This window comes from Canis lupus, chromosome 5 (assembly GCF_011100685.1).
Source record: "Canis lupus familiaris isolate Mischka breed German Shepherd chromosome 5, alternate assembly UU_Cfam_GSD_1.0, whole genome shotgun sequence".
Lineage (NCBI taxonomy): Eukaryota > Metazoa > Chordata > Mammalia > Carnivora > Canidae > Canis > Canis lupus.
In genome coordinates, this window is record NC_049226.1 from 88,925,575 (window position 1) to 88,997,663 (window position 72,089).

The following is a 72,089-nucleotide window of genomic DNA, read 5'->3' on the forward strand; positions in this document are numbered from 1 at the left end:
TTCTTCCCATCCTTCCCTTCTCCAGAGAACACTTTAAATAAATCCCTTTACTAACAATCCTCATCTTGGGCTCTACTTTCTGGGAACTCAATAACCTTCTGATGTCAGGAACTGAAATCCTCTTTCTGTTCCTCAGTTTATGCATCTATGAAATGAGATAAGAGATATAAAGCATCTTGCAGACTGAGAAATATAACCAGGGGCTCATCCTACCAGCCAAGCCACCTAGACCAGCATGAGGGCTCTCTAAGGGTCAGGGGAGTCTAGAATGGAAGGTAAATATAATGAATATTAATCGATATTAAGTTATTTTTATTTTAGTTATGATTTTAAGTTACTAGATGTTATAAAAGGGCCCTGGTAGTAGTTGTGAAGGTATCTGAGAGAGGGTAATGTCAGAGCTAAGTTACGGATGAGTAGTTGTTAGCTCTGAAGAAAGGTGAGAGGAGAATAGTACAGGTGATGGGAATAGAACAATCAAACAGGCCACAAAAATAGGACTGTGTATGATCCTATGTCTCTTACGGTATTTTACAGCAGAACTTACTATTTGTGCCATGCAAAACAATATCTAGATTTGAATTATTATAGCATAGAGACGTCTTAATCAGGAGAATGCGATTTATGCTTCTCCTTACTTTCATCAGAGCAAAGACCATGTCCTTTATCTTCCCCATTTCTCTATTGCTCACTGAATATTAATCACTCCCAGGCTATTGTGACCACTCTGCATACCCCAGTATGAGGGGTTCCTCATGTAATTTTTTAGAAGGCCATGGTTAAAAACACTATGCTATCTCTCTAAGATTTTAAATTTACAACTTCTTTCCTAATTTCAACTCTACAGATCCAACCTCCCACTTGAAATCTCTACTTGAATATCTAACAAGTATCCTTTTGTTAGATGGATAAATAAACACCTTCCAGATGAGTTGCGGAAGGTTCTGGGGCTAGCACATAGTAAGTACTCAGCAAAGTCAAACAAAAAACAATGTAGTGTGGTTCCAGAAATATGAGTCTATTAGGAATGAAGCATAAGCAGAACCAAGATAAAATATTGTAGGACTTAGAGGAGTTGTAATTTGTGAATCTGATCCTAGTGTAAGAACACTGTTCTTACTGTATATAGTTTAGTTTTTATAGACTAGAAAATGGCCTTATGTGTATGTGTGTGTTTGGGGGGACTTGGCATTGGTGGAAAGACGGGAGACGGAACTAATATATGGAGTTGACAGGCCAGACGGATGATGTATTTCAATCTAATGTAAAGAACATTTCCCTGGAATTAGAAACATTAAAAATGAAATGAAATATCTGACATAGCACAGAGTTTCCTCTCTTTTAAAATATTTACTTCATTCCAAGAGGATGGAATAGATGCACCTTTCTCTATTTCTCCTGCTACATATAACCAAAGCCTGGAAATTATACACAAGAAAACATAAAACTCTGAAACGTGGAAAGAAAAAGACCAGTTAGGGGCCTCAGAACCAAAGGAACTACATGGTGGTGAGTCCCTGGGTTCTGTTTTTGCCTTACATACGGCAGTACTCGGAGTTTGGGAAGTCAGCCATAAGGAAGCATTGATGGGTGCAGATGAGGAAGAAAAAAAAGCCCCCTCCAGACGGCAGACTTAAACTCTAATATATCACTAATGACATTAAACATACAGGATCTAAGTTTATCAATGAGATGACAGAAATTGCCAGAGTGGATTATTTTTTTTTATTATTTTTATTTTTTTTTTAATTTTTTTTCAGAGTGGATTTTTTATAATGACCAAATGTATACTGTCTACAGGGAATTCACTTCAAGTATACAGGCATGCTGAAAAGAGAGAAAAAAGATAAATCATGCAGACATTTGTCATTGGGAAAAAAAATGGCTATATTAGTATCAGATAAAATAAACTTCAGAGAAAAGAAAATTACTAGAGACACAAAAGGATACTATAAAGGATTAAAGGGTCAATCCACCAAAAAGACAATAATCCTAAATTTGTATGCACCGAGCAAAAGGGCTGCAAAGAGGTGAAGCAAAAACTGATGAAACTGAACGGAGGAGTAAACAAATCCGAGATTATAGTTAGAACTTCAATGTCCGTCTCTCAATTCACAGAACGACAGAACCAAATCACCAATTCAACAACACCATCCACCAACCCAGTCGATACCTATAGAACAGTCTCTACCTAACAACCACAAAATACACAGTATTTTAAAGGACACATGAACGTAAATTGTAGCTCATATCCTGGACCACAAAACAAACCTTAGGAAATTTGAAAAAAAAAACTGAAAATCATACAGCGTGTCCTTTGACTAAACTGGAATCAAACTAGAAATCAACAACGGAAAGACAACAGGGAAACTTCCAACCAGTTGGAAATCAAATACACTTCTAAATACTCCACGGGTCAAAGAGGAAGTCTCGAGGGAAATTTAGAAATACACCAAACTGAATAAAAATGAAAATACAACATATCAAAAGTTGTGAGATACAGCTAAAGCAGCGTGGAAATGAACATTTATAGCACTAAATATATACACTAGAAAAGAAGACAGTATCTCGAATCAACGATCGAAACTTCCATCTCAAGAACCTATTAAAAAAACAGAGGAGTGGGGAGCAAAGTGAGCCCAAAGCAAACGGGAAGAAGAATAACAAAGGTAATAGCAGAAGTCAATAAGTGGAATTTAAGAAACAAATAAGCAACAGGGGAAAAAGGGAGAGAAGCTGTAAGTGTGCAACCGAGAGAGCCTAGCGTCGATGGAAATGTTCTGTGTCTGGGGCGCTCTACGTATTAAAATCCTGGCTGTGATATTTTACTATATTTTACTATATTTTTGCAGAATTTTATATTTGAGGGAAACTGGGTGAAGGAGGCAGGAGAGCTCTCTGCTTTCTTACAACTGCATGTGATTTCACAATTATTTCAAAATAAAAAAGTTCAAAAAACATTTAAGGAAGATCCAGATCAACAGCAAATCGTAGTTGCTACTGTGGATGTGTAGCACAACGGGTCAAGAATCCACCTAAAGATCTCTGATGGTCCAGTCAACACTAAGGTTCATAAGACAATCGTTTTATGAGCGTGCAAGTCAGAGTTATTTGTAGAATGAAGAGAAATTGCTTTCTTCAGCATTTGGAACATAATAGAATTTCTATAAATACATGCTAAATAAGTGAGCACTTATACATGTTCTGCTTTATGAATTTCAATGAGCTATACATCTATAAGAAAATTATTTTGTTTTTTGTGGGTTTTTTTGAGAAAATTATTTTGCATTGTAAAATATATAATATAAATCTAGCACATACGGTCCAAGAAAACAGCACATATTAAAATTTACTTAAAATCTCAACATGCTATTTAAATAAAATATAAAATGCTTCCCCATTCTGCATTTGATTTATCAGTTTCCAAACCGTTCCTTATAATTAAAGATGGGAAAGGCTAGTGGGATCTCTCAGTCTATGTCCTAGGTCTGCGTAGGCCTGTAGGCAACGAAAGCCAGCTGAACAGAGTAACGCTCCATCCTTCTCTGCGGGTGTCAGGTATTCCGCAAATTGACGTTTGTTTTATCACCGTAGGACTCCACCCTAGACTCAGTGCACTTGAGCAGAAGAGTTCTAAAATTGTCCTTGAAAACACCACAATTATGGTCCTTAGAGTGTTTTTTATACTAAATCAAAAGCTGTAAAAACAAAGAATATGGGGCGCCTGGATGGCTCAGTGGTTGAGCGTCTGCCTTCAGCCCAGGACGTGATCCTGGGGTCCTGGGATCGAGTCCCGGATGGGGCTCCCCTGGGGGAGCCTGCTTCTCCCTCTGCCTGTGTCTCTGCCTCTCTCTCTGTCTCTCATGAACAACAACAACAACAACAATGAATATGTATTTTCCTTATAGTATTTTGTAGGATTTCTACTTCCAGGGCTGAAAGAACAATAAAAATGCTCTTCTTTTACACTGACTTGGCTAACAAAGAAGCCAGTCACGTATCTCAAAGCTTCTAGAATAGACATTTAAGAAACATCAGACCTGCCGGCCATTCTGTGCACCAACCCTTTGAAGAGTACATTAGTCCTCATGAAATTTAGGTTCAAATAAGAATAATGGAAATCTTTGAACAAACAGGGGTACGTACTCCAAGAGAATGGCGTCTATTCCTTTGATTGTAGCGTAGGAAAAAAGTGGAGGTGGAAGAAATTAAATCAACAGGCGGTGTTTGCATATTCACTTACTGGTAGGCACTGGAGACGAGCTAAAAGTGTTGCCCCAAAAGAAAGAATATTAAAGAACCAGCGGTCTGCCTGTTACGGGCGTGTGGTGGGTGATTTACAAATATCGCTGTCTTTAATCCACTCAACTCAAAGTCAGTATTATTATCAACCCCATAAGATAACAAGTAGGTTATCACGTGCAGCTGTGGAACCTGGGATCGGCTCTACCCGGAGAAGCAGGCCACTAAATCCCGTTCTACAGACAGGGATGGAGCGTTGACCATGTGTCGGCATCACGGTTAGTCACGTGGTGTACAGGTTCTCACCTGATTTTTACAGCGACCCTTCGCAGTCACCTTGCTAACTTTATGATTTGAGAAAACAAGCCCTGAAATTTTATTGAGTAATTTTCCAAGCTGATACAACCTTGAAGGAGCAAATCCTAAATGTTAAGCCCATGCTGTTCTTGCTTCATCCCTTGGGCCTATAAACAAGCACAGCAGCAGGTCAAGAGCGTGTATTAGAGGCCAACAGAGCCACGAAGGAGAGTTAGTGCGCAGGTGGGTGGGAAAGCTCGGGAGGGCCTGCTTCACGGTGGGACCAATGAGTGCAGCGGCAGGGAAAGGAAGAGGACGACGCTTACCCCGCTGGGCCTGAGGGGAGCACTCGTATAAAAATGGGGATCCAAGGGCAAGTAACGGATCCCTCTACTCCAAATAAAGCGCCTCTCTAATTTCTTGACGGGCAAACATCTCAGACAGGACCCCGTAGGCTTCCCCGAAATCTGCCTTTCTCGGTGTTCTCTATTCTCAGGGTCTCCACCACTTATCCGGTTGCCAGAAGCCAGGAGCTCACCTGGACAATTCTTCCTCCCCCAGCCCCAACACCCGGCCACACCCTGTTGGTCTGCCTCCCGAACGCCTTCCAATTCCGTGTCCTTACTGCCGTCCCTGCTGCCCACTGTCCCTGCTCCTGGGCTGTGAGATCCCGGAGTAAACGGCGTGTTTCCTACTTACCTGTAAGCCAAGTTTGGCCTATGCAGGCAGGTGCTTCTCCACTTGGGGCCACTTTCACTGTGCCGTGGTGCACTCCTTCACACACCTGTAAAATAGTCTCTTGATCCTCTGTTATGAAGATCACTGCCCCCCCCCCCACTTGTATAGAAGGAAACTAAGACTTACAGGTTAAAGTATTTGTTCAGCCAGTACAGGTGGGGTTTGAATCGGGTCGGGCTTAATCCAGAAGCAGCGCTCTGAGCCTCAAACTACATTCCCCTCCCCCGCTGCACCTATCAGGCTCATCTATTACATCATCGCCTTCCCAGAGAACGCAAAGGGGTTTCCCTAAACCTAAGACTTTCTGACTCTTTTCTTTTAGGAGTGGCCCTAATTCAGAGATTATGTGGGATAAGAACAAAAAGGATTCTGGCTTTGAGAGGCCTCATTCAACCTGGGTTGCTTAATAGAGCAGAATCCCAGTGGTTTTCTGGGCCTTGCTCCTTTTTTTCTGTGACTGTGGTGGTGATTAATTCAAACCCACTGCCTACTCCAAGCCTGGCAAGGCCAGAAAGTCAATCTTTCCTTTCTTCCTTATGGTTATTAGAAATCAGAGGGGTATATTTGCAGGAATGAACTTTTCTGTTTCAAAGTGAGTTATCCAATTCCAAACCTCTTGATATTTTTAAAGCATCTGATTCAGTGGCACCCCATAATCCATATATCCTAATTATGTATTTCATTACATACCTTGAGTACAGTTATTTATAGATCTGGTTACTGAAGCAACAGTTATACAACCTTACACATTTTTATTGGTTATCCCAAACCGAAATTACAAAGCTGGAGACAGAAGCTGATGTCTCAACGTGCTTTTTCCAGATAATCATCTTCCCTTAACAATAAAATGGCTTGTGAAAGGAGGGTTTACATAGACCGCAATGACGTTGCATAAATCACACTGGGAAATTTAAGGTTCATAGAGCTCTCCTTCCATTTCTTGCCCCCAGCCTGATACCAAGTGTCCTCAGTTAGATGCTTTTATTATTAAAGTCTTTTTCTTTTGGAAATTGCAATTCTGAAAGGCTTACAGTATTTTTTTATGGCCTAGCAGTTCCACTCAATGATATAACATCAGGGCTTAATATTTAGCATAGAATATGGAAAAACACCAGAGGGGATAATTAAGCTCACCAAATGGGACATCACATTCCTCCAGGAGCCAGCGGTAAAATGAAGACCACGTTATTAAACTCCCATAACAAAAGCTCCAGTCTCTAACTACTGGAACGTGTTGGCTCCTCTTGGTCATTTTCTATTTTTCAAAGGAAAACGGTCAGGAAGTTGGTACAAGGCAGAAAACAGCTTTCATGATGGATGTGGAGTAACAGCCCTCGCTTGTGTTTGTATCTTGCCTCAACCGATCACAATCAGTGAGCATCAGGAGTATTTACACGCAATTAATATTCCAAAGTCTATTGCATCACCATGAATTTTCCTCAGTCACCTTGGAATGTAATCTCCGAAGACTTAGTATCTCAACGAAATAATTTTCTACTTGGGATTACTTCAATCCCCTAAATAAGGCCACCTAACGTTTGATCAGGAATAATTTAAATTCCGTTCTCAATCCCGTTTCAAAAATCTATTTCTGAATGTATTTTAGTGCACATTTACCGTTAGCGCTTGACAAGATGGATTTTACCTCTTTTACTTCCACAATAATGTCGTCCATTTTCAATGTGTCGAACCTGAAAGTGGGCACATCACACCTGCCTTTTTATTTTATTTTTGCCTTATTTTTAACACTAACTTCTCCTCTGCATTTCCTACTTGCTCCATCGGGATCTCTAAAACACAATTTACAGTTGCTGCAAACCCACAGCATTGCCTTCCAATTACTATATGTTACTGTTCTGGGATTCACAACTTATACGTCTCCCTTAAAAATTTTAAAAATATCTTATGAGATGTGATGTGTTTCCATAGAGACTCGGTGGTATAAATCATTTTGTATATATCTCAGGTCATTACAGAGCTCTTTGGAAAGAGGCTGTAATTTTAGTAGACTCTAGTGTTTTTGTATACACAGTTTATGAGAAGGTAGAAACTGACAGTAATAACAGAAGCTTCCAGAGATATCCAGAGACTGTATAGAGTCGACAAGAACCTTGAGGACCTAGAAACCCTGTCATATGACGAAGTAGTTTGCATGCAACACCGAGGACAAGGACAGTCTCATTTTAAACAATTTGAGGACAACAATCGCAGCGGTCTTCCTCGGCACCTTGTGTCCTCAGTGCCTAGTGTACTCACCCATGCATTCATTCAACAAATATTTTCTGATCAGTTACGAGTCCCAGAGATGACAAAGACCAAATACCTCCTTTCCAGAGCCTTGAGGAAAATGATCTATGAGTCTGTTACTCAACCCTTGTCAGGTTGAACCAATAACCCCTTTTTTTCCAGTTCAAATTTTCCTCAGCATGGAAAATGGCATTCTTTCCCAATTCTAAATCATTACAAAATGTTATATGAAGGCTAAACTTTAGGGAGGCTGATCACTTTTAGACCTAGTGTGAGTTCCTGGAATGTTCTTCCCTCAGTGAGAAGTACTACAGCGCAGACTGAGAATGTAAAGAAAGACTATTTGCTCTCTTCTGGGGAAAACCCTAGTAGACAGTCCCCTCCAAGGAATACAAATTAGGTCAAGATATACCATCTTGTTGGATCTTCAGGGGAATCCAAGAGAGCTGCATTCATTCAGAAGCTTTTTCCTCCTAAGGCGATATATAATAAAAATTTGAGGATGGTGATAATTCTAGTAAGAGAATCAAGAATTTAGCTGATTCTATCTTCTCTAAAGGCTACATAAGTTCACCTTTAGAGGTTGTATTCAAGCCATGTTTTAAGAGTGGGTAAACTTTGGGAAATTGGAATATATGAAGTTGCTGGAGAGAGATGCTTTTGGTTTTAATGGCCCTGGGGTATATTAGATGTTATGATTTAGCTGAAATTGGATCCAAGTTTCACAGTTTGAATTTTAGGAAGATCAGAGTCAGTGTATGGACATGTTCTTCATTCTCGTTTTTGGAAAAGGTCAAGGTACAAGGTACGTTCTGGATGAGTCATGTTCTCCTCTAACTTTGCCATAGCTCTGTCAATAAGCTCTTTTCTGGCCATGACTTCCACGGAAAAAGACAAGATGAATGGAAAAGAGCTCCGAGGTCTGTCTTCCCAACCTTAACTCTGTATTTTTTAATTCTCGAGAACATTCTTATCCCCTTTAGCTGACACCAACATTTCAAGTACACATCCTTACTCTATGCTTAGTGTTAGACTAGAAAATGTCAAAATAAATGGGATGGACGGTTCCTACCCTTCCCGTTTACTTCTGAGTAGAGGATAGAGGAGATAAGATATTTAGAAAAATAAAAGCAAACATAAATCACATGCCAGGGTGATACAGGCAGGTAGGTATTCCAAGGAACTCAAAAATCTGAGTTCAATAATGGACATCAACAGAAAAGTACAAGAAACCAAATCTAGTCCCTCAAGCCATAAATCAGGATGATTATTTATATGTAAAAAAGATTTCTCCCTTAAAAGAAACACGCTGGATGATAAAGCTATGAGTGTGGAGAGTCATAAAGTAACTCGTGGATTTTTTTTCCCCTCACATTCTTACATTACTGTAGCTGACATCCCTTCACAGAGCACACATTTCACCATCTATCTGTGCAAACAAACTCACGGCAACGTGTCTAATTGAATCTTCAATAATCAAGTCAATTTGTGAACTATCTTACAAGTCCTTCCAATGTGTACCCCAAGTCTTGTCTGAAGGTGATAATGGCGAGGACTGCTATTGCGGGAGGCAGGCGGTTGTCACAATTTAAAAGCCCTTCATTCCTGACATAGTTTAGCACAAGGCAAAAATGAGTTTGCCCTTTAAACGCTGTGACCATTTTCCTCTCAAGTTGGTCTTTTATTATACAAATGAATCACTCTCCAGTGATTGTGCTAAAATGAGCAAAGCAGAAAACCTCCAGCTCCCAGCGTCTACAGGGATGTGAACTCATCCTAGGGACTGCTCACTTGACTCCTGGCAGAGGAGAGCATCCAAACGTCAGTGCAAAGAGAACTAATTGTTTGTCAACTAATTTAAGGTCAGGAATGGCTCTGGACACTTCCAGAGTCTGAGGGGAGGGTTTTGAACACTCCCCCGAATGCTTTAGAATCTTACATCATGAACCATAATGGCCCGGAGACTTCCAGAGACATCTTCGTCCCGTTCCAGCCTGTAGAAAGGAGTCATTTAGCTTAACAGTAACTTGATGGCTTGTATTTGTCCATACATATTGGTTCTGAGCAACGGCAATGGGTAGGCTGCATCCCTGGTGTGGATCGGTGGTGTCAACTAACGGCGGTTTGTTCTCTATTTGATTAGCTACGTCTGTCCGTCTTAGAACTGGGGTAGGTAGCAATGGTCCTTGGAGCCTGGCCATCCTACGTGAGAGATCCCATAATTCAATCTGCCCACCGTAAAGGAAGGCCAGCACATGGGCGAGGGACTGCGTGTTCTTACTGCTCCCTACATAATTTCCCAAAAGCCTCTCCTTCCTCATTGCAAATGATGATACTCATCTTTATGTACCAGGGTTGTTGCAGATTACATTAGATAAAGTAAAATAAAGCACTTAGCATGGCACCTTGATGCATTTTAGGTGTCAGGGAGTATAATTATAATTGCTCCCTTTCTTCTCTATTAACATCTTTAAATCTTTACAGTTCAGTTTTTCAATGCAAATAAACTATCGCAGCTCTCCTCCTCATCATTGTTGCCATTATCATCATCACCTAAATTTACATTTTCAAGGCATTTTACATTTATTATCTCATCAAATATTTACTGCTTGAATACTTCCAATAATAAGAACAACGAGGACAGTCTCATTCATAGATCAACAACTTAGGTTACAAGACAGTCGTTCCTTGTACTGAGCAGGTACCTGCCATCGCTCATTAGTCCTTGGTCTCTTACCCAGGCATTAAACTCGGAGATCTCTTCCACAGAGCAGTCCTTCTGAATCGTAAAGGTGGTTATTGTCGCTCCACCCTTCAAGTCTTCTCTGAGAAGTTATATGGAATTCTAGAAATTTCCCCACGACCTTCATTTAACCATGCAGACTCTCAGGCAATGCCCCTTAGATCCAGCAATCTGAATTTTTTTGTGCACACTTGCAGGATCCTGGCACACATGGTCCAAAGATCCCACCAGAGATGGATTAGTTTGTTGGTTATCTTCAATTTGCTTCTGCAGGTTGACTCGTCCGCTGTCCCCACCCTGTTCTGTGCTCTTGGAGGCTGAATGGGGACTACGTCAATGACCCTTTGGCTCCCTTGTGGTTTCCTCTGACAGGAAGCATGAGCAAGGCATCGTGGACTCCTTCCCACGGGATCACTCCAGGCTGGACCAAAGCGCAGCCCCTGCAGGGGGCCCAGCTCGCTCCCTCAGATGCTCAGTAATCTCTTCTTCCTGCTGTATCTTCAGGCCTCCAGATGGGAAAGACTGCTTTATTCTTACTATTCCCAGGAAAATGCCTCATATCTACTGATTTTTCCACAAGCTGCCCCTTCTTTGTAAATGGTGACTCTGTCTAGCTCTCCTCAAAAGTACTCAGTTAGACCTCGGTTAGACTGTGCTGTCTCCCTCCTGCAAGGGTCCTGGATGACACAATAGTTTAGACAAAGCTTGTTCAAATCCCCTCTTGTCCACTTGTTTAGTAGTAGAGTCCTAGGAAATTTTCGAGCTTCATTTTTCTCTTTGAAACGGGTTATTAGGAATACCCACCTGCTGGAGGACTTACAAGAATCGAATATACATGTGTGTGCTCCTCTTAATGAAGACCCTGGCACACAGTAAATATTTGATGAAACTTAGCTATAGCTGATGCTATTCTTCTCCGGCACAAAAAAAACAAAAAAACAAAAAAACAAAAAAACAAAAAAAAACTATTCAGACTTTAAATCCATTGGGACCACAGGAGAATTTGTTTATGAAACATCAAAAAATATATATCAAAGGAAGAGAAAAAATATAATTATAAGGTAACTATTTTAAAGGAGATTTCAATCCAAGAAATTAGACAAACATATTTCTCATCTTTAGTTCAAGAAATTTCTAAAGCTACAGAAATCCTTTCAAAGTAAATATCTGATGAGAATTTAGGAACACATTTCATTAAGGGGAGTTAGGATTCTAAATGAGAAATATAACAAGCTTTAGCTGATGTTTTAAAAAGTCCATTAAGATAAGAAGATCCCCAATACTAGTCATATTCATTGATTTAGTTTGATGAAAGTCAAAGATAAAAATGTGGAAAAAAATAAGGATTAGACCAAATCCCATATAATCTTTTCAGTAGGATTACTTACGTCTGAGAGTTTTTTCTCATCTTAAGATAGCACCTTGAAAATTCTGGGCTTACTGGGAACAAGAAGATAACATGAATCCTTTCAAATTTATTTAATTTTTTAAAATAACCCACATTGGCTACATGGGAAAAAGGCTTAGTCTGAGAATTATAAACCCTGGGGCAACAGTAGGATCCACATTCATTACAGTCCCTGCCAACACCACACCATTACTTCAGGTTCAAAGCGAAATCAATAGCAAATCATTTGACTTTGTAATAGCAGAAATGCAAGACACCACCAAGTTCATCAAAGGCAGCTCTCTGGAAAGAGGCCGCGGCATGTGCCACTGAAACCTGAACAATTTCAGCCCCAAGTGCAATAATTGTCCAAAAGCTAGCTTTTACATTTGCTTATTATTTAGGCAGCTAAATGTCTAGATATAAATCTTAATACTTATTAATATCCCACCAAACAGGGGAATGTGTGTATTCCTCTCAACTAAAAAAAAAAGGTATTTCTAGGTGCAGGAATCTGATACATGTGAGCAGAGATGGGTCCTAGCTCCTGATGGCTTTAGCAAAGTCTTAGCAACATGTCTTTTGTCCCCTATTTTCGTATGTAGCTCAAATTATTACGTAATTAGTTCAGTCACACGATTCAATTCTCTTTCTAATGATGGAAAGAAGAGGAAGGGAAGGCTGTTGGCTGCAAATCACATTTGCCATGAACAGTCTTGTTTACATCTACATGTGGGCAAATCAGTAACACGACAAAAAAAGGGGGGAGGGTTCTCGAGGGCAAATACACGTTTACCTTCTCATTTGCTGAGATATTTCCATAGAGTCTCCCTAGGTGAGAACCAGGGCTATTACTCACATGGCAAAGAGAGGATAGACCTCCCGTCCCAGGCATTAGGACCAGGAAAGGGGTGGTGGGCATATTTGTCTGGAAGAAGTCATTGGAAAGGTTATATATTGCATGAAATTATAAATTATTTGAACTTTGAGGAACTTGAGGCAACATGTAATTTAATTCTCTTTAAGATGAGGATAACCAAGGTCTGGGCAGGTCCATGACCTGCTAAAAGGTTTATATTTGCTAAAAAAAAATAATAATAATTAAAGCATTTGATTAGTCTGATTCACTTCTCTTTATTTCGATTGCTCTCTTCTCCTCTGATTAAATTTTTTCTTCTCATATGCTAAGGGCATTTGATTTCCATGAGGTCTTGGAATGTATTGATTATCTTAGTATGGCAGAGGAGATTAATATATTTGCATTGCTTTAAAAAAAAAAAAAAAACAAATAACCAAACAAAGCATTGGATTACTAACTCATACCTGAAAAAAATAAATCAGAAAACTAAGCAATGGAAATTCAAGATAGTTTAGAGAGCAAATTTTTACCTTTTGGCCTAAGGGGCGAGGTGGTGATCATACCTATTTGCTAGTCTGTAAGCCAGCCCACGGATGTTGAATATTTGCTTTGTAGATTCATTCATTTAACCTCACAATTATCAAACATGGTTGAAACTGCTGTCTTCAAGTCTAAAATAAAAAAGAATATAAAACAAGAGCTCTACTCAAAGAGATCCCTGTCTGTGGCGCTTCGTGACAAGATCTTCTGATAATGTGTTCATTTCAGAGATGAAGGAGCTAGATGACCTTGCTAGGGGAAATTTTTTTTTTTTGGCTTATTTATATTTGGGAGACAGAAACTCTCCTTTGTCGCTAACGCAATGTCCTACAAAGAATTTTTTTTAGTAATATTAGTAAGGGTTTTTAAGCTCGCTCTTAAAATGCTATTTTTACATTGGACACTAATACTTACTAAATGGCTGCTCCGAAGGCCCCGCGCGTCTTTCTGTAGCCCTTAGCACAACCCTGCGAGGCAGTCAAGGGCCTGACCGTTGCCGACGCCGGGGGGAGGGCCCTGAGGTCACGGTGCCCGCCGACCCCGGTGCCTGCCACACCAGGAGCACGTGGGCCTTGAACACACGCATTCTCTCCCCAAAGTCCCCTTACGTCACCTGACACTTGCTGCTTCTCCATGTTCTCCTCAATGGTCGAGCGGTTAAGAGCTCGTGCGTGGAGTCAAGCACATGGGGTCAGATCTACTGTGTCCTAAAGGTGTGACCTTCGACAAGTAACCTCCAGAGTTTCCCCACCTGAGACTGGTGATTCTCTGGGCACCTCCCTCAAAGGCCTGTTCGGAGAATCCAATGGAACCGCGTGCGTGCGGAGCCCCGGACGGTGTTTCCTGCGATGGTTAATGCAGCCCTTGGCAGCCCGGAAGCCAGCAGACGTGTACGCCCGAGAGCTTGGCACAGGGCAGTGGGAGCAGAGGAGACAGTGGCTGACTCTGCTGGAAACCCCCAGGAAGCGGGGGAAAAGGTGAAATGCAGCAGCAGAGGATCACTTGCGACAGGAAGGCGGAGAACATAGAGACTACTCGTGTTGCCGGAACTGGAGGAGAAACGTGAGCAAAGAACACGAAGGTAGACCCATTGATAAGTTGGGGCCTGTTAGAGCCCGCGTGTTTGCGTTCCCCGAAAGCTCCTGTGCTGAAGCCCAGGACGCGGTGGTCCCAAGGGACGGGACCCTCGGGAGGTGATGAGGTCGAGGTGAAGCCTCGGGGTGGCTCTGGGGTGGCTGGGTCCTCGGGTCCTTGCAAGAAGAGGAAGACAGACGGCGGCTTGCCGTCTTCTCTCTCTGCCTCTGCCACGGGAGGACACAGGAAGAACTGTCTGGAAGGCGGGGAAGGGCCCACGGCCAAGCTGGACCATCGGCCCCGCCGTCTGACCTCCAGCCTCCACGCGGTGGTCGGACAAACCTCTGCCGTTGAAGCCACACCGCGCAGGTGGTTCATCGTGGCAGCCGGCGCTGCTGATTCGTGGCCAGGTATGGGAGAGGCCGAGCGGGACGCAGAAGGTGAGGCCGCGAGCCACACGCACGTCGTCCCGCAGAGGCCTGCTTGGTGGGTGCACGGGCCCCCCTTGGCCAAGGGGCCCCGCCGGGCTGAGGACACACGGTACGGAGTCCCCGTGAGCAGTGAGGGGCCTGGTCTAGCACCGCGCGGCCCAGAGCCCCTTACAGTCGGTACTTTCTCGTCCCCCCACTGTCCTGTCCCCCAAGCCGGCCTGTCCATGGCCAGAGCCTCGGCAGCCGAATGAAGGTCCATGGTCTCCAGCCGGAGCTCTGCACCGCGAGGGAGCGGGCAGGTCCCAGAGGGGGTCAGCTGGGAGGCCAGGGGGCCGAGGGGTCAGCTGGGGGGGCCTGGGGTGCCCAGGGGTCAGCTGGGGGGGCCTGGGGTGCCCAGGGGTCAGCTGGGGGTCTAGAGGGCCAAGGGATCAGCTGGGGGTCTGGGGGCCAAGGGATCAGCTCGGGGGTCTGGGGGGGCCAAGGGGCCAGCTGGGGAGTCTGGGGGACCCAGGGCTCAGCTAGGGGTCTGAGGGGGCCCAGGGGTCAGCTGGGGGGTCCGGGGGGCTGAGGGGTCAGCTCAGGGGTCTGGAAGGCCCAGGGGTCAGCTGGGGGGCCCGGCAGGCCGAGGGGTCAGCACGGGTGAATCACATGATGTTTCCTCCCAACAAAATTATTTATCTGGATGCCCTGAATTCTTACCTGATGCAAAAGGATTCAAAATCCTTTTCTGGCAGTAGATTAAGAGATAGATTATTGGATTTAAAATCTAAAGAAGAGGGCAGCCCGGGGGACTCAGTGGTTTAGCACCTGCCTCCGGCTCAGGGTGTGACCCCGGGGTCCCAGGATCAAGTCCCGCGTCGGGCTCCCTGCATGGAGCCTGCTTTTCCCTCCGCCTGTGTCTCTGCCTCTCTCTCTCTCTCTATCATGAATAAATAAATAAAATCTTTAAAAAAATAAAATAAAATCTAAAGATTAAACCTTACCAAGGTTAACCGCAGCTTTGTCCAAATAGCGGTCCAGGCTTCCGGGATGGGATGAGAGTACGATTAAAATTTTCTACGTAACTGAATAGATATTTTTTAAGGAAAAAATGTCAGATACTTGGAAAAGGCCTGAGTCCGATTCCGCAGGACGCGCCAGGCTCTTCTCTGTCTTTCAAATGACTGGTTTGTACTCTCTGTAGAGATGAAAGTTCAGTCGTAGAAAATGGAATATTATTGTCTGCGGCAATAAAAATGAGAGTTGTCCGGAAAATACAAAATTGATTTTCCAACCTGTCGAAGACATGACTCCAAACATCACATTTGATTGCCCAATAGGATTTCAGCCTGCTCGGCCTCTATTACCACGCTCCTGTTGGCCTTCCCGGTGACCCGATTAATCTGTCGCTGAAATTCATGTCTGGACCCAGCGGCAGCATCTTCCCAGTTCCACGGAACCACTGTTACATAACTTCTTTGACAGGTTTTCATTTCTATTTGTGTAAGAGTGATGAATAGGGACGCCTGGGGGGCTCGGCGGTGGGGTGTCTGCCCCTGGCTCCGGTCGTGGCCCCGGGGTCCCGGGATCGAGTCCCGCGGCGGGCTCCCCGCAGGAGCCTGCGTCTCTGCCTCTCTCTGGGTCTCAGGAATAAATAAATAAATAAATAAATAAATAAATAAATAAATAAATAAAGCTGCCACCTGCCAACCTGGAAAAATAAATAAATAAATAATAAACACACAGACAAAATTCTGGTCTATGCTATGGAGGAAACGAATATTGATTTTTAAGAGCAAATAATAGAATCAGACCCGGTAACGCAGTCCTGCCAGACGTTCCTACTGTTTTGAGCTAATTATCTGGGAAAAAAGCTGGTAGGCCTCTGCGAGGTCTGCACGAGCACGGGGAGGAGATTCTGCACGTTAGGGATCAACCATGTGGACCCTAGAGAGGCTGGCCGGCTGGAGCGGGGTGGTTCCGGGGACGAAGCACCGGGCAGGGTCTTACAGGTTCATGGTTAGTATTGGGGTCAGAACACATCACCCGTCCCTGTGCGCTCCGCCCTCTACAGTAGGGCCCCAGGGCTCCTGTGATGTAAAAAAAAAAAAAAAAAGACAGAAACAAAACCTGTTTGCACCAACAGGGTGAAGCTGGAGCAGGAGGAGAAGGGGTCGGAGGGCAGGGCCCACTGGACGCCCTTGTTTGCTGGGGGTGAGGCTGGATCTCTCGGGGCTCAGGGGTGCTGTGAGCCCCGGGGCCATCAGTGCAGCTGTGGGGTCACCGAGCGGGCCGCGGAGGGAGAGGGGAGCAGGTGCGTCACAGGCCGGGCGCCCGTGCAGGTCGGCGTCTGTCCTCCGCCACTGAAGGACTGGAAGGGCCACATGCCACGTGGTTAGCATGCCCCCTGGTCCCTCCCCAGCAGGCTGCCCCGAGGTCCCCCCCAGCAGGCTGCCCCGAGGTCCCCCCCAGCAGGCTGCCCCCGAGGTCCCCCCCAGCAGGCTGCCCCATCCCCCCAGCAGTCCACCCCAAGGTACCCCCCCAGCAGGCTGCCCTGAGGTCCCCCCCAGCAGGCCGCCCCGAGGTCCTCCCCAGCAGGCTGCCCTGTTCCCCCCCACAGCAGGCTTCCCCTGCAGCTGAGCGAGGCCCGGCTGGGGTCTGGGGGCCCAGGGCCGCGGGCAGGTGGGGTGGCCCCGGCCCATCCCCCTGGAGGCCTCCCCACGCCCCCGCGACTCCTAGCCTGTGCGCTGAGCCTCGCTGGGCAGCTGGAAGGGCGCCCAAGGGGACCCACCCGTGGGCTCCCTCCTGCTCAATGGCCACATGACCGTGGGCCTTGCGGGGGGGGGGGGACAGATTTCTCACCTAAGGTCCCTGAGGTCCGGGTCGTGGTGTGCTCCCTGACTTTTTTTTTTTTAAAAAGCCTCAGATAATAAATATCCACTGAATGAATGAAAGAACGTGTCCTCTTAGGTCACGTGCAGTATCAAGTCTCCAAGCAGTTTAAATCCGAAACAGCAAGATTCGGCTTATATTTTAGACTATACCACATTTGAGGCCCACCTGCCGGACAGGGGCGGGGGGAGTGGAGGCGCGGGCACCTCGGGGCAGCCTGAGCGTAGGGGAGAGAAACAAGATGCTTTAGGGTAAAAATCCTCGTTACACGGGAAACACGGTATCATTTTAAAGAAAAGGTCTTAGATTACGTTTTCTGGGACGATGGATGTTTCGATTTATCCTCCTGAACACCACCAGGTGCTTCACGGTACCTGATGCCCATTTATCAGAAGAGACAAACGAGACAAACCCACAGCGAACCCCGTCACCGCGGGGACACGAGATCTGAGGAAGCGCGAGGTTGCTGCCCCTGTAACGATCCTCTTTTCGATTCATTTAGACCCTACAAATATACAAATGATAAAACCAAAGCCACATTCTTTACACGGACTCCCCAAATGCGTGAGCCTCCCTATATGCCGCTTCTGGCCTAACAGTTTTTTGACACTTTCCGGCGCCCTTTACGCCAAACTTAGTATGACGGATTATCCAGATTTTTTTTTTTATTTCCCTGAGAATTAAGGTCGGCCCAATGGGCCTGAACAGACTCACGGGACCCTGCGGCCTGAAGGTGCCGGAGCCCCAGTCCCCGAGACCTATGACGGCCTCGGCCTGGCTCGTCAGCGGGCTGCAGGGTGAGAGACGAGCCTGGACTCCGCGGGGGCCCCGCAACCCCGTCCTCGCAAAGCTCAGCCTGAAACATCAGGGGAAGCGCCGGGTCGGGGGCGGCCGTGGGAGCAGGTGAGGCCGGGAGGAGCCCCGGGCCGAGGGGAGCGGCCGCAGCCTGGCGAGCTGCACCCCGAGGCTGACCCTAGACCCGGAGCCCACCCTACACCCCAGGATGACTGCGTGATGCTTCGCGACGGCGGCGACGGGAACTTCACACACGGACTCCCCCAAACTCCCGGGGAGGAGCGTCTCTTGAGGGAGTCCCCACGGCCACGAGGCCAGGCCTCCCCGCAGCGGGACCGGGTCACAGGGGTCGGGCCTGCCCAGGGACGGCGCCCGCCTCGCCCCACGGCCTGCGGGGCAGCGAGACCCGGGGGACACGGGTGCTGAGAGGCGTCGTGCAGGACGGGGACGGCGACAGGAGGCGGCTCACAGCCCCAGGGACAGGGGTCACGGCCTCTGCATGGGGGGGGACCAGGCCGCCGATCAGCCTTTTCCTTCCTTATTGTTGCTGTTTGGATGTCTTGGGGCTGCAGGTGCCCGAGCAGCTGCCCCTGGAGGCCCGGCCGATCCGGGGGGGCCCGACGAGCTGCGGCCCCTCCCCACAGCGGGCCTGGCCCCCCCTACCCCCCTGGGCCCGTGGCCGGAGCCGGAGCAGGAGCTGCTGACCGTGGGGGCCCTGGGTGGCTGCTGGCTGCTGCCCGAGGCCCTGGAAGGCCCTGGAAGGCCCTGCCGCCCGCCGCTGACCCCCGGGCCCCGAGAGGCCGGCTGGACACCCCCGCCTGCTGGGCCACCCGTCCCCTCGGGGGCCGTGCTGGGAGCTGGGGTAGGACGGGGAGGCCCGAGGGGCGGGCAGACACCGAGGGACGGGGCCGGGCCGCGCTGACCCTGGTTTCCAGGAGCCCCAGGCTCAGGGCACCCGTGACACCCGCCCCAGCCTTTTGGGACTGGGGGTCCCTGCCGCGCCGGGCGCCCCACGTAACCACCTTTGGGGTCTCTCTCTGCACTTGGGAGCTCTGCCAGCGCTCCTGACGTCGGATGCAGCGAAATTCGAGTATGAGTCGTGACTGTCGTTCGTGAGACCCATTAAGTTCACAATCAGCCTTGCCGGAGTAACCCAGGGCCGAAATGAAACAAAGCAAACATCCCCTCTCGTGGGATTTTCCGCATTCTGTCCCCAAAGCCCCGTGGAATATGAACTCGCCTTATGTATGGGACTGGGCTTCAAGAAGTGGGAGCAATCTAGATGGTTCCTGAGATTTTTTTTCAGAGATGATTCTGCGATAAGGATGTTTTTTGTAGGGCAGCCCCGGGGCTCAGCGGTTTAGCACCGCCTTCGGCCCGGGGCGTGATCCTGGGGTCCTGGGATCGAGTCCCGCGTCGGGCTCCCTGCATGGAGCCTGCTTCTCCTTCTCCCTCTGCCTGGGTCTCTGCCTCTCTCTCTCTCTCTCTCATGAATGAATAAAATAAAATCTAAAAAAAAGAATGTTTTTTGTGTTTCTAGGGCCACAAACCATTAAACCCCACCGTGGTCCATCTGCTTCGGGAGCGTGGGCCGCCTCGACCCCGGGGCCCCGACGGGCAGGGAGGAGGCGGAGAATCCCCTTCGATGGAGACTCTGCCCCCGCCGGGTCCCAGCACAGACGTGGTGACGTAATGAGGCCGCAGCCGCGCTCGGTCACTTTGCAGGGATCTCACTTAACATCAACAGTATCCTAAGCCTTCGCGATTTCGCTAATAAACCAGCAAACAGCGGTTCTTCTGGGACGGTTTGACTTCTTCCTGCCGAAGAGCTGCATCCCCCCCGCCCTCCCCCCCAACACGCGGCCGGAACGAGATAAACAGCCCGAACTGAGAACTGATGAATTGAGAAATACCTGAAAAAGCTTTGTCTCTAATCTGGGTTCTTGGCAGAACTCCAAGCAGTAGTCTTGATTTTGATTAATATTACAATTTATCCAGTTAAAGGAGCGCCTCATAAATACCCATGAAGCATTTTATTAGGTGATTGTAAATACTTAAAATCTTATTTTGCGGTTCTTTCCACCGCAGACAGGAGGAGCAGTCCGGGGGGTGCGGCGCCCAGCTCGCTCCCGGGGTCGCGGCCCGCGTCTCAGACACACACTGTCCCCACTCGGCGCGGCCGGGCCGGGCTGGTGGCCCTACAGGCCTGTCCTCGCACTGTCCCGGGGCCCCGAACGGCCGCCAGCGCGCCTGCCCCGGTCGTCCCACTAACGCCAGGCACCCGGGCCTGTGCTCGCGGCAACCGGGTGGCAAGCCTGACACGCGTCACCGGCTGCCCTTGCCCCTCGGGTCCCCACCGCCCTGGCCGCAGGCTCACACCCTGTCCCACCAGCACACGCCACAGGATGAAGCCAGCAGGTGGGTGGTGGCGACCCCGCGCCCAAGACAGTGCACCTGCCCGTGGGACCTGCAGGCTGCCCCGCCCCGAGCCGCCTCCTGGCTCATCTCCGCGCCGGTGACACTGGTGTCCCCGACATCCCTCTGCACCGTCTTCTTCTCACTGAGCCTTCTCTGGGCCCTTCTTCCTGGTTCCCCACAATCTCCAGACCAGCACCTGCCAGGTCCCCAGTTTCTCTGTTCAGTGTGACCCGTGGGCGGCTGGACAGCGCTCGGCTTCCAAGGACCCGTGGGGCTCCGTCTGCAGGCTGCGGCGGCTGCTCGGGGGTCAGAGGGCGCTCGGGTCGGGGATGCAGGGGGCACTCAGGTCGGGGGGCACAGGTAGCCCTCAGGTGTGGGGTGCAGGGGGCCCACAGGTCAAGGGACGCAGGGGGCGATCAGCTCGGGGTGTGCAGGTGGCCCTCAGCTCGGGTGGCGCAGGTGGCCCACAGGTCGGGGGCGCAGGTGGCCCTCAGCTCGGGGGGTGCAGGTGGCCTGCAGGTCGGGGGGCTCAGGGGCACCCAGCTCAGGGTGGCAGGTGGCCCTCATCTCGGTGGCAGGGGGCCTGCAGTTCAGGGCTAGGGCCCGGCCACCAGGGTCACAGACGCCCTCGGTGTTCCAGCAGGTCTGTAGGGAAGAGACCCCATCGGTCACTGCACACGCGTCGCTTGCGGAAACCTGGGATCCGGCCCCGGGCACCTTCAGACCCGTGTGCGGGTGACAGCCCTGCACCCCACCTGCCTCTGCGGCCCCTGTGCGCCTGGGGATCAGGCTCCGGGGACCAGGCTCCAGGGACCAGGCCTCTGCAGGTGCCCGGGGAGCCGCGCAGGAAGCTGCCCCGGCCGCACGCTGCAGGTGGCAGAGGCAGGGCACTGGGGGGACCCAGGGCGCCGCCTCGGGGAAATCTAGGGGCAGCGGCCGGCTGGGTAGGGCTGAGGGAAAGGCCACAACCCGAGCCTTCACCCCTAAAGGGGAAGCGGGGCGTGGGGTGGGGGCACCGTAGGGAACCCGTCCCCGTCCCATGTTAACCTGAATGACAAGCTTTGCTTCTTCACAAGTGGGACGTGGGCTCGGCTCCGTTTTTTTTTTTTTTTTTTTTTAATTTTTTTTTTTTTTTCGGCTCCGGTTTTGCGTGAGGCAGCCCAGGCCTCGCTTGCTGGATCCTGGGCTGAGGTCCGGGGTGGCAGAGGGGACCTCGAGCCCAGAGCCCAGAGCAGGCCCCAGGGAGCCCCACGCTCAGCGGCTGCTCTGAGACCCTCTGCCCCGGGCTCCGGACGCACAATGACACGCGGAGACACCTTGTGCTCGAATCCGTCCCGGGGCCGCTCGCCTGCCCTCAGCCGTCCTGAGTTCACTGGGGTGACCGAAGCCATCGGACCAGGACGTGTTTGCTGGGTTGGGTCTAAACGTCAGAATCCTAGGGCGGATCGGCCCGTCTTGCTTTTGCTGGGGGCTCTCCTCCGTCGGGCCTGCGACCACTCGGGGCCGGGTCCCCTACGCATACAGTCTGCGTCCTGGCCACGACGAAGGGCTCCTGCTGCGTCCTTGCCCCATCGACGCCTCTTACCGGCACGTTCTTCCTACAGCATCTCCACGACTAGTCAGTATATTCTGGAGGCTGAGAAAACTGTGTACAATGTGGGGTGGGACGTGACATGTCACTACCCGAACCCTCATCCGCCACACTGACCAGCATCCTCTGAAGCGCACTTCGGAAAACCCGTTTAAGGCGACGCCGACTGCGCCTTCTGATGCCGGGAATCTCTGGTTGGCCCCTGAGTGCTCCTAAAGCCCCCCCATTAGTTTGACCCAACCCTCCGGACTCCACGCTTGCACTTTACTCTAAAAACCGCGTAGCCGCCCGTTTTACAGTGGGTATGAATTACACTAATCCAGAAAAACACACAGAACACAGAGCGAAAGGCCTAAGTCTCTGACGAGCAACTAGAGTAAATCAACCAGTTTGGTAATTCTTCCCCAAACAGCCACTCTTAATTTTGCTCAGTTTCTGATAACGTGTTTTTTTTTTTTTTTTTTTAGAATTTTTTAAATGGCTTATTTTTTTTTTATTGGAGTTCAATTTGCCAACATACAGAATAACACCCAGTGCTCATCCCGTCAAGCGCTCCTCTCAGTGCCCGTCACCCTGTCACCCCCACCCCCCGCCCACCTCCTCTTCCACCACCCCTTGTTCATTTCTCAGAGTTAGGAGTCTCTCATGATAACGTGTTTTAAAAATAAGCAAATGAGGGACACCTGGGTGGCTCAGCAGATGAGCACCTCCCTTTGGCCCAGGGTGTGATCCTGGAGACCCAGGATCGAGTCCCACGTCGGGCTCCCTGCATGGAGCCTGCTTCTCCCTCTGCCTGGGTCTCTGCCTTTATCTGTGTGTCTCTCATGAATAAATAAATAAAATCTAAAAAAAAAAAAAAAAGATTTTCTTAAAAGAATAAAATGGGTGACAGGCACTGAGGGGGGCACTTGACGGGATGAGCACTGGGTGTTATTCTGTATGTTGGCAAATTAAACACCAATAAAAAATAAATTTATTATTAAAAATAAAATAAAATAAACAAATCTTAAAAAACAATAAAATAAAAATAAGCAAACAAAAATTAACAACGTTAGAGAACATGTTGCCTCAGGCTTCCTGTATGAAGTCTGCTCCTCCCTCTGCCTGTGTCTCTGCCTCTCTCTGTGTGTCTCTCATGAATAAATACATAAAATCTAAAAAAAAAAAAATTCTTAAAAGAACAAAATAAAAATAAGCAAACAAAAATTAACAAAGTTAGAGAACATGCTGCATCCTCAGAAGTACCCAAGCAGAGAAAAACATCTCCCCTACTAAGAAACACTTTCTTAGTTACCTACATACGAGTGACATATCATTCATCATCCAAAAGGAGCTCTGAAAAACAGGAGAGCAAGATGTAATTAGTTCACCTCACGTATCAATTATCCACTTCATGCAGGGCACTAGTCCAGGTACGTCGGGGGATTCCGAGCAGAAGGAGTATGACCAGGTGACCAGGTGGAGCCTACACCCCACCGGGTGATACGGGACTGTACACAACTAGAACTGCCAGATGGGGTTACTAGGATCACAGCAAACAATAAGGTATATCGAGTGAATAAGGAAACAACGTAATTTCAATCGATCTAGGGTAGAGTCTATAGAGAAAGTGGCATTTCATCTAGTTTTTTACGGAACAGGCTGACGTTTTAGCAGTGAAATTTCTAAGTCGAGAAAAATATTGGATCAGAAATATGAATATTAAGAACATGTAAAGTATGTCTAAGTATATTTGGGGAAATTTCTGCTTCAAAGATTGTTGACTATATTCCAGGCATTTATAAAGGGTATTTTCCCTTATGAACTGCATTCATTCGGAATTAGATTAAGGCCAGAAGTCATTCGAACTCAGTACGGATGAGCAGTTGTCAAAAGTTAATAACTTGCACTGATTATTTATGATCCCCTTGAAGTTTCTTTAATTAAGCTGGCTTTCATAATCCCTGCCTAATGCCTTATCAGCTTGATTCTTATCTGGGTAAGCACTGGCTGCTACAGACAGGGGATCCGCTATGAGACTCAAGATGATACAAAAGAATTTCAGACTTAAATGAACAATTGATTGCTAATGTCAAAAAAAAAAAAGAGGAAACGGGCCCAAAATGGAATCACTTGGGTTAAGCCCCTCGTCAGCACACCAAAGTGTAATGGCTAACTCGGCTGCAGCTCCGTCCTCTCCTAAGAATGTAATCTTTGTCAGTCTGTCCAGCATCTCCGGGCTGCGCCAGGAAGGTGGTCGGCCTGGCGGGTCCCCTAAGGTAAGATGACCGTCCTGGAAGAAAATCCTGTCTTCTGCTTATGACTTCGTTCTCCCACCCACTTTCTGTCTTTAAAAACGTTTCCTTTTCTGCAGCTCTTCCGAGCTCCTTTCTGTTCGCTAGATGCGATGCTGCCGCATTCACGAATCACTGAATAAAGCCAATTAGATTTTCAAATTTACTCAATCGAATTGTTTTGCTGTTGCTTTTGTTGTTGTTTTTAACAGTAAGTGCCCACTCAGCATGGGTTAAGAGTTAATCTCTCTAATTTTTTCTGTCCTGAAATGCTGGTACGTAGTGCTCCACTCCTGAAACTGGACTCCCTGTCCTCACACTGCTAGACCGTCCTTTGGCCCTTCCAATACGTGGACCTTCCAATACGTGGATCGTCTTAGCCACGTAGATCATCAGATTTACAGAGTGAAACACCGCATGAGATTGTAGCAGAACAAAACTGAGAGGGAAAGCAAAAGAACACTAACGGTGCAAAGTACAGCAGAGAGGCCACAACGTCAAAGCACTGATACCCTAGAAGAAAAGAAAAATAACAAGTGCCAAGAGAAAAGGTCTGTACCTTCTTAACCCCATTCCAATACCCCGAAACAGAGTTCGCCAAACACCCCCATCATTAGACTCACCCAAGAATCCCCTTAGACGTGCAGATGCTCAAGATCTAACCCAGGCCTCTGAGGTTGGAGGGTCTTCAAGGTGGAAAACTGGGGGGAAAAATAAATACATAAAAATAAAAAAAATTAGAAAAGGTGGAAACCTGGGGATAATCATGGCGATTCTCATATACACTCAAGCTTAAGAAGAATGAACGTACGGCCTCGATAATTTACCCTGAATTCATGGGCTGCCTAGTTGTTAACTCTTCTTTTTATCACTATGTGACGTCTCAGTGAAGAAGGGAATGCGTGGTCTAGTCCCTTTAAGCTAGCACCTTGCTTTGATGGCTGATTTGTCCCTAGGAAGTCGACCTTTAAGGGCGGCTCCCCCTAACAGACCCATCTGATCATGGTTCCCAGACCCAAACAGGATCAAGACCCCATGGCCCCCCCCTCGTGGGTCTCCTCATGTTACATGTGGATGATCATTAAGGAAACAACTCTTAATTGTGGACAGACTCCTAGTAACACTGCAATCCTACCTACATGTCTTACTTGATACAGAAAACATCAACCTAGAGATAATAATAGATAGAAAGGTGAGGTTATCAAGTGGATGGAGTCCTAAACACTATTTTTTTTTTTTTTAAGAATTGGCAAAGGACTCATAAAGAGTGGTAAATCTTCTCATGATCTGGTATCTTCCTACACAAGGGAAATTACATCTTCTTTTAAGCCAATTCACTCTTAAAAGCAACATTTAATACAAATTGGGCTCAAATTTAATTTCTTTTTGTCCTGTAGATGGATTTTTAGAAGTGACTTTTGTTTTCTTTGATTTCAGAATAGCTTTGAACGATCTCCTCTTAAGGATACAGAAATGGTTTTGCAATCTTCTGTTGTTTCCTTGTGACCCCCTGAGATTTCTGCGTTCTATTAAGTAATTTTAATCTCATTTGTCTTTTTCTCTTGCCTACTTTTCTCTGTTGGACTTTGGGATTTACGCAAATCTCATCAAAAGTGGACCATCCTGCTTAAGAATAACATTCACTTTTTTTTTTTTTCTCCATCAATTTCAACCCAAGTTTCTTGATCCAGTCATTTTTGGCTGAGAATCTCAAGTTCATCTTGAAGAAAAGTTATTTATTTCTCAGGGGATATGATTATATCGTTTTTCTCTCTCCTCAAATGACTCGTTGAAATAGATTTCTGGGGACTAATTTATATTAATTCCAAAATATGACTCTGAGGGCATGAACATTAATTGAAAGACTATTTTTATCACCTTATGCTCTCCTTTAAAAATAAGTGACATTTTCCCTAGATTTAATTCAACTTTCACTTTTGACTAGGGTATTAAATGTCAGAAATTATACTTCTCTCTGTGTGTGTGTGTGTTTAATAATTCTCCAACAAATGCAATTAGTCTTAAGAGAATCAGGTTATGGTGTGTTTCTTTTAATTCCGTAAAATAAAACAGTCATTTGTGTTGAGGCAGAAGGTTTCTGGAAGGACGTAAGCCTTAAACAATGTGTAGTTCACAAATATACATACTCATTAAAAGTAGACATTTTTGAAGCCCTTATAAATAAATCCTTAAATAATTTAAATGTGAGGTTTATAGCCCCAGCACATCTGAGAACGACGGTAAACCTCAGCTTCAATAAGAGAGAGAAGTAGTAACCATTATGCTAACACGTGTTGCGTGACTCGTAAGTGCCACAAATGGCCCCCGTTTAATTCAATAATCACAAAAACCCATGTAGATATTCTTACTATCCTCAACTTACGCACACTGTCGAAAGTCACACATCTTGCAAGTCAGAAAACCAGATTTCAAAGTCAAGTATTTTAATTCAGAAGCTTCTGTCTCTGTCTCCACATTTTACTGGAGTATCTCAAGGAACTTTAGAAAACAAACCAATGGGGGTAGGACAGTGCTTCTCACACGCCCGCCTGTGGTCCCTGCGGAGCTGCGTGTGCTCGTCGGCAGGAACGGGGCTGCTCAGGGCGCGCCTACCAGACCGCGGCCTGCAGGTGCACGTGGCCGTCCCACCAGGAATCTGCCTTTGGAGGCGCTACACACTGTAGGGTCCATTTCGTCTGTAGAACTACAATACGGTTACCTGCTCAGTTAGACTTTTTCCAAAAAATAAAAAATTCAACAAATATCTATTCATGAATAATTGAAAAACAAACTCATGACATGAACCAATGACTACTGAAATAAATCCAAAATGTACACACGTGAATCAAGATAATTGGAGAAGGAATTTCTGGATGAAGTACAATCTTTTCTACTTCAGAAACTAAAATTACATTCTGCGATTTCACAAACTGAGAGCCCTCTTTTTCTACCGTCCTTATTCACACACACGTACACACCTGCACACACACACACACACAGAATAGGTCCGTGGCCAAGGGGCAGAGAGGGAGTCCCGTCCAAGCCCGCTCCAGGTGGAGCTCATCTCCCTGACATCACAGCAGGATCCCCACCTCTTCACCTGACATCACAGCGGGATCCCCACCTGGTCACCCTGACATCACAGCAGGATCCCCACCTCTTCACCCGACATCACAGCGGGATCCCCACCTCATCACCCGACATCACAGCAGGATCCCCACCTGGTCACCCACATCACAGCTGGCTTTATCAGGCCCCTCCTGGAGTCCATCAGGCATCTGAGTCCCTCATTTCTCAGCTCGGCTTGTCTCACCCGGTGAGTCCGATGGAGTCGAGGGCTTCCTTCCTAACGTGCATGAGGCAAGTGATCATCAGGAGCCCCGGGTCACAGCCTGTGACGTCAGCAAATGCACGGTGTCCCCTGAGGTCCGGATGTGACATGGCCTGGAAGGACCCTGGTTAGCCTGGCAAAACCCGCGGCGTGCGGGGAGCAGCACGTTCCCCAGAGGAAGACAACATGAGCAATCCGCCAGGCTTGTCACACATTGAGGCCAAGCGTGTAAGCAAGGGGAGACGTCACCCTAGGCCCACCTGATCCCCAGGCCCGACTTCAGTCCCCTAGTAGGAGATCTAAACTTGTCCTTTTCTTTTTGGAACAGCTTGCAAGTGGGGGGCAGACGTGTGCCGAAGCCTCGTCGCACACGGTCTCCCACCTGGCATGGGGCCATCCCGTTGCCGCAGCGCAGAGGCTGCCCAGCCCGGGGAGCGGGGGTGAGGGTGGAGGCCGGGCGCGACCAGAGGCCGCCTGGCATGCGGGAGACGAAGGCCAGCCCAGACCACTGCGGAGTCGCATAGAGCAGGTCACAGGACAGGGCCCGTCTGGGATCAGGAGCCACAGCTGACGGCTCCGCAGCATCCGCTGCCCTCAGGCGCCTGCCTTCCACCCCAGGCAGCTCGTGGCTCCCCCAAAGCATCGGGGCGGCTCTGGATCGTGTGTCCCCTCCTGCAGGAGCCCGGACTGGGGCACCCAGGTCACGACCTCGCGGGACAGGGACGGGCCTGGCTCGGGCCGCCCCGGGTGAGGAGCCTGCCTGAGGATCCCCCCACTCACACGTGTGCACGCCGGCCTCTCTCGGCGGATTCGCACAGGTCACACACACACGAGGGGAGGCCGGGGAGCACGAGAGCCCCCTTAACTACCGTGGGCATTTAACTCGTGAGTGTCTGCTCGGAGCGTCCCCTGGGCCACCTGCTCTCTAGAGTCCTGACCATGAAGATCTGCGCCTCTACTCGTGTGACTTAGCAAATCGATCCGTGACACTCGTATCAGATCTTTCCTACCGCGGCCACTCATGTCTCGTCTTAGAAACAGCACATCTTTTGTGCGAGCTACAAAAGTTGGGTGACCGTGCGCTCTGCCCCAGCCCACGGGCCACCGTGTGATTCTTCACGGATCCCCTCGTGGCAATGTTTCCTCTGTGAAGCCACTCGTCCCCGTGGCAGGTAGCGTCACATTTCCAGGCGGGATGGGCTTGCTGGAGGCCCAGGAAGATTCTCGGACGACTCTGATCAAGTGATTGAGCTGGAGCTCGCGCCACGCTCCCATGCTGGTTCCTGACTGCACGTACGTCCAAATGCTCAAAGGCCTCCTCTGCATAACATATAGGGGGAAAGAAACTGTTGACAGAAAGAAAAAAAAAACTTTCTTGTCTAAAACTGTGCCAAAAAGGAATGAAAAAAAAATAGAATGCCTAATTATGTAAAGTTTACTGCTTGATTTAAAAGCCTTTCCATTGTTCAGGATCCTTTTAATTACTGCTGTGAACTGCCATCTCCTGTGATCTCTGGTGCGCACCGCCATCTGTTTCTCAAATATCTTATGATCTTGAAATAACACTGCATGCGACCCACGCTCTTTCAGTCAGTCTGCCGGGACAGCGTGAGGGACCCCACACAGTGGGGCCGCACATCTCGCTGCTCACCGTGAAGGAGGAAAGCAAAGCCACCTGCAAAGGCCCGGTGTGTTCTCAAGCTTTGTCTGGACGGTGCCTCCAGACAGAGGAACGGAGGAGGCAGGCCCGCCACTGATTCCCTGCAGGGCATTGCGCAGGTTTACGCGGCTCGCTGATTTTCAGTTTTCCCATTTGCGTAAAGAGGGGGTGGCCCGGCGGAGACAGAGGGCCTCCCAGAGCTGGGGCGTCCACCAGCCGCGGACCCCCGTACCGTGGGGTGTCGCCTACCCACCCCCAGGAGTTCTTGCTCTGTCTGCAGACGCCCACGGACATCAACACACAACCCAGTCAAGACACTGACTTAATCACAACACGGAACCTTTGCTTAATGGTGACTCGCAGGCTTCACTGCACAGCAACCAGGTTTCCGTAGGCTGCTGAAAGAATGTGGTCGTGGGAAAACATGAACAGAGTCATTCTGATCCATTCTACAAAAAAAAAAAAAAAAAAAAGTCCTCTGTGTAAGTGTGCATGTGTGTGTTGGGGTATTGTGTTGTTGGGTTTGTTTATGGGATTTGGCATGATAGAGCCTAGGAAGTCATGAACTCAACAACAACCAAACCTCAGGTCTCAACTCGATTAAAGGCCTAGAGAGTGAGGGAAACTGGCTAATCCGTGTTCATGCCTAATTTGCGCCTACATCCTCACCGTGCGCAGAACGGATGCCAAACCGAGTTGACCCTTGAGCCACATGGGCTTAAACCACATGGGTCCACTTATACGTCGATTTTTTTTTTCAATAAACAGTACAGGACCATAAGTGTACTTTCTCTTCCCTACGATTTTCTCAGTGGCACCTTCTTTTCTCTGGCTTACTTTACTGTAAGAATAAAATATATAATACATTTAACATAAAAACTGGGTTAACCAACTGTTTACGCTATCAGAAAGGCCTCTGGTCAAATGTAAGTTATGAGTAGTTAAGTTTTGGGGAGAGTCAAAAGCTATAAAGTGGATTTTCCACTGTGTGGGGCAGTCAGTGTCCTTAACCCCTGTATTGTTCAAGGGTGAACTGTAAATATTTATTGACCTTTAAGATTTTGCGGTTCTAGGATTATAATTTGACTGAAAGAGGTTAAGTTAAGACATGTCAAAACAGTCCAGTCTGCTCAGTACCTGGACATGGTGAAATCCCTTTTATTTAATTAATCTATTTATTTAAACAAAGAAAATCTGTCAAAATATTTGTTAAAAAAAGCCCAGCTGTTTTACTTATTTTGGGGATTATATCGTGAACATTCTAAGGAAATAATTTTGAAATATGCAAAAGATTTAGGTATAAGAATGATAAAACTAAAAATGTATAAAAGCAAAATTTGATATGATCTGTTAAAAATTGGGTTGGTTAAGGCTATCATGGGGCAGCTACGTGATTTTTAAAAGAGTGATAATACATACACACATAGTTATGTTAAGTAAAGAGCAGAATTGAGTTGTATGGCTATTGTCTGACGCTGATACAAATTTATTTCTAGAAATGTGATATAATTTGCTAATATAATGCATTAAAATTCTTTGTATAGTAAAATGATTGCTTGCTTTAACATATCATCAAGTATATATTATATCAAACAAAATTCACTTAAAATATTATTACAAAAATTAAAAAATAAAAATAAAAAATATTATTACATATCATAGATAATACATAGTAAAATGAGTAACGCACTATAGATGTGACAAATAAAAATTCTCTAGTATTAAAATGAACGATCTTAGGTTCTTGGTCTGTGGATGTATTTTATCTTTCATATGCATTACAAATTTTCTCTACATAAAAATTAAAAAGATTTTTTTTTCTTCTCATTCACTTTTTCTGTGTGCTTCCATTTCAACCTTCGTACTGCTACTCAGTATCTGTGGGGCTTGAAGCAGCTCAAGTTTTCTTCTGTTTATTCTCTGCAAACAGAGGAGAGAGCCTCAATTGAAATGTACTTGGGGCAGTGACCTAATCAAAGAAGAGAATGAGCCGAATGGATGCCAGGACTGCACTGGAATACCACCAGTTCGTTATAAGGCCCCTTCGTGCAAACTCAAGTGTCTACAAAGAATGCAGAGTATTGCAAGGAGTGCAGAAGACTGAAGCAGAAGACGACCCAGGAGCAGGGCAGCAGATGGCAAAGCGCATCTTCCCGGCGCCCAGACACTACAGACCCGTGTAGCTCCTGCTGACTGTCGCCAGATGGGAATGTGGGTTTTGCATTACCCGGGGCACTGGCGAGAAGTCTAGAACTTGGGGTAGTTTCTCAGTGTTTACCACCAACTGGTGGCTAACTTTTGTCTTTGCTATTATTTTTAAGACCCTGATGGCCATAATTTTGTGTACGGTATTTTGTGTGCAGTAATGTAGGTAGGGCCAGTAATACCAGAAGCAAGGGGAGGGCTGAGAGGGCGTTTCCTGACCTGGAAACAAGGATCTCCTAAAGACACAAGTCGAGGGACACAGCCACGCTCAGTGGCGTCAGGGAGAGGGAATGAGCGACATAACTCTGTCCCTGGGGCCTCCAGCCAAATGCAAAGAGAAGTCAGCGTCCGAGAGCCCGCCAATGTGGTCGCACAGGCCCAGCCCCTGGTCAAAGAGCAGCGTGTACAACGTCAGGGGGAGAAAGGCCAAGAGAAGATTTCTGGCACAAATCCTAAATTGCTTTTCATAAAATATTAAAGCCAGGGTTTATCTCAACAGTGCTTTGTAGCTTTCAGCAAGTCTGTCCTTTTTCATCCGTCCAGGATATTTATAACCAAATACAATCATTTTGCCGAAGTGTAACCAAAGATAAATTAATGTATGACTTTATAGCACCACAATCTAACAGGCTGTTAAACAGCATGATCGAATTAAAGGTCCTGAAAATGGCATAACTAATGGCACTGTCTTGGAAAAAAAAAAAAAATCGTGCTAATGTGGAGGTTCATGAAATGTGTATGAACCGTATAACATATTCATGCCCTATTACTGAGAATTTCAAAGTGTCTCACTGCTCAAGATAATAGGCCTTGATTCAATTCAGTCTGATGTGGCATGAATTTTATGTGCTAATTAGTAAAGCATTTCTTAATGATTAAGGAGAAAAAATCAGATAACATTTGATTGGAAACCCAACTGTCAGAGATAAAACATAGCTACAACTGAGGTTAGAATGAACGCCACTCATTCTGAATTCAGGTGTCTTAATTATGATAATTAATGATTGTATTCTCTCTACAAATGAATTCAACCAACATGATAAGCATATGGTAATTAAAGTGCTTTTTTAGGGTAGGAAATTTAAACCAATGACATCAATAATAATCGTGTCCTTTTTCTGTGTTTTAAGGTTAGTTTTCTATCAACGTCTGTTTCCCCCCTTTAGTCCTTTATGAGTCTCATGCACTGTTACTACTTTAATAACAAGCGTATTTCGAGGGGTTGATATCTGTTGACATTGGATTTCTGGCAGGAATGCAAATCATTTCCTTTCCTTGAAGTTAGAGATAGTGAATCCTGCTCTCTATCAGCGCTATGAAAGTTTGTTAAAAATAACGTTGGATTTATAAGACACCGGTGCCTGGGGTTAATAAAAAAAATAAGTAACTGACCCAGGAGACATAGGTTAATATGGATAGCTTTATGTAAGGATGATTGCATAAAATTTGATAGGTCATTTACATTCTGAATATTCTGAGTGTAATCTAATCACAGGAAATGGTTTTATTTTTATTTTTTATTTTTTATTTTTTTTAGGAAATGGTTTTTAAAGGTTCACATGATCATTGCAGGGCTTTTCACGCCGCCACATCCAGACCCAGACTTCCACAATAACCGTCTGCCTCCTTTATCAGCCAGCCCCATCCTACCTGCATTACCCAGCACCCACTCCTCACTTCAGCTGATATCGAAGAGCCTTCGTGAAATGATGCCGACCTTCCCGTCCAGCCTCACCTTCCACGTTTATTCTATTTGTGCCTTACTCTTCGGGTCAACACGCTTGATTGCTTACAGGCCTCTCACCCCTCTGTCTCCTTGGAAACGCCTCCCTCCTCCACTGGTTTGGCTCCATCCTTCAGGAAGATGCTTGCAGACCTTCTAAGCAACCTTTCAGGACTATCCCTCTAGAATTGAGCCCTGTGTGACTTGCATATTCCAGTAGACACGCTCCCTCTTTTCTTCCCCACAAAACTGTGAGATGCCCGAATATAGCCGTCCTTTCTTCTCCTCAATGCCTACAGCATGTTTGGACATACAGCAGATGTTTTAACAATATCCTCAAAAAAAAAAAAAAAGTAAAAAAAAAAAAGTAAAAAAAAAGTAAAAAAAAAATATCCTCAGTAATGAGAGAGATCAATCAATGGTCAATACCTTAACAAAACAAGGGAGGCACCCTTAAATAATTGTGCTATTCACTATTTAGCGGTGCTTATTAAGTTGTGATTTTTTTGTTTTTATTTTAAAAGTATGAGACCCAGTCTGTGCAGCTCCGATGTGTCACTGGACAGCTACCAACCACTAATCTACTAAAAAAAGGTAATTACTCCACGGAGTGGGGCAGGTGATACGGAGATATTGCTCGCAAGCCCCAAAACAAGTCAGGAAAAGGAAAGGAAAGTCTAGCTCATGAATATTCCGTATGGGGGGAAAAAAGTGGAAAAACAATATTTTTGTTTGTTTGATATTTTTTTTTTTTTTTTTTTTGCAGTCCAAAAAAAGTCTTAGAAATAGAAGCTGGTCAAAGTTATGGAAAGACCGCTCCAGCGCAGAAGAGAGATGATGCTGTGATCCTTTCCCTGATGCAGAGGTAAGGTTTAGGCAACTTTTTAAACCCATAGGCATATTCCTCAAAGTGTAAATTCATTCGTTCTCTAACAGACCTTTTGCTGATTATCTAAAAACCCAAGCCAAAGAAAAATGTTCTCTTATTTTCAGGCAAGTAGCCAATCAGGGTGGACCACAATGGACAGTGAGAGTAAAAATTCTAGTACATTCTACGTGTAAAAACTAGACATGCACAGATGTTTGAACGGCCTTGAAAGGGAGGACTATGGTGAACCAACATTGTTCCATTTTTCTTTCTATTCCATAGTAAATTTTATGTATTATTAGGATGTTTTCATATGGAAACTAGTCTGTTGCTTTAGTCAGGCTGGCGAAAACCACTACGAATCCATACTTCCTAAATATCGACGTTCAGTAACTAAATTTGCTAATTTGGGTTAAATCTAGTTCTTTCTGGTCACATCTGTCCTAACGCAAAACCATCTCACGACACAGCAGTCAGTTCTGGGTTCCTCCCACAGCTTAGGTCTCATGCAGTTTTCTTTTATGCTCTAAGCATCACATCGAGGGCTTCAGGGGGTCGGCACTTCTGTTATGGGTGGGCCCTGCGGGAGGCAGGAGTCTCCCCGAGTGTATGCTGGGTCACCTCGCGGCGTCCTTGGTCCCTTTCCTGACGCCACGGAAGCCACGGGGGTGAGCGCAGCGTCCAGACCTTGGTGGCCAAGATTCTGACATTTCAGAAACAAAAGCAAAGGCCTTTCGGTCCCGTGTAGCAGCAAGGCCAGAGCCCCCGGAGCTGGGGCCCATCAGGCATGTGGAGGGACCAGGCCATGCGGCCTGGGGCGGGGGGTTGGGGCCCAGCCCATCTCCCCACCTCCTCTGGATTAACCCCCGCACGCCAGTCATCGAACCTCATTCTCTCCTATGGTAGCAAAGTTCATAAGCTGCAGAATTTTTGAGTTAGGATGTACATATTCTGGTTCCTCTTCTGAAAATGGAACATGGCAATTTGAGGAGAGGCCAGCCAAGGTCTCGGAGCAGACACCCCACACCGTTGTGCTTCCTTTCCTGCCACGTGGCTCCTACCTGTCCAGGTTGCTTTGTGTAAAGAGAGCTGGGAGTCAGGGGTGTCCCCCCACCCCGGCCCTTCTGCCTTTGCAACTTGAGCCCCCGACAGCCCACTTGTGAAAGGGGAGCTTTTCCCTTCAGTGGCAAAAATACAATGTAAACATCCTGGAAGCGGGGTGTTTGGTAAAGTACCAAACGGAGTGTGCGGAGACGTAGCTGAATTCACCACTGGAATCTTTTTTGTTGAAGAGTGACTCAAATGCCAAGCTTTCCGGAGGTCACACTTTACCGTTGTCTCAATGGGGCTCAGAAGGCCCAGCAATGCTGCGGGTCCGGCCCCTGATAAGCCCTGGTCTTTAAGAAGGAAGGAGACACACTCGAACCCCGGCAGCGCTGGCCCTGAGCAGAGCTCCTCTCAGCTCTTCCCGCGTGCGGCCCCGCGGCCCCCTCATGGTGATGGTGGCTCTGACGCTGCAGATGGAAGCGAGCAGTCGTCATCACAGATATTACACAAACAGGGTGCGAGAGCCATGGTGCTCCGCGGTCACCTCAGGAGGCGGAAAGCTGTTGGTGTTATGCTACGTCCGACAGGAAGGGCTGTGATGAGCGTTGTCCAGGGATCGGGGGCTTCCTGCTGCCCCCATAGCTGAGCATGGGGACAGGATACCAGCCTCAGTTTTGCACGAGCTGCTCACACGCACGGAGCAGAAGCATTACGCTGTGCAAAGCCGCCGGCTGCTGAGGGCGTCTGTTCTAACCACACATCCCCAAACTGAAAAGTAACCTCAGGATGTGCTCAGAGAACCGCCGAACCCACTGCGAGGCAGACCTAAGCCAGGTCACTCGGCCTCCATGACACCAGCTTCAACAGGTGGGCCAGTGACTCCGCGGGTCTCCAGCCATTGGCGCGAGAGTCCACTATGTCCCTGGAGAATCTGATTCTGTCCTTCTCCCCAACGCTTAATAAAACGCCATCTGTCCCCTTGGTGGACGGCTGGGAGTCATGCTAATGATATAAAACGTTGACAGGAGAGCAGGATCCTTCCTCAAGGGGACGTAGCCTTCCCTCCATTTAAGGGGTCCTAGGTCTGTCGACTGACTCAAGTCTGAAGGACCATGACACTGTTCTTATGACTCAGGTTGGACGTTGGATCATTTTACCCAGAATTCTTCATCTGATTCAGACCAAGCAAGAATTTAGGAGACCGAACGTCTATTTCTCTTCTAAAGACACGGCGATACGCCAGCTGATGCCACAGGTCTGCGGGAGTCAGACCATTCTCATTGCTGTTTTGACTCTGCTGCCCCTTGTGCTAACCAGACCTCCTTCCTTTGGGGATGAAACACTGTCTCTTGGCCCCTAGCACTGGGCCCTACCACTAACTGGGATAAGAATCCAGTTCCCCCCACCCCACTGCATTTAAGGATCCTATGTCCATGACCGCAATTCCCATAGTGGGAACTTTTGACCTACGGGAAAAGAATGACCACAAAGCTCTCCATTGATGCCGGGGCCACTCCTCACACATTCATCTCTCGGTCATTGGGAGAAGTCAAGTCCTACATGATAAACCCACACTAACATTCCCATCCCTCTAAGGAGACGATCCCCTAAGAGGGTCCTCCTCCACAGCGTACCGAGGCAGCTCTGGCATTTCCCCCTCGCACAGTGTAGGCCACCTTTTGGGCCATGTTCCGGCCAAACAATCAAGTACTAGAGCCTTTTCTTACCTCTTGAGCTACAACCTCAAATCCAGAATTTCAGCTTAGTGGAACTGAATAATTTCAGTCGGATCCAACTTTATGTTCCTCACATCATTATCCCCCATCCTGAGTATACACTCCCACCTGTAGTCTCTAGATTTTTGCATAAGAAGTTTGTGTATATATGTTTAGCATGTAGGTATGTGTTCATGAATTAAGAAACAAAAGATAGTGATAGTCTTTTTTTTTCTCCTTGTCATTCCCCTTTTTATGGTGATAGTGCTTAATATTTTCTCTTCTTTTTATTATTTTATTTTATTTTATTTTATTTTATTTATTTATTTTTAATATTTTCTCTTCTTACGTCCATTTAAGACTAAAGTACTGAAAAACTTATATCTGATGGGTTTAGTTTAGTCCGAATAACCATCCCTCTGTGTCTGTCTGTGTATGTAGGATTTAGATCATCTCTATTGAGAGCACTTCCCTTGTCCTTCTCACAATTCTCTGTTTTATGAACTCTTGAGAGAACTTTATTTTTTCTTTTGTGAATTGCTTTTTTTTTTAAATTCAATTCAAAATTAATATATATTGTATTATTAGTTTCAGGGGTAGAATTTAGTGATTCATCAGTTGCATATAACACCCAGTGCTCATAACTTCAAACCCTCTTTGATGCTCATCACCTAGCATTTAACGCTCATCACCTAGACAGGAGAGCAAAGGGAAGATTCTCATACACCAATGATACCCCATGTCCCCACTTGCATCACCTCCAGCAACCCTCAGTTTGTTTTCTAGAGTTAAGAGTCTCTTACAATTTGCCTCCCTCTCTGTTTTCATCTTCTTTATTTTTCCTTCTCTTCCTCCATGTTCATCTGTTTTGTTTCTTAAATCTCATATGAGTGAAATCACTTGGTATTTATCTTTCTCAGACTGACTTATTTCACTTAGTATAATACCCTCTAGTTCCATCTACATCATTGCAAATGGCAAGATTTCATTCTTTTTGATGGTTGAGTAATATTCCATTCATATTATATATATATATATATATATATATATATATATATATATAACCCACATCTTCTTTATCCATTCATCTCTTGATGGACATCTGGGCTCTTTCTGTGGTTTGGCTATTGAGGACATTGTTGCTATAAATGCTGGGGTGCAGGTGCCCCTTCAAATCACTATGTTTGTATCCCTTGGATAAGTACCTGGTAGTACAATTTCTGGGTCGTAGGGTAGCTCTATTTTTACCTTCTTGAGGAACCTCCATATTGTCTTCCAGAGTGGCTGCACCAGCTTGCATTCCCGCCAACAATAAAAGAGCATTCCCCTTTCTCTGCATCCTCACTAACATCTCTTGTTTCCTGACTTGTTGATTTTAGCCGTCCTGGCTGGTGTGAGGTGGGATAACACTGTGGTTTCGATTGGTATGTCCCTGATACCAAGTGACGTTAAGCATTTTTTCATGTGTCTTTTGGCCATTTCCATGTCTTCTTTGGAGGAATGTCCATTGATGTCTTTTGCCTATTTCTTAACTGGATTTTTTGGCTTGGGGTGTTGAGTTTGGTAAGTTCTTTATAGATTTTGGATACTAGCCCTTTATCTGATAAGACATTTGCAAATATCTTCTCCCATTCCATAGGTTGCCTTTTAGTTTTGTTGACTGTTTCCTTTGCTGTGCAAAAGCCTTTTATCTTGATTAAATTCTAAGTTCATTTTTGCTTTTGTTTCCCTTGCCTTTGGAGACGTGTCTAGCAAGAAGTTGCTAGTATTTTAAGACTTAATAGATTAATTTAAAAAAAGCTTAATGGATTAATTCATAAAAATAAAAATACAAATACCCAATAAAATATGAAAAGCTTAAAGCAGTTCTCAACTTCACTATCATGTAAATACCACTGAATAAATATAGACACCATTTTTCCTTCAAATTATATACATACGTACACAGAATAACTAAGACAGGAGAGCAAAGGGAAGATTCTCATACACCAATGATTTAAATACAATGTGACAAAATTTCCAATAGAAACATGGCTCATTTGTCATTATCTTATTTTAATAATATTTCTATAAGTATTTGTTGAGTAATAACATTTTTTAACCACACATACTCACCGCTTACACCACTTTTCACAACACACACCCAACACAGAGCACACACTTGCCAAACGTGGACCACACACAGCATACATAGACCACGCACACACCTTGTGTAGTCCACACACACAACACGTAAACCACATGCCCCTCACACATACACCACACACATGACTGCCACACACCACATATATACCACACTCCACACATACAATATACACGTATCACACTAGACCACACACGCAGAACAGATACCCACACACGTCATGCTAATAACGCACATTTAGCGCACGAAACCTATGCCACAAGCACATAGCACACACCATACATACATGACACATTTGAATAATCATCTTTGCAGAATGATGAATAATGTCCAAAAATAAGAGAATAGTATAAAAGCGAAGAGAATTCGTATGGTGCAATACAATGTTTCTAATTTGTTTTTTAAAAGATTTTATCTCTTTATTTGAGAGAGAGAGAGCACATGCACACATGAGTTGGAGGGGAGGGGCCGAGGGAGAAGCAGACTCCCCCTTGAGCAGGGAGCCCGATGCGGGGTTCCATCCCAGGACCCTGGGACCATGACCTGAGCCGAAGGCAGACACTTAAACGTCAAGCCACTCAGGCACACTAGAATGCTTCTAACTTAAAGCCCATTTTAAATAAAGTCTATATAAGGAAATTCAGAGACCATCTTTATGCATAAAACAAAGATCATAGAGTTCGTATAGTTTTACATTGAAAATGTATTTATATGCATGAAAAAGCTGGATGATACATACCAACATATTAATTTATATAGTCGTTGCTTCTGGGAGTTGAGAAAGATATTTGTAAGTTTCTTTTTCTTCTAAGAAATCCCTTAGTTTTTAATCTTAATGTTTTACAATGAGTACATACTAGAAACACAGAACCATAAGCACCCTTAGATTGAAAATGTATGCCATATATCTTGAGCTTAGAATTTTTACCCTAAGATCTTTTCTTGAGTTCTTTTATCTTTTTGAAGCTAAATGAGTAAATGCTCCATGCTTTCACCTAGGTTCTTCGAAAAAGCAAAGCCAGAGACAAGGGCTTTCAGGTAGGTAGATTAATTTTGGAAATTATCCCAAGAAATGTGATTCAGGGAATTGAAGAAAAAACATTAGGAAGGAGTTAAAACAAATCAAAGATGGGCTATGGGTCTGGTCACCAATGCAAGCAACTGGGACAGACACACAAAAAAAGGAGGCTTGTTTGGGGAGCCCCCAAGGGGCTATGTGGTGTGCACCTCAGAATTCTACTCCATGAAAGAAAGAGAAGAGCATACCAGCACCCAGTCAGGAGTTGTTTCATGCAGCGTTAACCCCCTCGTATTTCCAGGTGTGAATATGCACAGAATTACTATGTGTAGCTATTTGCTACAGCAATGTCTAGAGTAAAAAAATAAATAAATAAATAAATAAATAAATAAATAAATAAGGCTCTATTATAGGATATAAGGTAGAGCAAAGGATCCTTTCTAAAGATCCTTCTAGATGATTGTTATTACTGTGTGAGTTTAGACCCATTAATTATTAATGATTCTGATATTTAAAAAAATTAATATCAGGGGACCCTGGGGGGCTCAGCAGTTGAGCATCTGCCTTTGACCCCGGGGTCCTGGGATCGAGTCCCACGTCGGGCTTCCTGCATGGAGCCTGCTTCTCCCTCTGCCTGTGTCTCTGCCTCTCTCTATGTCTCTCAGGAGTAAATACAGTCTTTCTAAAAAATAAAAATAAAAAAACTAATATCAGGGGGTTACTTTAGTTTGTATGCGTGGATTGTGGTGAAGATCTTTTAGTAATTTTTATTAAAGAACTTAACCATGCTTTACAAACATTTTCTTAAGTTGTTAGTTCACATATTCTTCATAATGACAGATGCTAGATGACAATTATTAAAGATCTTGCCGTTAAACATAGTTACTTCTACATTTTGGCAAAGAATAAGTCAGCCTCTACTAGGTTCAATGGGGCACCGTGGTCAAGGACAACTTAAATATAATCGTGAGGGAGAACCACTGACCAATTAACCAGATAAACCCTCCAATCCACGTCGGCCAGATGCCACGGATACTCTTAAGGCAAATTATCCGGATTTCACAACAGCAACAACATTTCAGAAAGGCCATGTGTAAGTCCTATGTAAAGGCACAATCTGATACCTACACAAAAAACAGAGCATGATCCAAGAGCCATTTCCCTGGTAGCCTGTTCTAAGGAAATAATTCAACATAAAGCTTCAGAGACAACACCACCAAGTTTCCAATAACATGAAAGTTCTGGGATAGGAGAATATTAATTAAATTATTCTTCCATATGGTAAAATTTCAAACAACCGTTGAAATGATTATTTCCTATATAATACTATATCACAAATACTATGTCATTTGCTTATGAGAAAAGGAACTACAAAATGATGTATGTGATACTCAAATATGCAAAAGTTTTTCCTGTATAAGGGAAAATGACAAGAAGGAATGTGAATAATTGAAATCAACAACAAGGTGGGGAATTGAGTGTGCTTTTTAGTTTTTTTTTTTTTTTAGTATTTTACTATTATAATTTTTATGGGTACAATATAACACAGTTGTTAAGGGCAGAGGATGTAAAATCAATGGCCTGAACTAGAATTCTGTTTTTTCTTTGTTTTTTTTCCCCATGTATCAAATACGTGAACTCGAGCAAATCACTTAATTTCTCTGGGCCTCTACTAGTTGTTCTGAAAAACAAAAATAATAAGGCCGCCTCTGCATGAGGTAGAGAAAGCATCGCGTGTTACTGCACGACCAGTGCTTGGCACAGGGCCTAACCCGTAATAAGTGCTCAGCGAACATCATCTCTTTTTATTATGTTGGAAGAGGAATTCGGTGTAATTGCTTCCACGAACGCCTGTCAAGCATAAAACTTATGGTAGTAATTTCCAAAGACTATTACATCATGATTTCTTTTTATTTTAATCTCACTTTGAAATAAAAATGCATATAGGCTGGTAAAAAAAAAACTAATTAATACCTTTTGTTAATGACTGAAATGAAAAATGTCAAGATTTTAGCTCTAAGGGACACGCAACGCCAGGATTTGAGATGACTTAAGCGTCCATAATCTGAGCCCAAATTTGAGTCGCGACTCTTGATGGCTACACAGCTGTCCTCTTCGGGCCTTCACCGTCAGGGGCCGGGCACGGGTCTACAGGGAGTGGCCAGAAAGTTGTATTCTAAGCTGTTTTCATCTAGAACTTCAAACTCAAAATGACCAGTTAGCGACTGACCACATCATTCCAGGCCTCTCGGGTCCCTCCCAGGGCGCTGAGGTGCAAGCCAGCTCCAGGCCACAAGACGCACCACGGCTCATCCTCTGCAACCTGGTATTGGGGTCCTGGGGATCCTGTAGCCGCAGCTTCCTGGCCTCCTGTGAGCACTCGTTTATGTGAGTCAGCATTTTATTTTTTTAAGTTTATTTAATTATACATGTAATGACTGGGCCTAAGGAAACCGGGACTATACGTTCATTAATCAGGACATTTGAAAGTGTCGCCTGAGAGAACAACCATGTCACAGGTCAAGCAAAATACCTGCAACAGCCGTTGCTCCAACTGGAGCTTCGTGGTGCCCGGCTGGCTGACATAAATGTGCTGGTATCTTCAGGCAAAGCGTCCAAAAGATTAAAATAGATTAGAACAGACAGATGCACGCCAGTACCGTGGAGTGAGACGCTCCTCTCTGGGCTGGTGTAAGTCAGATGTTTGCCAATGAGACTTCCTAAATCCTCCTCATTATTGATTATATCGTAACAAAGACAAACCATCCGTCACCTACTTGCTGGGTGTCTCTTAGGAAGTTTCTCCAAGTTCCTTCGTTTTCAGGATTCATCACGTATTTTTGTCTGATTGCAATCAGTGATCCAGAAAACAGTGAATCTAGTCTTTCTTTTACTAAGTCTCTTACCTCCCCAAGTGCGTTCTTGTTTCCGCATTAAATGAGTCCGTTTAATATTAATATTCTACTATATGAATACATTCGAGCGCGTTGGCCCTGCAGGTGTGTGTTACTGAGCGTCTCTTGCATTTCCCGCGGCTCCCATGGTGTAGGGCTACGGCAGGATCACATCTTCCCCGGGGGGAAGTTCCAAGGGACTACGGATATCTTTACCCTAGAAACTCTTTCTGACAGTAATGTTTATGATGAGCTCACGTCAAAACAAAACATCTGTGTAGGTTTTGCTACACAGATTCAGTCAAATCAAGTTTTACTTACATTTTATTTGTGTAAATCATTTTACACGGATGTAAACAGAAGATTTATTCATCCTTGTCACCTTATTCATGTAGAGGCCCAATAATACCATGTATTGTCATTACTTATAAGTGCCCTGATATTGAAATCTAAAGCAGTAGAAGCAATTTAGAGGTTAACATTACCTACATATTTGAAAAGCTAACTAACCATTGGCTTATTACTTCAAGTTCTTCATCTATAAAATGGGCTGGGAATAATCCACCTACACCAAAAGGTGATCTCAAGTAAAATCACTGATAGCTAATTTTAATAGGAATAGAAATAAGATAAGTTGCAAAATTTAAAACCGTGATTCTAAATCAGGAGTTAGCAAGCTTTTTTTCTACAAAGGGACATTTATTTAATAAATATAAATATTTTTATTTTGTGGAATATTTATATACACATATGTGTGTACTCTTTGTTGTTGTGGTTTTAACCCTAGAAAAATGTAAGAACTATTCTTAACTTTCCGGCAATGCAGTTGGCCTGGGGAATGCTGTTTGCTCTAGATTACTCCCTCTTTACATTGCTTTTGTACTAAACAATATTCTTCTGAGTTTTTTAAATATTAAGCAGAGCACAGATGTATGGTTTTGATGGCAAAATATTTATACACAGTCTTTATGACATGCATCTTTTCTACAAACAGAGCAATAAGAGCAGTTGAGTTAAGAGGGTATTTTTCTTAATCAAGAATATCTATTCACATGACAAAAATGAGGCCCAATCCCCAAACAGCCAAATTCCTGTAGCTTGCTTGCTCTCATGAAAAAAAAAAAAAAAAAAAGATCCTATGGGAATCAGTATCTTCAAGATTCAGAGTAGGCCCTGAATGCAAAAACCTTCAGCGGGACTTCTCTTTCCAGCTGTGTTTTTGTTTGTTTTGCCTTTTAAAAAACTATCCAAGCTACTCAACTGCATCCGTGTGCTCCCTTGTCTAAGTTACAGACGCAGCCTCTCTCTGAGGGGCCCACAACGTCTGACGACCTGAGCTTCCGCTGGGAGCTCCCGGAACTCCTGACAGTTAATCACCTTTCACCTCTCTCAGCCCGTTTCCTCCCTCATTTGTTTCCAGCCTGAAGCTGGGTAATTGAAGCTTCTCCACCATGGATCCATTAAATTCATTTGCAAATACATTTTGCCTCATCTCAAAACCAAGAGGATAAAGAGACTATTAACATACCCGTATGGTGAGACCAAGAAGGTCACATCAATGATATGCAAACAACAAGCAAACGTGCAAGAAATTCTCACAATTCTGGCAATGGTCACCCTTTCTCTAGGTGTTAGAGAAATACTAAAGAATTGCATCCCCTGCTCTGATCATGGCTTTCAAGCTATGACAGAACAAAACCATCCCAGGTGTAAATTGCAGAAACTTTACAAACTCTTCAGATATGCCAAATTCACACCCAGAAATGACCGGACACAGCCATAGCAGTAATGGTGCAATGAAGCTGTTCTTGTCTTCTGGGAGGAAAATGAGAACATAAGAACTTGAAGGTCATTATAAAACATAATGGATAACAAGGTGACATCACACAGTGTTTACTTCAAACTTTATTTTAAATCAAACTAAAATTTTAGACTTAGACTTTCCAAAGTGTTTTACCAAAAGAGCCTCTGAGTCCAGCCAACAAGGAATGTGAATTCTGGCTCTCCTGTTACTCCTGTGGACTCAAGGGACCTCTGACCACAGTGTCTCTCTCTGTTTCTACCACATCAAGGCTTTTTTTGAGGATTAAAGGGCTGAACTGACTTGGGGCACCTGAGTGGCTCGGTCAGTTAAGCGTCAGGCTCTTGATTTCAGCCCAGGTCATGATCTCAGGGTGGTGAGGTTGAGCCCTGCATCAGGCTCCACACTAGGCCTGGAGCCCGCTTGGGATTTTCTTTCTCCCTCTCCCTCTGCCCCTCCCCTGTGCCCTGCATGCTTGCTTTCTTGCTCACTCTCAAAAAAAAAAAAAAAAAAGAAAAAAAGAAAAAAAAAAGAAAAAAGAAAAAGAACAGAATTGACTCACACAAAATAAGTGTTCAATCAACATTACCCCCCCCTTTTTTCTCTTGATGTCATCATCTACAAACTCATATATAGGAAGCTATTCCTGAGGGGAAAAAGGTCTCCAGAAGGGGAAGTGTTGGGTTGGTAGCTAAAAATCCTGATTATTTATTTCCAGGGTTGACACCTGCTGGACTTAGAACATAAACCTTTCGATCTCTCTGTTCTCAGTGACCTTACTGGTAACATTAAAGGATTTGACAAGATACTACCTGAAGCATAATTTCCTGATTTTAATATTACTAGGGTATATACCTTTCTGTATAGTCAAAGATAAACTTTGAAACAGGGGCAAGTTCAAATTCTGGAATTTTTGATGAGAAATAAATTATTTTTTTGCAAATTATAGGACTTCTTTGAATGTTATTTACCTATTTTCCCGTTACTCCTGTTTCCTCACTGATACTGCTGAATCTGTTACTGATTACGTTCCAATTTAATAGGCATCTTATGCACAAATTTCAGAGACAACACTATACAGCATAGTGTTTGGAAAACAGCAAATGCCTGATAAGTGACATATATGTGATGGATCTCCAGACAAAATCCAGGTACCCACCCTAGATTCCTCCCATAGTCTCACCCCCCTTGAATATAATAAAGAGGAGCAAACACCCTCATCATTATGCCAAGACACCGGACACCGAGAGGAATTCTAGCAGTTAGCGTGCTATTCAAGGAGGGTAATATGTGACTATGTGACACACAATTATAATCTGGCCGCCGGAAACGGAGGGCCCTGTACCAGGGTGAAATCCCACAATAGTCCCCCCCCACACACTATGCTAGGGGGTGTAAACCTACCTCTAGGCATAAGGAAATGAAACCTTAGTTTCATTCCCACTCCACAGCCTACCTGGCTGGCCAGGGTGAGAAATGCCTCAGTGAGGAGGGTAAATTAAGGTCCTCTAAGCTATGAAAAAAGCTGTTGAAGTAAATGCAGCACGAGCATCTCATTTTACAATTGTAGGAACTAGGGTCCAGTGTTTTTAAGTAATCTTCCCAAACTCTCGTAAACGGTGGGATTCAGCTGTCTGTATTTTCAGTCTAGGGATCTCTTTCTAGTTGACTCAATTTGCCCTTCTGAGAGCAATAGCATCGTGACCATGTCTCCCAATATAGTGACGCAAGGGAATAACAGAGAAGCATCATCTGCATGGCCAATAAAAGGAAAGCCCTCTGGCCTTGACGATTGTTAACACCATAATATAATGAGCAATAACTCAGTGAAATGTCCTTGTTTTTCAAAGACCTGCAACTATAATTATATTCAAAATGAAAATAATTAAACTTATAAATGTCATCTGCTCAACATCTCATCATCTTTCAATAGCCTCTTACTGATAAATCCAGGGAGCCACCAACTGTTCATTAGACATGAAAGTACTTGCAGAATACTGCTTGACAAAACCAAGGTTCACGGAGAGGATGGGACATGATTGAAATCATGTAATTTAACAAGAGCAACAAAACTCATTTCTCCCGTCTTCCAATGATGGGTCAGCTTGTGCTAAAAACACCTATCAACCTTCATGTAGCTATCTACTGCTACTCCCTAAAAAGTCCTGAGACCACTTGGGCATTCAGCAGGAGCCGGCAATCTCAAGACAACCCGTTCGGCAAACATGAATCTAGGCAGCAGCTAATGAGCCACTGCAAGTGACAAAAGTTAAACTGGTAAAGAAGTGGCATTGAAATAAAGTCCATTTTTTAATTATTATCCTTGATGTATGTGTGTGTATATATATATATATAAATATATCTTTGTACGCATTGCCTGCGTTCGCACATTTCCTATATGGCAACAGTAAATACTTGTTTAAAAAGCTAAGAGATTTCTCCATTCATTTGAAAAAGATAAGTAAAAAAACAAAAAAAAAAAATCACATCCTGGGCAATCGCCAGGAATCCTAGAATTCATATCATCTTCTCCTTTGGGGAATAAGAACGGTAAAGCTAACAAATAACCCTGCATAGTTATTACTGATAGTGACGTGAAACCTGTAATCTGTTCCTGGCTTCTGCCAACCCTGTCCGTGTATGACTCACTTCTGCTCTCTGAGCCTCACCATCCCCACCAGTGAAGTAAAGAGTTTTTGCGAGCAGATGATTGATAAAGTCTTCTGGCCCTTTCTTTCTAGATGTATGGAGTTATAGGGCAAGGAAGATAAACTACAACTTATGTATTCTTAGAAATGCCTAAGGGTAAATATTCTTTGTCATGACCTACGGCCTTAAAAAATGAATCAAAGTCCGTCTTCCATTTAGAAGTGATCAGCTTGGGATTGTGTATCTCTACCCTCCATCAATATTTAATTTCTGCATTTACTGGATTTGAGGTTTCCCTGGTCCTCAATCCTTGCCAATCCTAATGGCTACATGGAGGGAAGATTATGGAAGCCTATAATGTTAAATAAAATCAAAGAAAATTCAAAGGGAATCAAGGACGTGCCGTCACCTGCAGGCCTCCTCAAGTATGAAAGGCATTTAAGCATGGATTCTTACACCCCAAAGACAGTCTCATTTAATTCTGCAAACCTCTGATGAACAATATTTTACCACCATGACCATTGCCATTTTAATTTTGTTTTATGTCTGCTTTTTCTCTCATGCTAGACCCAGAGCCTCCACTCTGGTTGTTCTTCTGACTTATGATCCTCGGAGTTCAGGAAGGTGTTGGTCAGTTCCCATAGATCATTGGAATTGTCTGGCCAACTTTATGAGCTCTGGAGCCTCTCCTTGTATAAAGTCCTAGAGTAGTGATAAATGACTTGTAATTTATCTGCTGAGTGCTTTGGTTTTATATTCCCAGTTCTAGCTTTACAGAGTTTCTTTCTTTTATAAAAAAGAATGTGTCACCTCACTTCTTGTAAGTCACTGCATTTACGGTGCAACTTGCTGCAAGTTGATGCACAAAGGCAAAAGAGAAGTAATGGTTGCACAGAGCAAGCTTCAAATGAAGTTCCTATTCTGTTCCTGCAGATTGACTCTCCCAAGAAACATCATTGAATCATGAAACACTGTTCTCTCGCGTGTTCTTTTTAAATTTTCATCCTGTATCAACTGCCTGGAGAATTTAGGTCATTGGAGACACTGAGGCTATCCAGTTTTTTTTTCTTTTTAAGAAACACCTAGAGGAGGAATATTCTTGTCTTGACCCATTGTACATTGATTTCACATTTGACTGCAAACACATTACACCCAAAAATGTTATAATCTAAGTATGACTTCCAGCAATTATAAATATTTCTCTTTTAAAACTAGCAGTGGGTGATATTTTAATATTTTTTCCTAACAAATTTCCAAACTTTTTTTCCAAAAGTTGGGCATTTTGTGTATACACAAAGGTGGAAATGTCACACACATATGTCTAAGCTTGTTGCTGGGCTTCCAAGTTATCACTTAGAGAAAAATTTACATTAGAGATGCTGTCCAGAGAATTTAAAATCCTTGGACTAAATAAAATAAAATAAAATAAAATAAAATAAAATAAAATAAAATAAAATAAAATCCTTGGACAATTTGACCTGTTCCAAATGACGACTCCAAGGAATTCATTTGCCCTTAAGGATAGAGATGTTAAAAGAGGACCAGGAGGTTAACGCTCTTCTGGGTGATTTCCCCTTGCCCAGTTCCAATTAATGTAGTAGGACTGTAAAAACCTTTGTGTAACTATTAGCATCTAATGACAGAACGAAATGGCAATTCATGACAACTTCCAGTTTATGGTACTTTCACTATCGAAGGATAAGAATCTTTCATGAAGGGAAACTCCTAAACACAAAAATGGCAGTAACGCTTGATAGTTTCGTGCTTATTTTAATTCCTAGATACAGATAATATTGAACATTCACCATATATTGTCTTTCCACTATATTTCACTGTCAACAGTGAGAGGGAATAACACTTAGCCCTACATATTACTTCTCCTGATTGAACTGAGTTGAATTTATTGAGCAGCCACCATGTGTAAGACTCTACTGGGGACGGAGATTCAAAGATTAAATGATAGAATTTCCAGTGACTCAAAGTTAGTGAGACAAACAGATATTTTTACGATGAAAATCATTTTTCTATTCATTCATGAATTATACTGTGTGACAGGCACTGCGTTGGACGCCTCTGCTCCTGAGGTTCTCTCCTACTGTAAGTATACACTCTCTGGCTGCAGGACTAATAGGAGGGACGCGATGCCAACTCTAGTAGGTCATTGAAAGCTTCTTGTAGAAATTATATCTAACAGAACTTAGGGCATGTGTAGGACTCTTAACCACTATCCTCCATCCCCCATTTACCTACTCAATATGTCTAGGAAGAGGGTTGCTAATGAAAAGTTTTGAGAGGGAGGAAATAGCATATTTGGACAAAGGACTGTGTGAAAATGCCCAGGGGTCAAACACTTTTTGAGGAAGGACCAAGAGTCTGTTGTAGTCACACAGGTTATGAAGGGATGTATAAGGAGGACTTGAATGTCCGGCTAAGGAGTCAACGCATCGCTCTGACTCACTTCAAAAGCAATAGTGGCATCTAACAAGGGCAATCACGAAGACAGCAAGAGCCCACGTGGTATCTCGCCCATGTGCTTTTCTTCTAACCTGGGGGGAGATCTGGAGATAATTGGAATGAGACCATGGATCAAAGACCATAGCAGGCCTCCCAGAGAGATATATGCTGACCATTCTGCAAAAAATAAATAAATAAATAAATAAATAAATAAATAAATGCACAAAAATACATTTCTATAAAAAGTCCTTTTTATACCCAATATGTGCAAATCTATGTTTACAAAAATAAATAAAAGAAAGGAATAAGTCCAAAGTGATTGTGGCAGTTCAAAATGAAATTTCACTATGCAAAAAGAATCAGAATAGGCTCCTTTCAAACACTAAATTACATTTAAAGACATTGGTACCCAAGTCCAAAAGGAGATGAAATCTCATTTTCATCATTTGGCAGCCTTGTGAAAATGAGCAAACAAAAAAACTAAGCTCCGCTTTCTGTTGCTTTATCCATAAAATGCGATTGAGAATAATCCTCTACTGTTTGATCCCCGTTTTATGTTTCAGGTAGGTATGGTGTCAGTTTGGGGCTTCCAGAAAGCAGATGCCAAGAAACTTGGAGGGGCTGATGCCCTTGAAAGATGAAAGAGAGAGGGAGTTGGATGGAAGGGGCTAGCTCCAGGCTCTGACGGCAAAGGGCAGATGGCAGGGAAGAGCCCCCCGAGGTGGTGCTCGGCTGCGGGGCCCAGGCTAGGCCCAGGAGCCCCGCCACTGGCTGAGCCGACCTCGTGGGCCCGGGGTCCCAGGGGCTCTGCACTAACTGCACTCCTCGGGGCTCGGGATTGTATCGTCATCACAACGAGTAAAATTAGGATCCAAGCCCCACAACCAAATTACGCACAGCGATTCAGAGTCATGCTGCTCTTCGAGTAACCTAAGAGTCAAGCGCGCGTCTCACCTGGACGCTCATATGTGTTCTTACCAGTCCATTTTGAAATTCGTGACAGGTGAATTATGTGAGCTCCCCCCCTCATGGACGTCTGGAAAAATGTCTTCCCTAAGTTCCTCCCAGAGCCTCTCCTAAATACTCGCGGCATTTTTCCCTCCAGTGCTTCATTTGGGTCACACGTTGCTCTCTGCCTTCAGAAGGTAGATCCGTCCTTCGCAGCTGAAAGTTTATATGAAAGCAAAATCCAGTTCAAAAGTGTCTCTGAAAAAAAAAAAAAAAAAAGTGTCTCTGTGATCCTCACCCACCATCGCAAACCGCTTGGGCCACGCAGAAGCTCAAGAGACATCGACTGAAGGAACGGAGATCGCTCCTTCTCCAGGGATGTGCTCTTACTACTTCTGAGTCCCTGTGGCAATAAAGCACAATACCCGGATTCTAGTGAGGATGTGTGCACAGACAGTAGGGGGTAAACGGACGCGGCCATCTCTGGATAAGACATTCAGGCCTTTTATATATAAATATACAAATATAGAGAGATACATATATTTATATATAAATATATATTTATATATACAGAGACATATATTGAGATATATACATATATATGTTTTATTTTTAGTATCTTATACCTTATTTCTTTTCTTTTTTTTTATTTCACTGCACTTAGGACTCATGATACTTTATAAAGATTGAATGATGAGTTGCTCTTCAGCCATAAAAGACAATAAAGATTTCCCTTAAGGATTTCTCATTATGGAAAATGAAATGTGGACCTGTTGTCATACTCCTATGTTGTAATAAATACTTGACAAGCTCCAGCAGCAAGTGAAATATGATAGAAAAGGGGCTTAGTGCAAATTGGAACATTATACGGCCGACTTGCCTATCTTGGCTCTGAAGCAATTAGTCACCAGAAGTGAATGGTGCCACACATGCGTGAATCTTTCCGGATTTTTTTTTTTTTTTTGCATCTAAACACAGATGTTTAGATATGGCAGTAATTATCAAGACTCTGCATTTATGGGGCCTTCTTCTCTTTCTGCCCCCAAGTGAATGGATCTACTTCAAGGATACAGAAAATAAATTAGTCCAACAAGGTCTCTGACCTCCCAATGAGCTCTTCCCCATTAAATTTCTGCCAAGAAAGACAGTAATAAGGTTCATGTGAAGGGCTCCCAGTAAAATATTTTCCACCAAAGCTTTCATATCTCACTCTCCTTTAATTAAGAATAATTGTGATTAGAGAGTTCTTCCCCTATTTTGACTAGAAATACAGAGATTCACATGCATACCTCTTTTAAGTCTACTGCCGTCTGTCCAATTATTGGGAAGGAAGCAGATGCAGCTGAAGTAAGTTTGAACAAGTGAGGGGAAAGGCTTCTCTTATTTCTCCAAAGTAAAGTTTTAGTTTTGGAATTTTGAGAGCTTATCAAAAAACGAAACCAGCAACGAGAAACTGTGAAGCAAGAAAAGCTTTTATTGCCACCTTGAAGACCATTTGGTTATGCTTTCTGTCATTATTCTCAGGGAAGAGAAGGGTCGAGCTGACATTGATTCTTTAATGCAGACATTATCCCAGAGATTAGATCTTATAACACCCAGTAGTTTAAGTACATCCTAATGGCAATGAAACTGCATTTTGCGATATTTCTTGAATAACAGGAAGAGAAACAAATTCTCAAGTCCTTGGTTCTGGTGTTGTAATGAAATGTCACGTGGAGAAACAGCCATTCCCCTAAATGAGGAGTTGCACTGAATTCTTTGCAAGCAAGATTATAATTCATTATCTATCATCAGAATGTACCAAACACAATTGAGAGTGACACTATAATACTTCCTAATCTAATAATGATCATTTCTTTATCATTAGAATCCTAATAGTCAACTTCCTTTTCTAAGCAAACAATTAGAAGCATGATGAAAATTGAGCATATTCTGGTGATTTAGATATAATGAGCTTTGGGTTGTGATAGAAACAAAGTAAGAGAATGGCAGCGTGTCTCAGGGAGGAGGTAGGGAGTTCAGAACAGGACACCTGGGTGGAGACCCTGGCTCTCCTCGCTAGCTGCATGGCTTTGCTGTTCAGAGTATTAGGTAAGTTTCCCATTGGCTAATTCCTAAAATGGCTGCATTTCTACTTTATCCACTGATTATTGTTGAGTTTAGGTGAGATAACATCCCTGATAAAGAATAAACCTCCCTAAATGAGTGCCTTCTCTAAGCACTTTCCCTCTAATGAGCTTTCTAGTTCATATCGGACCATTTATCACATCATAGAACAAATACTCAATTCCGCCTGTGGTTTTCCATGAAGGACGCTGATCTGCACCGAGGGGAGAGGAGACTGTTTCATGTCATGACATCGGCGAATAGCCAGGTGAGCGCTAGAACACGGGCCCCACAGTCACTGGGCTAAGGTCCCAGAGACTCCATATGAGCGACGCTTCCCACATCCCCCTTCAGGACTGATACCCTGAGAGGGGAGGGTGACTCTCCTGGCAGAGAACCCGAGGGATGGCGAGCCTGCTTCCGGCCCTGAGGGCTGATGGTCACAGCAAAGGGACAGTGACTGCCCTTTACGCCTGTGAACCGGTGTCGATAGGCAACTCGATACAAGATTCATGCTAATCCTTGATTCTTCAGTTTGGAAATGCAAGACGGTGCCCAGCAGCCCGATGGAACTCCTCCGTGAACTCCGATAACTCGATTGATTAGCCCACCATACAGTCGTACCATTTTCAGGGTGGAGAAGCAATAGAATGATCCCGACATGGCAAAACTGAGTGGGATACAGCATCATTAAGTGAACTAATTTCAAGGCTAGAAGTAAAACTCAGTTTTCCACATCTCTAAATTCGGCAATTCCCTACCCAAACCACAGGACAACATCTACATATTAATACAAGTAAACATATACCAAGACCCCAAAAATGAACCTGGAAAAGGCATTTTTCCTGCCTGGCAACCACAGGGGGAAATAAAAAACCTGAACATGTTATTTACATCTGTGCTTCTAAGTATAAATCACTTTTTTAAAAAATAACTCTTCTCCTATCTTCTATTATCCTGTTTCCTCTATTTGTTTCCTTTTTTGATTTGTTGGGTTCCTAAAAGTCATTACCGAGTGTTCCACAACCAGAGCATGTGTGAGGGCCTTATAGGTAGTTACCTCTTCTTCTGGACTTATTAGTTAGAATATGTTTGGTTCAGTGGGTCTGCAGTAACTTTGAAAGAATTTGAAATAATTTCCTGAGGACTCAGAGAAGAGGATGGTAACGATTTATTGGACTCAATACTCTACAATCTGTACCAATAATCCGATCAAACCAGCGCATGGCCCCGTATTGGCCTATGTCTTACTGCTCCTCTGCCCTCCCTCCCCCCGGAGCGGAGTCACAGTGTCTCACTTTGAAATGTCCTTGACTAGATGCCATTCGCCTCTCGACAGGAAACCGCCTCATGAAATTCACCGTAGTTACTTCAAGGTTGATAGGAACGTGGCTGAGGAGGCTGTTCATTACACCATACGGTGTCTTTCTGAGGCCTCTTTGACCATCTCTTCCTGAATAGTTCATTTGTTTTGATATCCTGTATGTCAACGCCGTAGCCTAGCAAATCCCTTCAACATAGGCTGCTGAAAATCTCAGAAACAATGGTTAACTGCATAAAACTTTTATTAAAGTGAACTTGTATTTTGTCCTATTTCTGGTTTGACTTTAGATTCCTAGTCTTGTTATTTTTCTACTTTCTCACCTATTTCTAATTATGTTGCTTTGATGTATTTTAAATATCCTCATAAGCTATCTTAAATCCTTTTCAGAACAAAGTGAGGAATAAATAAATAAAACTATGAGCAATTTCACATGTGCAGAATAAGATGGGAGGGTGAATATTCATAATATAAAATTAGGTTTTCTTTAAATAGAGTCTGTGTCAAATAAATTGGGCTTTTTACCTTTCTGTTGGCTTAGACGCCACTCTTCTTTTCTCATTAGCTAAGTTAGGCCCTTATTTTACATCTTTCCCATTTAACTATCCCAGTGCTGATTAAATCGTGGATGTTTTATCTCTGTCTATTTAGAATCCATGTACCACTGAAAATTAAATCATCTTTCTAAAACATCACAAATTCACCTACTCAGAGGTTCAGCACAATCTTGGATGACAAGTGAGATACTAGGAATGGTACTATTTTTGATTGGGCCAAGCTGATGAGGGATGACAGAGATGATAATTTAGGCAGAATAAATGGTTTAGCTAATTAAAATCCGTGGAGGTGTGTGAGAGGCGGGTGTGGGTGGGGAGTAGGAGAGTAAGACACAGGCTGAAAGTGACAAAGAAGCAATGAGATCCCCTTCCTTCCTTCCTTCCTTCCTTCCTTCCTTCCTTCCTTCCTTCTTTCCTTCCTTATTAATTATGGAAACAATTGAGGAATTCTGAATATAATTATTCTTTGGAGTTCTTTTTTTTTTTTAATATTCTTTGAGTTCTACTTCATTTTACCATTATTGACAATCAATGTGAGTAATTATATTTCCCATAATCAGATTGTATTGCTGGGAAGACATTTTCTATGGCTTTTCATTTACGGAAGTATTTTTTAGCAGTTATATTCTCTTGGCACACAGAACATTGCTCATGCATCTATTATAAAAGTAAAACTATTGCCATCTATTTATCTGTTTGCATTCTCTCCTATCTATTAGGTTTCAAACGCCCTGAGGTCCAACCTTTTTCCTTATTCATCCTTATCCAAACAGTGCCTGGCTTAAGCTAAGCTGCTACTGAATACCATAAATAATTTACTCAAAATAGTCCCTGTTTTTCAAAGATTACACTTGGGGAAAAAAAATAAGGCAATGAAACAACTAAGGAAGAAAAGCATGCTAAAGTGGTGATGGTTAAGTCTGTAAGAGCACCTCCAAAAGAGAGAACAGTTGTGGGATAGAACCATACAGAAGCCTTCATGGAGCAGATGGAATATGTCCTGGAATGAAAGGATTTAGAGAAACGGGAACCGGCTTCCCTGGCATGGAGAATATATTCTCATTCAATGCCTGCTGTGTTCTCTTTATGCATCGAGCCCTGTGCTAACCACCAAAAACTCACACGAATGAGATCGACAGGCTCAGAGCTGACACTGAGTGGGGTACATAAGGAAGCAACCAGGTCACGAAAAAACAGTATACAGAAGCTACTGGGGAGGAATCACAGCGTCCTGAGGAATGTCTGGGGAGGGTTTCAAGGTGGAGACAAGGACAGGTCTTGAGTAACCCCTTGCTTAGTGGAGATCTGTAGATAAGAAGACATCAGCAACATAAAGAGAGTCAACAGCGTAGGTTGAGGGTAGGGGTGGTGGCAGGGAAAAGGAGGTTGTTCCAGACCAGAAAATGCAAAACAACAACAACAACAAGGAAGACTGGCAAAAAAATAAGGTTAAAAATAATAGGAAAGAGCCAGAACATAAGGACTTTACAAGCCTTAGAACAGAGTTTGTCCTAAGAATGATAGTGAACAAATTGAAAGACTCTGAGCAAAAGACCACAGTAAAAATAAAATAACACTAATGATGATAAACATAGTCAAGGGCAGAAGAATTTGAAGAGATTAACTAGGGTAGAGATGACATTATTTAGAGTTCCATAAAATTAGTAAAGTGGCATTTGATTTTGAAAGACTTTGAGAGACAAGTTAAGCATTTCAGCTGTTCACCAAAAACTCTGGAGATCTAGGGCTTGTTCATTAGCCTAGACAGGCTGATGTACGCTTCGGAAACAAATCATCCCCTCAATCTGAGCCACTTAACAAAACAGATGTCTACTTTTTAATTTGCGTGGACTTATCATATGTTTTGTCGTGTCCTGGGCAAGTCACTCAGGGACCCAGGCTCTCCATCTTGAGGATGTATTATCTAGAAAAGAGACAGATGGAAGGTAGGATGAAGGTGTCAAGAGTTAGCCGTGGGTGCAGGAAAGAAAAAGAAAAGTAAAGAGATTGATTAGAAACAAAATATTGTCCAGAGACTATGTAAAACAACACTAGTGGGAGATGGAAAGCTGCTGAACCTGGGGCAGAGCTTACACCAAATGGGAATGGTGCATATTCATAACCAATATGGGAAATTAATTCAAGAATCTACTGACGTTAAGAAGTTTGCTAAATAAATTTATCATTAAAAAAAAGAAGTTTGCTAAATAAAATAATTAATTAATTAATTAATTAAAAAAAAGAAGTTTGCTAAATAAGCTGTGTTTTAGAGCACCCTGACTTCATGTTTTTATATGCAGTTTTCCTGAGATAGAGATTTCTGTCCAATAATTAAATGCCCATTTTCTGAAACGACTAAATGTCACAACAGGTGCTTCATATGAATGTCAGGATAGTGGGAGCGCGGAATGCGTCTACCAGAATACAGCAACCTGAAGCAGCTCAGAAATGAAAGTTTGAGAATCCGGTCGTCGAGGACAACCATGTAGCATTTGTAATGCACTAAGAGCTTTTGGTCTGTGGGAAGCAGTGATTAGAGAGGGCAGCCTGAAAACGTACTTCTAGGAGATTTGGGAGCCCTAGTCCTTGAAGGGAAGATTTACTCTAGTAGATTTTACAATTTCTCCATTTTTGGTGGTTGTGATGTTTGCGTCACAAGGGTAATAAACTCCAAATAGGTTGAAGTAAAGTTAAGTACTTCCTAGTATCTTCTATTAATTATCTGTGAAAGAGAAGAAAGGAAATTAATGCAGAGACATAAGCTGGTCTTTGAACAAAGGGGGATATGTTTTACTGTGACGGTTTCAGCTATCCTCTGTTTCAAAATGGGTAAAAGGATCAAGAAGTATTTAAGCAGATTTAACTCATAATGAGAGCAGTGTTATCAGGAACGTATATGTTATATATACTAAGAAGGAAGTAAGCAGGTTAACATACGCAAGAAGAGACCTAGTATAAGATCTGGAAAAAATGTCTTGCTGACCATGAGCACAGAGAGGGCTTATCCACATGGGAGCGTTCACATTCTGTCAATGGCTAGAAAACAGACTTATGTCACAATTTTTAAAAAGGAATGTGTGTTTCCAGTCATTAAAGGAATATTCATAATTTCCATATGTTTATAAATTTTTTAAAAAATGGGAAATGAAAATTAGGGCTTAGAAAATCACCGCAGCACTGTTTGAAACAGTGACATATGGAAATAACTGAGACTCCTATTAACCGGGCCTGGGTAACTACAATGTGGCCCATGTGATGGAACACCAGGCAGGGGTCACATAGACCCAACAGGTCCATGCAACATGCACAAATATCAATATGCACCAGAGAAATCAGCTGAGGGGAAGAGGCTTCATCACCCTCACACGGCTTATACTAACTGAAGGGTGGTATGGGTCTCAGCAGCGCCGGCAGTGCCCTAGGGCAGCACAGTGTGGGGAAGGCAGGACCAGCGAGGTACCATGGAGATAAAGTAATAGGGAAAGTGGTGAAAGCGGAGTCTGGACAGAGGGACAATCTTGTAAAGGATCTCAGATGTTTTCATTTCCATGTCTTGTGCCAGCGTGTGCTAGACGAGCAGCCTGATGCGGGTGGAACAGGCAGGCCCTTGCCCACGCCCACACCCACACCCACACGACCAAGCTGCTCATGCTGCCCCCGGCTTATCAGGGTCACAAGCTCCTTCCCAGACACCTTCACCCATGAGACTGGCACAAAGATGCGTGCCCCTCCCACAGGAGAGACCCAGAAGGGCAGTGAGCAAGCACTGCAGGGCCACTCTTGACAAGGGAGGCTGGGGGCCAGTGGATAAATACTGTCAAATACCGATAAATACTGTGTCTTTCATTGGGCGGACAATTTTGAGAACAGATACAGATAAGTAAGGAGGAAATGATAGTACTTTCTTCAAATATCTGCAAATAGTTCACTTTGTTATTTTTATTTTATAATTTATTTATTTTTTTAAGATTTTATTTATTTATTCATGAGAGACACAGAGAGAGAGAGAGAGGCAGAGACATGGGCAGAAGGAGAAGCAGGCTTCATGCAGGGAGCCTGACTTGGGAATTGATCCCAGGACCCTGGGTCACAACCTGGGCTGAGGGCAGATGCTTAACCGCAGAGCCACCCAGGCATCCCTAAATAAAATATTTTAAAAACCAAAAAAAAAAAAAAAAAAAAATTGTCACAAACTCAAAAGATGCAGCTTTGTAGGAGATACAGAACGTGTGCCCATGTTCATGCACACATACATGCGTAAGTCTGAAGTAGAGGTACCCACAGGGGCTCTGGTTAGGATTTCAAATAGGCAAAAAAAAAAAAAAAAAAAAATGGATTTCATGTAGGCAGATACAAATAATGCAGGGGGGCTGGGTTCCAGGAGAGGATTCTGCTTTAGCACTACGTATTTGAGTGTGGTTGCGCTTCAATCTTGACATGCAATTTGACTGGATAGAAATGCCTCTTGGGAAGAGTACAAAGAGGAGAAGAGAAGCTGGACATGGTGAGAATAATGAGGATTTCCAACCAGGTGAGCCGTGGAAGAGGAATCCGTGGCGAAGTCTCAAGCTGCCTAGTCAGAAGGCAGGAAGAGAACCATAAGGAACAAAATGGTGTGTTAAAGAAGGTCAAAAAGTTCTATGCAACTGAGGGAAATCAGCCAAAGACCCCAGAAAGGTTATCTAAGTTAAAGACGGGAAATTATTCACCAAACCATGCCAAGGGGAACTAATCAATGATATTAGTGAGGACAGCCTTAGGATAAGGACGGACACATAGGAAGCCAGACCACAAGACATGGAAACCCATTGGTGAGGAAGGTGTGGGGCGTGTAGGCTCCTGTTAGGTAGAGTGTAAAGAAAGTAGGAGAGCTAAGGCCACACTTTAACTGAAAATATTTATGTAGTTGGAGATACATTTGTAAGATACTTGCTGCTAAATGTGACCAAAAATAGTCTGATTGAACCGGAAATACGATTGCCTTTCTTAGTGTTAGAAACTAGTAGTAAAAAGTCTAACTGAAACACTCAGATGTAGTAAATGTGCTCTTTTAAGCGAACGTACAAAACTTTGTGCACTTTACTCTTAAACCGTCTACCTAGTTTCACCTGCAAGGAGAGAATATGCTCAGCCTAAAGGCAACGTTTATTCTTATCAATCGCAATCTGTAATTACTACATACAAGTAAATTTTTGTTTGTTTGCTTGCTGGCCTGCTTCTGGAAACACATAGAAATGCAAACAGAAAGATGAAAGAATGTGATAACTATTGAAGAAACAAGGAGGTAATTCACTTCTTTTAACCCTCCAGTCAAATCCTCACCATATTCCGAATGTACCTTGGAGGGAAGAAAACAGTTCCAGGGCATCAGATAATCGGAGATTTATTTGAATAACTTAACTGCTTAGTACAAAATTATTGATTTTCAAAGGAAAATCAAGAAAAACTCTGTTTCTGTATTTTTTTTTAACCAAGTAAATTGCAGCCCGGTGGCTCTGCTCAGCTCAGACCCCGGGTTCAGCATCCTTCGGGCTTTCCCAGCTAATTGGCCCCAAGATTCACATGTGTTAAAAAAACAAAGAAAGCATATAAGTGAGATGATTATTTTAGGAATAAAAAATGTGATTGAGCGGTGGGGCAGGACTGCTGCATTGTATCATGTGCCGGACAAAGAGCTCAGCACCGCAGTTGCGGGCTGAACAGGCGGGCAAGGCAGCTTTGGGCTCAGACCCTCCGGCCTCAGGCCTTGCTCTCCGGCAGAGGGTGCGCCGAGCCTTCCTGCCGTCACTCTGGAAGACGCTGCTCAGAAGGTCACGAAACACCTGAAGATGCATCGGTAAAGGTGGTGTGGTGGAAGTTAGCGCTTCGGTGATGCTGCGATTTATAAGAAACGCGTATTTGGTCACTTAGGTGAGCGAAATCTATTCCTTGTAAGTATTTGGTCTTTGGGGCCTGGAGGGCTCAGTTGTTAGGCTCGGGTTAGATCCCGGGGCCCTGGGGTGGAGCCCCACACCGGGCCCTGCTCAGCGGGGAGTCTGCTTCTCCTTCTAACCCTCTCCTGCCCGCTCGCTCATGCTCATTCTCTCTCTCAAATACATAAAATCTTTAAGGAAAAAAAAAAAAAGAGTATTTGGTCTTCTTCCACTATTCCTGATTCCGAGCTCCTAAAACTAGGAATTTCCTTTGATAAGGACAATTTAAATGTCTTTTGTTATGTTGATGGAGTGAACTTTGGACGCCCTCCCTCCCAAGGGTGGAGTCTGGTTTCCCCGAGACCCAACAATGTGATCAGAGAGCCCGATCTTTCAATCACACCCCCTGACCTCCAGGGAGGAGAGGGGGCTGGAGGTTAAGTCAGTATCTAATGGACCATGATTCAGTCAGTCATGCCCATGCTATGAGGCCTCCATAAAACCCAAAGGATAAGTGTTACTGAGTTTCCAGGTTGGTGAACACGCGGCCGTGTGGGGAGAGCCTGGCATCCAGAGAGGGCCTGGAAGTCCTGTGCCCTTTCCCCATAGGACAGTCACCCTGTGTATCTCTTACTGTTGATTCATGTCCTTTAAACTGGCAAACATATGAGTGTTCAATGAGCCCCAATCTGAGCATTTGCAGAGGTCCCAGGAGAAGACTGATTCTACGTGGCTGTAAGCCAAGGCCTCCTCGCCACCCGAAATGTCTCTCTATTACCCACATTCACCGACTTTCTTTTCTGAGTTATTCAGAGCTAAATGAGAATGTGTTTCCTACAGAACATAAGCAGTTAAAATATGTTCAAAGGGAGAAGTTTGGAAGAAAGAAGTATAGCAGCGTAGTAAGTCGACACAATGGTGACTAAAAGTTTCTTTACCAACAGTTATTGTAGGGGCACCTGGGGGGCTCAATCGTCCGACTCTTGATTACACCGTGGGTCATGGTCTCAAGGTCGTGAGATCAAGTCCTGGTTGGGCTCTGCACTCAGCAGGGAGGCTGCTTGGGCTTCTCTCCCTCTTCCTCTGCCACTAACCCCCTGTTTTTTGTAAAAAATATATATAAATCTTTAAAAAAAACCCACAATTATTGTACATCTATTTCCATCACCACACCTCATCAATTAAAAATCATGCATACATCAATTTCCAACTAATTGCCACTTTCAAGGGACAGAGAAGATTAATTATGACATCATGCCACCACGTCCCACTCTGCTGTCTCCTTACCAGAGTAAACCGACCCTAGACCTAATCCCAAATTAAAATCCAAAATAAAATATTCCAGAAACATCTTCCTGTAAGTCAGAACATAAAGGAGATTTATGTAGTGTTGGGAAATGTTATTACCGAGTTTTCTTCCTCTTTACCTAAATAAGTAGTCTATGAAATTTTTAAAAAATATTTCTACCGTGAGCCAGGAACCTAGGGGCACCACCCTCCATTCTGCACCGATTTCATTTTATTTTTATTGTACACATGCTTGCAAGAACATCTTACTTTAAAAATACAATCACTCAATATTTTCAACATGTCTTGAGCTCAATTAGTTTCCCCAAATCTCTGTGGACATTTAAGTGGTTTAACTTCATCCAAATTAGCACCTTCCTAATAGAAGAAACTCAGCTTTAAAGTACATGCTGCACTGACGTCTCAGGGGAAGCAAAGGGAAATTGGTACAAAAAATTTATCTTATTCTCATTAATAGGCAAACTGGAACATGGACTCCACGTGAATTTTTGAAAAACAGAAAACTTCCAGAATCATTCAACAGAAAGTAACCACTAATCAATCCTCTTTCTTCTCTGTGTAGCTCCGTAGGTATCATAGCCCACAGGTATTTTATTGTTGTAGATGTTGAATTCTTTGCCTTTCTACATCCCCGGCTAATTGGAACCATCACCTCCGCGGATGACTTGGCACAGGAAATCTGGAGCAAAGGATAATCTTAGAAGATAATCTCACCACAGTAACATGATGCAGTTGGATAGAACATTAAGATTAGGGTCTTAGCTTAGGTCTCCTTTTTGGAGATAGTTGTGCTCAACTATGGGAGAATTGAGATTATCTAAAAAAGAAAAAAATTACCAGAACGCTTTCCCCAGATTTTCCCCTCATGTCCTTTGAAATGAGGAGCTTTACAAGGGACCCAACACCAAGCTAAGGAATCTGCATTTTATTCGAGGCTCTTGGAATTGGCACAAACTGAATGCCTACTCACGCCCAAGACTACTCCTGGATGACAAGTCCTTTGTGAAACCTTCCATCTGTCCCAACTTCCCATTCAAAATTAATCATGCTTTTTTCTATTTCCTTGATTTGTTATTTATTTGAGCATTTGAGGAACAAGTAAATCGAATAGGCAACAGACTGAAATTAGCACTAAATTTCTGTTTAAATTAGGATGCTCCATGTAGAAGGGACTGGCATTTATTCAGATTTAATTCCCTATTTAAATTGAAGTCATTTGGAAAACTGGCCTCTCTCTCTTCATTTTTTCCCTTAATTATGTATGGGAAAATCAATACTTCCGCAGCATTAACCACTTCCTGGCTGTGTTAGAGAAATTTTGGCAAAATATTCTTTTGAAAGAAAAAGAAAAATGAACTCGGTTCTCTATCCCTCTGAAAATCATTACGCACGTACATAAGTATGCACTTATACATGAACGCAGCACCAATATTTTAATGTGATTATCATGCCAAAGCGGGGGGTGTAAATCAAATAATTTAGCTTATCAGACACAAAATTGTCAAACTAGCTCAACTTACTCATTTTATCACTACAGAAAATGATGCACAAAAAAGAGATTATGTTCTCGAGCGGTTTCAGTTCATTGATAAGGGGTCAGGATAATAAGTGACCAATATATCAGCACAAAGTAGGTGGAGCAAGTTGCAAAGCTACACAAGATATTTTGACACCTTTGTCTCAATTGATCTCAACCCAATCAAACTCTTGTGCAAATTGTAACGGGATAAAAATCTCAAAGGAAAACGTTAGATTATGGGTTTTCTAGAAGCTTTAGAAGATAATACAACCACCGGTAGCTCTTGGGTGAATCACCTAAATTAGCCATTCAACAAAAAGTTATATTTCTTGTGCTTATCAGAATTATAGGTCTGTTCTAAGATCTACGTTCTGAAAAAATAAAAATAAAGATCTACGTTCTGCTAGGAAGGTTTTTCCTATTGGTTCCATAGAAATTTGCAGCATTTAAGTTTTTTTTTTTATTATTATTATTTTATTTCTGGCATTTCATGTTTAGAGAATTCTCCCTTTTTTAATCTAAAGCATTTTATGAATAGAATAATAAAATAAAGATACAATGGACAGGTGTAGGTGTATGTAGAGATATAACGTGAATACATAAGACTATATAAATAAAATAAAAGGGACTGAATATACTTATGGGAAATAGCTACCTGACAGTTTTGAGACATGATTCACCCTGAAAAAATACAATTTTATTTGCAAAGAAGGTGAGTTTAGATCTCATCAAAAAGATAAAAGAGATGGTTGAGGAACTTGACTGCGCAGAGTATAACTTTTTACCTGTCTGCTGGGTCTGGGGAGTCCCAGTCTCCGCCGCCCGGCCCTACAGCCCGTCTCGGGCGATGGAACCGGCGGAACCCGTGCTTCTGTGCAACAGGAACAACTTCAGAAAGGAAATTAAGATTTCAAACAGAAGAAGGGGGAGTGTTTCCTGAGACCCGTGCTCGAGTCATTTATATTCCACGGTCTGCGGGCTCCCTGGCGGGACTGGAGCGTGGCTCAGGCAGTAGGGCACCTGTCGCACACCTGAGGACTCAGCAACCTCAGCAACCAGACGTTCGGGGACTCCGACTCCAACGACGTGTTTCCTGTAACCTCGGGTCCCGGCTTTGCTTGGGCGACACAGGCTCTATCCTTCAGCGAAGTGGAGGCTTGGAAGAAGCAAACTCTGGTCGTGCAGCCTCGGAAGTCGCGGCTGGGCCTGTCGTCAGCCTACACCTGTGCCCGCCCTGGGGGAAGGGATCCTTAGCCGCTCAGAGGAGGCTCCATCAGTATTTCCTGACCCGCATAGCCGGGTATCGTGTGTCCCCTCCACCTGAATTGACACGTGGCTTCTAAAGCCATGAAGCTGCTCTTCCTCATCTTGGGAGTGTCGGAAAGTAGCAGAGGAGCTGCTCGGAAATCCTGTGGGATGGGCGAGCAGGTGTTGGGGTTCCCTGGATGAGACCCCACCTGCCCGGCTGCGGGGACGGGAGGCGGACGCCTGTCACACCGTCCAAGGGGACTGGCCGCAGAGCCACTCTCGGGATCCCTGGCTGCGGGCCGGCCTGCGGGCTTCGAGGTCAGCTGTGTGGGCCACCGCCCCATCCCTTGTCTAGGACGTCGCCCGCTTTGGGCTGTGAAGTGCGGCAGCTCGATCCACCCCAACGACTCCCGGCCTTGCAACAGTGGCCTTCAGGAACCGACAGGGAGCCTCTCCCGGGGGCCCAGGGGACCATCGGCCTCCCCGACGGATGGCAGACACGAGGCCTCGACAGCCTTGAAAAGAAGCAGAAGTGACCTTGTTAGTCCCCTCTCATTCCAGAAACAGATGTTTTCATTAGGAAGTGGGTGCTGGTGAGACACAGCTTTTTCCCTGAAGACTCCACGTAGACAGTTAAAGGGGCCATTGAATCGTTTGCCCCAATAAATATTTTCTATGGAACCCCAAGCGGTTTGGCTTGGATGTCACCGCTTAATGTGGAAAGCCCTCTGACAGGGAGACACGACGGTTATTTAGTGACAGTCTGATGGGACTTTGCGTTTTGGCGAAGAACGCATTGTCATGATTCAGGGAGACCGAGTGTCCTCCTTCCCCCACCACCTCCTGTTTGGTCTCTTCCCCTCCTGGGGATGCTTTATGAGGATTTGGACAATTCGTTGGCTGGCTCTCGAACCATCCAGGCAAACCAAGGCCCGGAGACCTGGACACTCTGCGCCTTTTGTCGGGCTCTCACTTCACGGGGATCTGTGCCTGCCACGGACCCTGGCATCTGAGGCCAGAGCACACTTCGGCTGCTGACCCCACTAGGGGCGGCCGATCTTTGCAGGAATTCCCCTAAGACTACGGAAAAAAAAAAGACTCTAAAAATTCAGGAATTTTAGGCTGGCTACAGGCTATGGGCTTGGCGTCGCTGCCCCCCAGTTGGCCCCACCCGATTGGCTTGGCCGCTGCTCCCTCCGAAGGCCGCGGTCACCCCAGGAGCAGCGCGGCCCGGGGGCGCCCGGGGGCCCTGGGCTCTGCCGCACGGTGAGGATTCCTGTTTCTCAAGTGCAGTGTCAGTCTTGATTTAAAAGAAGCACAGAGTAGAATATCATGAAACTGAAGAACTGTTGGCGTAAACTAAACGAATAGGTTCTAAAATCCACAAAGTACGTTGCGATCGGAAATATAAGGCTGTCCTGGCCGAGGTCAACGGTGGACCTTTTTAAACTTTATTAACGTGATTAGGATTCAAAATAAGAAATGATTACATTAATGATTGCATCTTTTACTTAATTTTAAGAATAGGCCTTTAATAAAATCAGTATGCATTCTAATTGTTTATTTACACAATATTAATATTCAGACAGAAGGATCACTAAAGCACAGTTAATTAAATATAAATTAATGTGGTGGAATATTTAATTATCTTTTCTACACCTCGCGACTAATGATTATGTAAATGCCTTGCATTTAATCTTGTTGCCAGGAAATTAACTTAATGGCCTTCAACAAATGAACATTTTGTATGCATTACAGGACACTTTATCTAAATTTCAACAGCGTGGCATTAGTTTCAGATAATAACACGATTACACGCTTTAAAATGTAAATGTACACAGCACCTTCGCCCCTCCCCCACCTTTTCTACAAAGAGGGGCTGCCCCTGCTCCCCAAGCATTCGGGAACTCACCCCGAAAGTGTGAACGGTTTCTTGGTTTCTCTCTTTATCTAAGAGAAAGCCAGGTCCTTTGAAAGGAAACGCTTCAAAAGCACAAGGCAAGTCCCCTCGCAGGGGACAGTTAACTCGATGATCTCACACAACCATGTCAGAGGATGGCAGGGCCGGTAGCCCTCTAAGTGATTCTCCAAGCTTCGGGGATTTTCTGAAGTGCCGACACTTTTGGCTCTGTTCGCGGAGCCTTGGGACCCGAGGCCCTCTCAAGACTTCAAAGCCCGGGATTAATTACAAGTCTCATTAGATATCACAGGAAATAGGGGTAGCAGAGATTTAATTTTCCAGCGTGAGATCCTTGCCTTGAGCAGTTCCAAGTGAGTAGATGCTCCAATATATAAATGAATAGAAATGACCCATCCTACACTGGACGGAAGATTCCGTAGACGGGATGCTGAGCAGATGGATGGCCCGGCATTCCTCACTTCGTGAACTACAGTAGATGTTCGGGGTGCCCTTACCTGACTCCTTGTTCTTACCGCCCAGAGCGCACGGGCACAATTGCTAACCGACAGCACCAGCATTTCATTTCCTAAGGATGATTTTGCCACCAGGGACCACCTGGCTGGTCTAATCCTCCCGTCCCAGCAGCCCTCAATCAATGATCCAAGCTGATATGTTAGAGACTCAGCTACCTTGCTTGCCCCTTGAGTGACATCATTTCGAAGCGTGTTTTTCACGGACTCCCAGAATTTCCTACTGGAATTAAATTCCAGTTGCACCCTTATGGACTCTCCTTCTCTATTTCACTTCCCAACAAACATATCAGGGCTTATTTCACTCTCAAATAAATTCCTTGCATTTACGTCATTACTCGGCCTCTGTTTCTGGGGAAATCCAAGTGAAGACATTAGGTCTGTTTGCCAGTGAGAGAATCAATGCAGTGAGACAAAGGATCGAGATCGGGACATTATAAAGTGACATTAGGATTAGTGCAAGATCCAAGAATTTCCAGGTTTATCAGATCACAACCATTCTTCCCTCACCAAGTCTCTGAAGGGAATCTATAGAGAAATAATAACTATTAAGATACCTCATATTTGAGGGCTGATTATATATCAGACATTTTTAAATACCTCACATGTACTATCTCATTCAATTCTTGAGAACTCCACAATGTACATACTATTATAATTCCTCCAGGCTTAGTAGCTTATAACAACCGCTAGTTTATTAAATCTCATGATTTTGAGAGTTAAGAATTCAAGCAAGTCCATGTTGAATGATTCTCCAGTTCCTTATGACATTGATGGAGGTCACTCAGTTGTCCTCAGCTGAAAGACAGGCTGGTCTAGGGCCCAAAATGGTTGCACTCACCCATCTGGCACGTTGGTGAGAATGGATGGCCTGAAGGCTGGGCTCCTTTGGGATTGCCAGCCAGGGCACCTACACCTGGCTCTTCCAGCAGGGTGATCTCATAACAGTCTGATACACGGTAGCTCAGGGCCCCCAGAGAGAAGGTTTCAACAGAAGGAAGTACCTATAAGTATAGGAAGTACCTATAAGTACCCATAAGGCCTGTACCTAGAAATTGGAACTGCATCACCTCCACTGACTCCTTTGGTCAAAAGCTACTCCTAAGGTTCAAGGAGGAGGGCAGAGAATTTACAATCATCTTTAATCTTCCATAACAGGTTAGATAGTTTGCCTGAGTAATTAGTCAAGCCAGGATTTCAACCCAGAAAGACTAACTCCTCCAAAGTCCGCACTCTCGTGCACTATGCTTTGTTTCCTCATTAGTACAGAGAATAAGAAATGGGGAATCAAACGGTGTTTTATTAACATCCGAGGCCTTTGTATCTACACTTCAACTCAAAGAATTCTTTTAATTTGAACCATAGGTAGACTCATGTTTCCTATACCAGGTAAGATTAATAAAGAGCATAGAGAGGATTGTCTGGTACATAGTAAATGCTAAATTGTGGTATCACTGTTTTTTTAAAGTATTTACTCCAAATATAAAGCAGAGTTAAGTGGAGAACACAAAATATAGCTCTAATTTCCAGGTAATATCCTTTCTTGTACTCATACCAAGACTTTGTTTCAGATACAGGAAATGTCTGCCCTCGACCATGCAACAGTAGATTTCAGATTTCAGATACTCTGGTGAACATGCAGTTGCCTTTTTCATATTTTTTTATACAAGGGCTGATCAACGTAATGTACATGTGTCAGCATAGTCAATAGGCGGTTACTGAGGGTAAGTCTGATTTTTAATGAATCTTCTGTTCTCGTGTGTTGCGTATTCACAATCAGGAAGTATTTTATCACCAGCTGAGGTATCCTGCGAAAGAAGCCATCTTTCCCTAGAGTCTGCCTGCTTCCATCATTTGGTGTCTTTAGGATCTAGAACTAGACATCTCTTCTCTGCCTGTTTCAAGGCTCCTTCTTTTTCTTTATTTTCTTTTTTTAAAGACTCATTTATTCCTGAGAGACACAGAGAGGCAGAGACACAGGCAGAGGTAGAAGCAGGCTCCATGCAGGGAGCCCGGCGCGGGACTCGATCCCCAGACTGGCATCACACCCTGAGCCAAAGGCAGAGCCACCAAGGCGTCCCTCAAGGCCCTTTCTGTATTATGACCATACTCCTTAAGTTTACATTTCTTTTTTTTTTTTTTTTTTTAATTTTTTATTTATTTATGATAGTTACAGAGAGAGAGAGAGAGAGAGAGGCAGAGACACAGGCAGAAGGAGAAGCAGGCTCCATGCACCGGGAGCCCGATGTGGGATTCGATCCCGGGTCTCCAGGATCACGCCCTGGGCCAAAGGCAGGCGCCAAACCGCTGCGCCACCCAGGGATCCCAAGTTTACATTTCTACCCAAAGGAACATTTCCTTCCTTTGCAAAAAAGAGATATATGCCAGATGTTGAAATCAATAAATCTTTTCATACATTTCTTTGAGTTCTTTATGATTGCTCATAACTGAACAAGTGTCAGGAATATCAGCTTCCAGAGTGTGAGGTTTGCAATTTTAAACATATGGTATTAATGGCAAACAGTCTTCACTATTAGGGAAAAATAAAATAGCTTATGCATATTTAAAATATGATGGATTTGACTTACTATTTTATTGTTACTGTTGCTATTTAATGACCTTTCATAATAGAATTAATATGTATGTATTGCTATTAATATATTATTCTTTTTCCTATAGTCCCTATGAGATATAGTCCATATAAAGACTATAAGTTGAAAAACAAAAAGGCAGTGTCCTCTAATTTTTATTATTCACAAAATATTTTAAAACCTTTAGTGATTTATTATACCTTGATGCATAGGAAAAGTTGTGTGTTACAACTTGGGAATGGTTATTCTAAATGGTTAACTATTTTAGTTAAAGAAGAAAATCACAACTCCCTTTGGTTGTATTTTCTCTTAGCATACAAATATCATTTCATACTTCAATCTTTGTGTTGAAGGAATCTGAAATTTTCAATTTCATTCAAGAGTCCCCCCTTTAACTCAACTATGTATAAGACATTTCTACGTGTTCCCTTTCTAAAGAAAGCTGGAAATAGTGAGAAACCCTTCTGCCCTCACTCTAGAAGCAAGAACCAAAGGAAAATTAGGCAAAAAATTAGATTCCATCATTTAAAAAATTCAAACTTGTTATTTCAAAGATCTGATTTTCCTAATGATAATCTCACATGGAATTTGAGGTCTCTTACTTTTTCTCCTGTGACTCCCTACATTACTTTAAAAATATCCCTATTATTCCCAAAGAGGAATTTCATTACTAGGAATAAGTAATTTCCAAGTTTAAAAACTACCAAAATTCAATTCAGGAGGAAAGAAAAGAAGAATAAAGGGAAGGAAAAGGGGACACCTGGGTGGCCCTGTTTGTTAAGTGTCCAACTCTTGGTTTTAGGTCACGTCACGAGCTCATGGGTCTGGGGATTGAGCACTGAGTCTGGCTCCACACTCAGTGGGGAATCTGCTTGAAGATTCTTTCCTTCTGTCCCTCCTCCCACTCTGTGTGTGTCTCTATCTCAAATAAATGAATAAATCTTAAAAAGAGAGAGGGCAGCTCCGGTGGCCCAGTGGTTTAGCGCCACCTTCAGCCCAGGGCCTGATTCTGTAGACCCGGGATCGAGTCCCACATCGGGCTCTCTGTGTGGAGTCTTCTTCTCCCTCTGCCTGTGTCTCTGCCTCTCTCTCTCTCTCTGTCATGAATAAATAAATAAAATCTTTTTAAAAATAAAATAAAAAGAGAGAAAGAAAAGAAGAACAGCAGTAACATATGCAACCCCACACATGCACACACAAAAATGTACACTCACACAACTATGGTACAGCCATGCATTATAAGATTATGTAGGTATTAAAATGACATACACATGGAGGATACTTTTAAAAACGCACAGCAATCCTGATGCTCTCTGTAAAGAAAAATGTAGAAGTGCCTGGGTAGCTCAGGGGTTGAGCATCTGCCTTTGGCTTGGGTCATGATCCCAGGATCCTGGGGTGGAGTCTCATATCAGGCTCCCCATGGGGAGCCTGCTTCTCCTTCTGCCTAGGTCCCTGCCTTTTTATGTGTGTCTCATGAATAAATAAATAAAATATTTTTAAAAAAATGTAGGAGAACCATGAATATATTATTATATTCCTCACTCTGTAAAAAATATTTATATATAATTATACTATATATGCATAGTTGTATAAGCACACTTTGTGGGTGATGCAGTTATTGTTGATATATTTTCTATAGTTGATCATAAGAATCCACCAAATATATAAAAGTTGAAATTGTGGTTTGTGACGTTTAAAATAAACTTTGGTATCCAATGCAAATGAACAAAAATAAGTTGACTCTGGATAATAATCGCTTGATAGTTCCACTTACCCCTTCATATCCTCTCCTGACCCTTTTCCATCATGTTCTGTGCTACAAAAGTTTGAAACATATGGACTATATTGACTATTTCCCCAGCCCTCCGCCTTCCAATAGGTTCAGTCAATGGGAAAGCTGGCAAGAGACTGGAAAAGTAAGATGAGACTGGGGTCCAGATATCTACGCGGCCAGAGATGGGCAATGGCTGGGTTACACTACTCAATTCTACAGCTCCTGACAACTGGCCTTCTTGTACAATTCTCTCAGGGATCTAATAATGATTCCCTTTCTTGATTCTTCAGGCTTAAGCAATAATGGCTCCTCCTGTTGCTAGCCCAGGGCTAGCATGTCTTGTAATCTTCTTTTTACC

At 44.0% G+C, this 72,089-nt stretch overlaps 3 long non-coding RNA genes across 3 annotated transcripts; 2 read left to right on the forward strand and 1 right to left on the reverse strand.

The window, feature by feature from the left end:
• Positions 1-21,828: 21,828 nt before the first annotated feature.
• On the reverse strand, positions 21,829-25,210 carry LOC111096136. The gene is made up of 3 exons (XR_005358965.1): positions 25,130-25,210; positions 23,528-23,568; positions 21,829-22,287 (listed from the first exon to the last, which is right to left on the reverse strand). It is a non-coding gene; the product is annotated as an uncharacterized LOC111096136 (long non-coding RNA).
• A 2,522-nt stretch (positions 25,211-27,732) lies between these two features.
• Positions 27,733-33,803, forward strand: LOC111096137. Its single transcript, XR_005358966.1, has 3 exons — positions 27,733-27,822; positions 31,373-31,708; positions 33,240-33,803. It is a non-coding gene; the product is annotated as an uncharacterized LOC111096137 (long non-coding RNA).
• A 21-nt stretch (positions 33,804-33,824) lies between these two features.
• On the forward strand, positions 33,825-42,601 carry LOC111096138. The gene is made up of 4 exons (XR_005358967.1): positions 33,825-34,019; positions 34,192-34,290; positions 40,198-40,236; positions 42,460-42,601. It is a non-coding gene; the product is annotated as an uncharacterized LOC111096138 (long non-coding RNA).
• The last annotated feature ends 29,488 nt before the right edge of the window (positions 42,602-72,089 follow it).